A 62,721-nucleotide genomic window follows, 5' to 3' on the forward strand; every position below is an offset into this window, starting at 1 on the left:
GTCCATGGAAAGTGAGTTGGGAGAGCGGCATGATCTCCGTCTCTTCTGAGGCCCTGCTAGCATATCCAGCGAAAAATGGCTGCCTTCCGGTATCTTCCTTCTCACCTTTGACATATAAGGGTGAGGTGACTTTGTTCTAGAGTTCCACACTGTGGCTAGGAGATGTGAATAGACAGCCCCAAAGGAAGTAAATGTTGCCAACGTCAGCATTACAAGCAGGTTTCAGTGTTTCTGGAGAAAGTCTAATAAGTTTGGAAGAGTTCCAATAGGTTTCATTTAACTTTGTATTTAATTTACTTCAAGAAGCCTTTGTCTCCTCTTTGGAAAAAAAATGAGAAATTATTCATTCATACCTCATTACTGAGTCTACCTGATAGACAGTGGGTGTTTAACAGCTATTAGTTTCCTTAACACTCCTTAAATGATTGAAATAATTCTGGAAGTCTGGAAGGCTCAGCTTACCATATTTTCAGAGTTATCTCAGAAAAAAATTATTTTTAGATTGCTCCTTTTATTGTCTTTGCCTTTTTTCATTTTAGCACTATTTTATTATATACTTTTATATGTTTTTAAAATATTCTTGCATTTAGTATAATTTGTTTTTATAATACACACAGTTCCACTGGCTAGTGGTTGTAGTCTGAGTGCATTAATATTCACAGTCCAGAAAATATGAAAATTCTGGCTGCTTTACCTGGAGGTGTTTCCATTTGTGTTACATCAAATGTTGCAGAGATGCAGGGTCTAGGCAGCTTCAGAGTTAGTGTGTTAGACAATGTAGTAGAAGAAAATAGGAATTGTGAATCGTGTGGAATTGCCCATAGTCTAGAGTTTTCCTGGGACTTTCTCAGTGTGGGCACCACAGAACACCAGCAGAATCACTCATGTTTATTGTTTTTAATGTCAATTCCATGAACATGTTAAATTAAAATAGTCTCTGTGGATGAATCCTGGGAATCTGATTTTTACTTTTAATAACCCGTGATTTTTGTGAATAAGAAAGTATCAGAAAAAGTACCTCTGTTATATTGTTAACATAACAAACGACCACCCATTTGGTAATTTCCCAAATTACTCCCTTTGGCTAACAAAATAGAACAGTATTGGAGGCTCCAAACAAAGTGTGCTTGGAGTTAGGCCAGAAAATGAACAAGAATTCACCTGAAAAACATGATGCATTTTCCTGATATTTCAGATGTGTGTGAGGATTTGGGAGAAAAATTAAGGAATTCATAATAATACTGTGTAATTTTTTAAATGAATGTATTATGAATCAGAATATAAGATTCGCATGTCTTAAATAAATACAGATGTCTTCTAAGAAACATAAATATCAAGTTGTGGTAAGTTTCGATGGGCTTCTTGCCAGAAAGTCTGTTGTAGCCACTAACCCTCCTCCTGTTCTGGACACTTTGCAGATAAAGAGCAGGGGATTTGACTTACAGGATCCGGAGAAATAATAGCAATTGATTCCTTTGAAATATAGCAAAACCTTTATTAATAAAAACACTGTTAGCTTGTCTACATTCCTCATTTATTAGAAAAGCAAATATCAGGTACTTAAATCAGTGACAGATTTTTTTTTTAATTTAACTTTCAAAAGAGTTGGCCAGGAGATAGTCCAGTATCATCTGTCTTCTACACCTGTATAGCATTTTCCAAAGATAACTGAGGCTTCCATATCTATAACTGAGGCTTCTGCAGATGACTCTGAAGATGTGCAAAGTCCTCATTTAAGCCAGAGGCCTCCCCCCTCTCAGACCTGGAATCCTCCACCGATTTATTTTTAGCATTTTCCTACGTAACTTTAAATTATCCCCCTCTGTTTTAAGGAGCTCATTTTTAAGTGCAAATCTGATGTCTTTCCACTTTCTTTCACCGTGTTTATCACCTCCGCAGTACAAGTCAGATGACTCAATATTGCATATATGCTATGGCTCTGTCTTTTCCTTCCTAGATTCACTTTCCATTGGTGTTCTAAATTGTCTATTTGTTCTAATGGTGCTAAACCAATTGTAGCATCTCAAATATGCCATGCACATCCACCCCTCTTTACCAAAGCATGTGTTCTTTTCAATGGGGGGATAACTTTCTCACTGATAAACTCAACTAAAAGGCCTTCCTGAAGCTTGTTTTCATGCCATCTTCTCACTTGCAGTTAGTAGTAATACTCTTGCTACTTCGTCCCTATAGTACCATGAAAACAACTATTGCATAGAAATAAACACTCTGTATTCTAAACGTTTACGACTACGTAACAACTATTCTGCTGAATGTTTCTGGAAGCCATTAAATTCACCTTTCTGTCTTTTACAGTGAGCCCAGAGATTAGCACTCAACAGATGCTCAAAAATACTGATTTGAGAAAAATTCAAACATGTTAGTTATTTTAAATCTACACATACAAGCAAATAGAATTTCCTGTAAAAATATTAGGTGGACATGGTTTGTTGTAGGCAGATTGACTTGAGTTTTAATTTTGTATTTTCTGAACACTAACATAGTGGTTTAGAGCAATTTACTTTATCCTTCTGTGGCTGTTTTTTCCTCTGTAAAAATGAAAATAATACAGACACACAGTAAAGATAAATAATATTTTTTAAATCCACCACAATATTTGAGACAATAGTCAGTAAATTAGTTTCTTTTCTCCACTTTCCAAAGGTTTGAATAAAGAAAGTGCTTTTGTTTCTTTGATTGTTTAATACCAAGTCAACCAGAAAATCTAATTAAATTAAATGGAAAACCAAACCCCCAATTCTCTAAGCTTTGCAGTTGATTATTGCTGCTGTGTACGTTCTGATAAACAACAAAGGCCAAGGGTTTTTGTTTGTGCTGACAAGGAATTGGAACTGGTAAGTTTCAAAATAAGAAGTTTTCTAAGATACATGAGAGCATCCTTACCCACTGCCCAGCAAACTCATCATGTTTTCTATAATCTGGCCCAGATCCCAGAGCTCACAAGATACATATAATGGTTAAGCCTGCTGGAAATCTGTAATATTTCTACTGTAGCCGGGTAAAAATGACTGCACAGCTGGCTTGGTAACTGTGATACACTGGGAAATTTCTTCATCCAACACGTTTACAAGCCCACTTCCACCCGTGGGGACAGGGGGAGTCAATCCGAATGGACTGATATTAATCTTGACCATGTGGGAACATGAAGTATCTCAGAAGTTAGAAATTCTCCACACACAGGCAATTCAATTATTTTGCTTATAGGTTAGCACAGGCTATGGTTTTGGTCTGTTTTATTTTTAAAGGTTAAAAATGTACTGTTTCCTTTTTCAAAAGAGCATACGAATTTCCAAGGGTTTTCTAACCATGTTAGTTTTGTTAATGGGTTTGGATACTTGTGTGGGAATTTCAGGCAAGACCCACTTGAAATGGGAGTTCTGGTCTCTGAATCTTGTTGGAAAGCTAAACAGTAAGGTCACTGTGCGTCTAGTGAAAAGTAGTTTCGTGAAGCTGGAGGTAATGGGCTTTTATCTTAAAGAAGGGACTGAAAATATTTTTGCAACTGATTATGAATGATCTAGATAAACTATAAACTGTTAAAGAACTTGCCGAGCTAAGGTTTAACTAAAGGAAACAAAGGCAATGGGAACAGGACGATGATCAAGAACAATACATTGACTTGTCATTGGAGCCCTGACATTTTGACCCTGATCTCATGACAATTCTGCTCACACTTTTCTTCACATTAAAGAAGTGAATGCCTTAGAAAATTGAGCTATTGCGAGACCCTGGGGATTGGCAGAGACAAGACCCAAATGCCAGAGCATGAAGGACTGATTCTCATAGTGCAGAAGCTGAGACTTCATTTCAAATACCGTTTTTATGTAGAGTTACACAAGGGAATGTTCCCCTTATGTTGCATGCTCAACTATAAGTGGGAAAAAGCACTACCAATTTGATTTATTCCTTAATATAAAACCATTTAGCCATATAGCCTCGACCATATAGCCTTGTCAGGCATAATATATTTGTTTGATTGATTATTTACTTGATTGATTGATAGTGATGTTTTGCTGCAAGAAGCTGAGGAGTATTTCCTATTGAGAAAGTTTCATGTTTGTCTTTCCAATAATTCTTTTGAATATAAATATTATAATTGAATACTGAGAAAACGGTCAAACCACGTGAAGTCTCTTTGCTGTTGTAACCCCTAATTCCCTAGGAAAGATATCACTCCCAAATGAGTGGTTAGGACAGTGTACCTAGTAGCATCTATGCTGTTGGTTCCATTTCATCAGACAGTACCATTTACTTATATTGTTAATTTACATTTGTGGTTGCTCTGCATTCCTAAAATCACTGTAATTAATACTGAGCTAGGTCAAAGGAGGCTGCTTCTATGTAGACCCCGCCCTATACCTCCTCCACTGGCAGGGAAGTTTCCATTTATTTATTTATTTTTTATTTATTTATATTCCAAAATTATAGTAGGGGCACAGGATTAAAAGAAAAACAAACAGTAAGAGTATTAAGATTTAATTTTTTAAAAAAATTAAAAATCTTCTTCTACCAACCACAGCCTTACAAAGGATAACGACTTCAGATTTTGTTTTCTGTGGTTAGATTCACAACACTAAATTACGTATTCGTAACTCAATTTATTAATTTGTCAACCTCAGACTTTATTTACTTCCAAATATGAAAGATCAGGAATCTAGCCCTATTTCAGTCTCCCCTTTCATTCTCTCATGCTTTTTACTTTTAGTTCTTCTGATGGTTAACATTACAACTGTTAAACACACAAATATATATGTTTCTTAACCCATCAATTTTAGACAGACTCTATTGCCTTCACACTGTCTTAGATGAGAAAATAAATACACAAGCATTTACTCCTACTTCTCTTTTTCCATATCTCCGTCTCAACCTTGATTGGTTGTGCCTTTGCTTTTTCATGGCCAAAAATTTATTTCATGTATTCTTCTCTAAACTGTAATAAAGTTTTCTACTTTAAGTTAGCTGAAAACCAGTGAGTAGTATTTACAACATGTTTGTATTGCAAGAACCAAATAGTGTGATTATACTCATAAGAAAATAAATATCATTGGTGTTATTCAGCTTTTCACTTGAATAACAAGGTTCCAAATTTAAAGTTAAATAAAGTTTCCTGCTGTATACTCCATGATTGGTGTAAGGTCATGTGAAATTTTACTTAACTTCATATTTAGCCCATGCCTTTCTTGAGCAGCATTTTACTTTCTTTCATACAGAAGATGAGGAAGAATAATTTGTTCAAGCAATTCCACAGACATGCCATTAGTGATTGTCCTGATTATAGCCTCTTCCTGCTTTCTGGCTTTGGGATCAGCTGGACCTGCTGGGTCCTTCTAAGTGAAGATAACTGTCCTTCCCAGTGTGACTGACTTGTGAGCAACCTTGAAGTATAATCTTCTCTGTAGAGTCGATTCATTAATATGAATCTATGTACATTATTTATTCTAGGACCTTCCCAACATTTCCAATCTATGGATGAATCCTGTATGAGTATTAGTTTGGGTTCTCCAGATAAACAGAACCAAGAAGATGTATATATATAAAAAAATATATGGAATTGACTCATGTGATTATAGAGTATGTGGCATTTTAAGAACTGCAGTCAACAAGTTGGAAACCCAGGAGAGTTGATGGTGTAAGTTCCAGTCCCAGTCCAAGTCTGAGGCCTAAGGCAAAGGAAGACCCATGTCACAGCCAAAAGATGTTCAGGCAGAAGGAGCCAGTTCTCTCTTATTCAGCCTTTGGTTGTATTTAGACCTTCCACAGATTGAATGAGGTCCACTCACATGAGGGAGGGCAATTTGCTGTGCCCTGTGTTCTAATTCAAATGTTAATCTCATCCAAAAACACCCTAAAAGACACACCCAGAATAACATCTAGTCAAATATCTGGGCACCCTGCGGCCCAGTCAACTTGACACATAAAGTTAACCATCACAGATTTTGTTCTCATTTTCAGTTCCATTATATCTTTTGCGACATTTCCATGGGATTTTTGCAACAGAGGGGAAATAAACACAGTCCATCCCTTTGAAATAGAATTATTGCCAGCTTCCTGGTGCTAGAGTCGTAACTAACATGATTATCTATTCTTCTAGGAAATGCCTGCTGGTGCTCAGCCATTACTTCCTCTCTTTTTGTCCCCTATTCTGTATTGAGGGGGCTAGAAGCCTGAAATCGCATTCCTAAAAACTCTCTTTCTAATTAGTTCCTATTAAATGTTTCCAGTAGGAAGTATTTCAGTGGGACTGCAAGGACAAAGAAAGAGAACGTCTTTCTACTTCTGGCCAACAGTAGGAGTAATAGTCACCAATTACAGGTGACTGAGGGTGACTATGATCTCCAGCAGTCAGCAGATCTGGGAATAGCAGGAGGAGGAGTGGGGATGGCAGGTGACCATAAGCTCCAGTGGCATTGATGGCAACTGTCAATAGCAAATGCATATTTCTGGACTTTGGATAGTGCTTTGTTTCCCCTTTACTCCACACAATGAAAATCTTTGCAGCCAATTCCATGTATGAAAATCACCTCTGTATGAAATATTCAGAACATTTCTGTTTTCCTGACTAGACCATGACTGATAGGCTCACTAAGATTATAATTCTTGCTTTTCTTTGAGATGATATGATATATCTTTAAACTACAGTATCAGTACAAATGAAAAATTAAAGATAAGAGATGACTATCAACTTTTATTTGATACTTTCTACTCAAGATAACCCTGTGGTAAATATTATTATACTCATTTGATGGATGATAGTACAGATTTGAATATATTTATTTGGCCAAAATCTCACAATACAAACTGCCTTCCAAATCAGATTCTACTCTTTTCATCTGAGGAAATTATATTGATGTGTTTTATTCCATTTTGCACCACTATGAAGAGATACCTGAGGCTGGGTAATTTGTAAATCAGAGTCTTATTTTGGCTCATGGTTCCACAGACTGTACAACAAGTATGGTGCCAGCATCTGATTCTGCCAAAACCTCAGGAAGCTTTTAGTTGTGGAAGGGAAGGAGAGCCGGTATATCACGTGGTGAGAGAGAAAGCAAGAAAGAGGGGGTAGTTTCCAGACTTTTTTAACAGCCATATCTTTTGTGAGCTCATTATCATGGGAAGAACACCAAGCCATTCATGAGGGATCCCCCTGCCATCACCTAAACACCTTCCAGTAGGCCTCACTTCCAACAATGGGCCATCAAATTTCAACCTGAGATTTGGAGAGCACAAACATCCAAACCACATTACAATGTTTGATACAAATCATAAGAAGAGGAGACAGCATGTGAATAGCTTGAAAGTTCCTTCATACTTAAATTGTCTTTGTCAAATGAGAAGCCTTCTAATCACCTTGTATTCTTAGACTTTGGAAAGGTGGTCGGCCTTTGATTAAAATAGCCCCGAACATGAGCTTCAGCAGAGCTCTCAAAGACAGACAATTCAGGTGGTAGGTATGCTGGTTGTTCTAGTACATTGTAGTCATTGATATTTTTTTAATAGCATGGTTTCTATTTTTGTTGTCTGAATAGTAGATTTTAAAAAATCAAACCCTTCCTTAGAAGATGTTGCTATTTCCATTAAAGTACTAAGGGAAAGGAGAAGGGGAGAATCGTCTTATACCTCACACAGTAGCACCACTGTATGCAACTGAAGTTAGCAAAGTTCCACCCGCTTCTAGGTTTCAGGCAGCAAAGTCAAGCCAGTGACCTTGCTTATGCCAAATTAGGATTATCTTTTCTAACTGAATGTCTTTCACCAACAACAGAGGAAGGAGATCAGCATAGGGAAGGTTCATTCCTTGGAACCATTTTTACAAAAGTAAATTCCAGGAAATTACCAAGCATATCTTCTACTTTCCAGCATTTAATGTGACAGATTTTTATCGATTGCCACCTTCCCTTTAAACTGTAATGCAAAACCAACAGTGTTTTTAAGAGCTCCTATGAACATTTAAAAGAATAACCCATTTTAGACATTGCTATACCTGTACTTGTGTTTGTTTCCCTCTACAGACAGCCACATAACCCAGGTGGAAGAGAAATCATGCTCTGCGCAGGAATGTAAGGATTTTCTTGTGCATGACTACTGGTCCTTTCTCTGCTCGTTGACAGCCTTCCCTTCACAGGACTGGGAGAGCCTGAGTTAAGTAAGGAAAGATTAGAGTAAACACACAGGGACCACTGTACCCTGAGAAGTACACCAGGTCCCTGGAGTCATTGCTCCTGGTGCTGACTATGAAGCATCTGGATCTCCTACTTCCAAATGAGTACTTCTAGAGATCATACTCTACTGGCTACCACTTTATTTAAGTTTTAATATGGTGCCATATGTATCATTGTTTTACTTATAAGGAAAGGGAAAATGCTCTCTTCTGAGACAAATAACGGAGCCTTGATAACGGGTTTGCATAATATGTATGCAAGCAAAAGTCACTCACCACTTGAGAAGAGTTCCTTATTTACAAAAGCCTGCATTCAAATAGTCACAAGTACCTAATTCATCCTAGTGCACACCCAGATGGTTTTACTTTTGACAAAAATAAATTAGCAAGAAGTTAAGTCTCAAATTAAATGACTTAAAATTCAGTGACTTTTTACTTTTGAAGTTCCATTACCCTTTGCAGAATCATAGGATCACAAGTGCTAGAAATGGGAGAAATTCTAACAGTACATTTTATTAAGTTGATAGTATTACCAAAAACAATTTGAAAAAAAGAGGAGGAAAGGCAAAGGCTCTATTTAGTAATGGAGCATTTTCCAGGTTTGTTTTTCTATCCTTTTAAATTGAAGGAGAGGCACTGAGGTTCAATATGTGTCTCGATCGACACACTTATCTGGCTTGGTTGAGTTTTCTTTGACATCAAGGTAGTAGTTTTTAAAATAGCAGCAGCCTTCATTTGCTAGGCAAAACTCTTATTTAAACATAATGTGCTTAGTTAATAGCCCAGACTTTACAAGATTTTTTCCCAAGTATGATTAGTCAGACTTCTGTAAAATTTGTTCCATAAATAGTGAAACACCTGCAAGATCCCATATTACAAGCTGAATGGTAAAGTTGGACAGTTCCTGTGCACTTACTTATTATAATACCTTCATTTTGTGCAGTAATAACCAAGGCCAAGCAGGATTAGGTGGCAATTCAATACCGCCCAACTTGTAGTAGCAGAGCTCCTTAAAGCTGTATTTTCAAATTAGTACATTATTCTTTGTTAGAGTTTATGTGGTTCTTGACTTACCCAGAGCAAACTCTGTTGGAGAGGCGTGGGAGCTCTAGAGGGACAAATACCAAATGCAGAGTGTGCAGTGAACACCAATCAGCATCATTCTGCTCCTGGCCACTGCAGGTTGCCCATTTGAAAGCATATGTTTAGTGTATGAAGATATAAGTTTGTAAACAAGGTTTCCTAATGTCCTTTGTATAAGAACTAGAGAGAAGCTCTGAGTATGGCAAAGATTTTTCTAACTCAAAATGAAGATACATGTTGTGAAGGATAATGAATATATTTAAGGCTATAATAAGACCATACATGAGAATCAGAACTTTCCTCTACAACTGAGGACAGAGGAGTTGCTTTACTATAGAAATAATCTTTTGTTACAATTGGATATTGCCTAAAGAATTCAGAAAAAAAATGCTGTTAAGAATGAAAATCAGACGATGTGAATCCTCTTCACTGTTACATTCCCAGTAACCAGCAGCGCGTTACAGTCGGGAAGCTCACTTGTTACCATTGATCCTGGGGTGCAGACTTTAGGAAGAGGTGGTTAAGAGGGGACACCATACAAGAATGAAGTAATTGAGGTATTTACTTTGAGAGCAAAATTGAAGAGGCACCAAAATTTCAGAAATCAAGCTAAAAGAATATTTTGATGCAATATTTCCAAAAATAAAAGTTAATGAAATAAATTCATGTTGAACAAAATATTCATGTTTTGGGTGAAGACAGGATCTGACTCTGTGCCTGCATGAATTCATCTCATTTGTGTCACTTCAATTCTGGCCTTGCCATATCCTGTTTTTAGGTACAATTTTGATATTTTGTTAATCATGGATTCTTTTGCATTATTTTTTAAATATTGCATTGAAATATTATTTATCTTGATTACTGAGTTTTTTGGTGTCCCCTTCAACTTTGCACTGTGGTGAATGTCTTACACTACTCACCTTAGTCCTGGTCTTAACTAGCATGCTGCCTTACATATAAGTAAAAGAAGGAAGTTGTTAAAAGAATCATTGTGTGGTGAATAAATTAATGAATCACTGTAAGAGTATCTTGTTTCTTTTTCTAATGACCTCTCTACAAATTTCTCATTGGAAGGGACAGAAATACATGATGTGTTCCAGACTTCTTATGTTGACAGAGCCATCTTTCTCTATGTTTTGAAATAATATAATACACGCTAAAAACTTTAATATTTTATTGCTTAAATTATCCCGTTATAATTAATTAGCTATCCTCAGGATATTAAAGGCACATATGGGAATTTCTATTCAAACCACAAGGACTCCTTAGCATATTTCTACTTTATTCTCCAGAAAACAGTCCCTTTAGCTCCAGCATGTGAGAACTGTCAGCTGGATGGTGGGTAGAAAGCCCAGTTCATCAAGCACACTCAGGAGTCAAAAAAGTGATGCAAGATTAAAAATGGGAGCATGCCATACACAAAATCAGGAATTTAGAAAGGAAATAAGGAAATAAGGCATAAGGGAGCTGAGACAGATACTCCACTTGTATGTGCATGTGTATGTGTGCTTTTGTGTGTTTGAAGGAAGAATCTTTTTCACTTCAGCTGTGTATTCACTTCATTCACCACGTACCAAAAAAAAAATAATAAAAATAAGTGCAAACTTTTCAATCTAAGCTTTGCAGCTAAAATATTGTTCCGCTCAAGTCTTTGAATGGCTCAACTCAAATCCTGGTTCTCAGATCTGCTTCTATATGGGCTGAGGAACAGGGAACTGGTAATAGACTAAGTAGAAACAAAAGCAAAACCCAAAACAAAACACCTTCTGTGCTTCCCTCAGGACATGCAAGTCCAGTTCACTGTGAATGAAGTACATGCAAGGTGAGAGTGGAACAGAGTGAGAACTGAAATCCAGAATATCAGCTTTTCCCTTTGTGCTGAGTTAAGCTCAAGAGGGGAGGAGGAGGAGTTCCTTCTGAACTCAAAGGTGTACTCCTCCTCTGTGCCACATTTCAAGCTTTGTAAAATCATCCAGAATGCGATTTCTGTAAAGCAAGGCCAAAGCCTCTTGACAGTCACAGTGAATGGGGTTTCTTTTATCATTGATGATAGCAAGACCTGCTTTCTTGCTCTAGACAGCTCCTGTGAAAATATAGCATTCAGAACCACTTCCCTCTTTTCCATCTCTTCCTCTTTACCTTTCCTTTGCAAGTCAATTTCTTTCTCCCTCTGGATAAGAGACAAAGTTGGAAGGCTTTGGCTGGACAGTAATTGAAGGAAGCAAAGAGCTAGAAAATAGGACAGAGAAGTAACTTTTTGGGAACCCCCATGCAAAATCCTTTGCAGGAAATAGCATTTTAGCAAGCCCAAGAAAGAGTTTAGGTGTCTTCCTTTTTCTGTCACTTCATCTTACTTATTTGGGCTTAGGCAAGAAAGAGCACATATAATGCCATTTCTGCTTCTGTCTGTTACATAAGTACAAAGAACGAATTTAGACCTAAATTGGAAAATGCTTAGGATTGAAAGAAAGTGAGAAAACCAGTCAACCCATTTTTCTATAGAACTAATCATCTCCACATCAGAAAAGAAAACCAGATGATTTTCTGAGAACTCTAACATGCAAGCTAATTTTTCCAAAATTGTTTCATGGAACAAGTCTGTCCAGAGATTAATATGATAAGATGTGATTTTTAGTTTTCCTCCAGTTATTATTGTGTTGTACAGATCAGAGAACATACAGTTAAAGTTGTCATACACTAGCCGCTGCAGAGCAATTCCTCCTTCTCCCAGTGTGTCTGTCTAAAGGAGTAAGGTCGCTTGTTAAATCAGAAGCATATCTAGGGATCTAATTTAAGTGCATCAGCCTCCTAGCACGTTGATTTGAAATTTTACACTGGTGGAGCTGAAACCACGGGGACTTTATGAAATTGCGTTTAATTCTAACTTACATTTTGAAAATGATCTCTCTTGCTCTTTCTCTCCTCCCCTTATTAATAGACGCATACTTTTTGATACTTTACTATTCCATTTCTTTCAATACTTTGAGTGATTTCGCTTTTTTGTCATATTGCTCATATTCTCCTGAAGCTTCTTTTATGTTAGTAAGATGTTACGACTGTTTGGTGGATGACATGTTAGAGACAAGGTCCTTGGCTTACTTGTTCCTTATTACTCCTGGAATGTGGCAAGCTTTAGTTTTATTCAATAGAGTTTACACAGCTGTGCATAAGGATACTGCATGAGGCCTCGCAGTGCAATCACTCAGCAAAATAAATCAATTAACAAATATTTATTAGACATGGACTTTGTTGGTATAACAAGGTATCTAGAGTTGGTGTTGGAATATATAGCTAATCCACAGAGAAAAAAATTTAGCTAAAAAATTCTCAGTAATCATCGAATATTCTAGATTATTATCTAGGAGGTGATCATAGGAGTTGGCTATGTTATGGAAGGTCTATGTAACATTTTTTTTGAAGGTTTTGTGGAGTGACAGACGTAAGTTTAAAATAATCTGCAATCCAGTATCAGGAGTCACCCCACATCCTCAGAATTGAACAAAATCAAATAAACAAATATGTAAAGACAAAAACAGCAAAAGACTTTCTTTGGAAATACAGGATTAATGTCTTTAAGTGAGTTCAACTTCTTGAACCATACACCATACAGATATTCTTTGATTAAAATGTAGACTAGATTAAACAAACCAAACAGCTGTCTCAGTGAGTCAACCTAGAAGCATAGCACAGAGCCAAGCCACCAACTCCATGAAAGTCGAGGCAAGTGTTCTCAAGAAGTGTTTGTGCTGCCTGTGGTCTAGAAGATGCATTTTGGCACTTTCCATGCAACTCGAGTGTAGTGTTAATTCTTACCTCTCATAATAACAGCCACCTTCTGAGGCATTACCCTGCCAGGCACTGTTCTAGGCAGCTTACTATTTTAATAGGTTTATAATTTTCTCAGTGTCAAACAGCTAATAAGGTGTTGTTAGGACTTCAGTCTTGTTCTTGACATCCATGCTCATATCCACAGCACATACTTCCATCAACTTGTAGAAGCTTATCCTTCTTGACATCATGTGTGGTTTTATGGGCAGGCTCTTTAGATTTATACATGGGTAAAGTATTTTAGAAGTGTTTAGAAATATGTTGCATGTCCACATCAATTTGCTGTCATTTCTCTCCCTTTTTGATGCTTGCTTATATTTTAATTTTGTATAGTTATTACTTTGCATGCTGTTATTGCCTACCTTGACTCTATTTTCCTGATAAATAAATGTTTGTTGAGTGACAGGATGAGTGAACATTTCTTGAAACCTGCAACTCTAACAGTTAGATCCTTATCCATCATTATTAATACTGCATTAAATATATATATATATATTTATATACTATATACATATATATTTAGTGTTTGGCCACAAGACAAGATCAATAATGATTAGGTTCATTGTGATTTCTAATCTAACTTCTGAATAATGCAAAAGCTTCTCAAAGGGGGCAGAAAATTATGTCTTAATTCATGACTCTGTTCCTACCATATGTTAGCGTTTGACAAATACTATACCCAATAATTATCTGTCGAATAATTGAATCATTATCATTACCTAAACATTATGAACATACATAAGAGTATGCATAAGATACTAAATTAGGTAATGAATGAAATTCAGAAAAGCATAGTTTCAACAGTAGCAATATTTACTATGCCAGGCATTGTGCTAAGTGCTTTCTTTTGATGCATTGCATCTTCCTAATGACCTCATAGATATTATCAATACCTTATTTTTGGTAATAGAAAACCTGACTGCTAGAGAAGTTAAATAAGCTATTTTCCCAGGGTCCCATAGCAAGTAAAGTGGCAGAGCCTGGATTCAAACCTAAGGCAGGTATTAATTCCAAATCTATTTCAAGTAGTCTTTAGTATGACAGAAACCCTCTTACCTGGTATTAAAATTTTTATTTATTCAAATAGCCATTTAAAAAATTCATAATGATTAAATATGTTTTCCTTTAGCTTAAAAATATAAAAGTCTATTATTTTGCCAAACTTTTGCTACAAAACCAAGCCTTGCTATTGAGTATGAATCATTCCCTTAGAATTCTATGTTGTCTTTCTTATACAAGCCACCTCTACAGTACATTGTCCACAATTTTCAATTCCAGTTTCTATTCAGTGGGACCAGAATTTATAGACATATGGAAAATAATTTCTGGTTTTTCCTCCATCTGTTCATTGCTCCAGTAATACCTAATCCAAGGCATTTAAAAACAACAACAACAACAACAGCAACAACTTATCTTTATCAAGGTTCTCCAAAACCTTTGACCTAGTTCTCATACAAACAACTGTCTTTCGAGTGCGTATTTAACAGGCTTACTTATAAGATTTAGTTATGTAATAACAAAACAAAAGTAACTGTCATATATAGGGAATAAACATAATGAAGTCTCGACAGGCAAATAATTCTACTGGTGAGAGCAGTGGTAAACAAAAGAATGGCCTAATAACCATGAGTATTTAGGGTCTTAAAGCATTGACTAATGCTTTTTAGAGCCAATAGGACATTAATTAATTGAGTAGAGTTTACTTAAGCCAACTTCTACTATATTACTTACATGTATTTTTCTTTATCGAACATTGATCCAGCACTTTACTATGTGCCAATCACTGTTCTAACTGCTTTAAAAATATTAACTTATTTAATCCTCAGAATTACTCTCTGGGGTACATAGTGTCATTATCTAATTTTACGGAAGAGGAAACTGATGGTCTGAGAGGTTATTTACCTTGCCCTAAATATACACCTTGCGTGTGGTGAAGCAAGGATTTGATCTTAAGTGCGTACTCTTAACCCCGTGCCTACCAGACAAAAGTCATTGTACCTCCTTTCCAAAAGCCTGCAATCCAGATAGAAGAGGCCACACACATGTACTCCTCATACAAACTTGTAAATGATAATTATCTAACAAGGGGTCCAGAAGTAGATAAACATCCCTAATCATGTCAACCGAAGCATGAAAATGAATATTCAGTCCCCATATGGAAAGCGTCTCATCTATAGGAGCCAGTTTCCATTTTTCTTCTCCCTTTTCCTTCCCCAGATGATTATAATGAATAGGGGCATTTGATTTTTCTTTTGTTAAGACATTTTTGCTTATCTCTTTACAACCATTTCCTGTATATGTTACTATTCTTTATGGCTTCCAGGCCCTCGATCGCTAATGCAGACCATGTGTAGGAGACCTGCAGGCCAAAGAGCACCCTGGAAATTCTCTGGAATGTGTCCTGGAGGAGCACCTCCATCCTTTTATCTCAACTTTGTGGATTATGTATGATAATCCCCACAACTTCCTAAGATTCTGGGCTCAAGATTATAGAGTAATTTTCCTCTCCCTATCAAACCACACATTTTAATCTGATCCAAACATCTTTACTTTTGATATCACAAAAACTACTTCTATGGTCTACTTTATTTATAGGCTTTTGAGAAAATGAAAATGAATCTGAATTCTTCACAATTTTGTATTGTCAATGGCCTCCTCCACTTGGAAAGTAGTTTTGACCATCAGAACATATGCATAATTTATATCAAGAAAAATGTGTTGCATTTTTAAAAAACATGTAATGTTTCTTTTAAGAAGGTCATATATACATGGTTCAAGTAGCAGAAGCACAAAATTTCTATAGAAAGCCTTCCTCTTCACTCTGTGCCCCAGTTACCTATCCCATGTATGGGAGGCACACACTATTCCGTAGTACGAGGAACATTTTTAAAATAAATATTTAAATGGCCTGAAATGTGTTAGTTAATCAATAAGATGACTAGCTTTGATTAAGAAAATAAATATTTGGTGCCACATTTGAACGAAACTATTGCTTCAAAATATCAGCTTTTCTGAAATCCTCTTAATATCCTATTAACACTGAGAGTAGCTAAAAAAGTAAGAATTCCAACATAAAAATACAGACATGGAATAGCATTTGTCTATGATAGATGACTTTTCTACCCAGAACATATATTAAGATATATTTTTTGTTATTATAATAAATTGAAATTAGATGTTGATAGTATTATAAATGGAAGAGAACTAAACTGCATTATTTAATGCCACTTCTAAGAAATCAATTTTCATTCTTGTATTTTGACTCAATCATAAATGTAATCAGAGGTCTTTTAAAAGTTCACAAAACAGTTAGAACTCAGCACAGAGATGCTTTGGGATAAGAAAGGAACAAAAGTTGTTTCAAAATGGGGCAGTAATGACTACACCCAAAGATAGAACCTCCCCTTCCCAAGCCATGCCACCCCAGAGATGTGGAATGCAGCAGCCCATCATTTATTACACTTAAAGACAATCACATGGCCAGGCATGTTGGCTCATGCCTGTAATCCCAGCACTTTGGGAGGCGGACAGATCATGAGGTCAAGAGATCGAGACCATACCATACTGGCCAACATGGTGAAACCCCATCTCTACTAAAAATACAAAAATTACCTGGGCATGGTGGTGCATGCCTGTAATCCAGCTACTCAGGAGGCTGAGGCAGGAGAATCGTTTGAACGCGGGAGGTGCAGATGGAAGTGAGCCAAGATCGTGCCATTGCACTCCAGCCTGGTGACAGAACAAGACTCTGTCTCAAAAACAAAAAAGCAAAACAAAACAAAAACAATCACACAAAGAAGCAAAAACTCACAACCACTGCAACCTCTGTGACTTATAGAGATTAGCACGTGAGTAGGGTTGAGAAGAGCCTTAAACATGTCCCCCGTAAGAATCAAGATTAAAAGTTGCTTTTGAATAACGATATACATCCTTCTATACACATTTCATTGGTGCTTTAAAATAAAAACTAATTTGTTGACTTTTTCAGAAATTCAGAATTCAAAACTTCATCTATATTCAGTTCTAAGTCACAGAAATGGAAAACTGGGAACCAAGTTCTAAAACATTTTTAGCACTGCATTTGTTTTTAATTTTTGGTGCATGTTCTTACAAGGTCAAGATGAAGATAGTTTGGTGAGAAGAGGGCATAAATACCAAATGGCTTCTCTAAGAGGTTGCGTATGAATATTTTAACACTAATTTCCAAGGAAAAAATATAGCTGGAAGTGTTCTTAGCTAATATCACAATGGTTTGCCTATAGCATGAGTTTCGTTGAAATATCTATGCATTATCATTAGACAACAGATACAAGGTGAGGACTTGGTTATGATTTCAAGCAAGTGAGGCTCAGGTCAATCTCATCAAGATTTCCATGCACATATTAAGTCAAATGAGTTTGCTTTCAATGAGCAAATCTGCTAATATCATAGAATAAATAGATTACTCCCTTTGCAGGCATCCTGGGAAAACTGGGTTATGCTCAGTTCTGGCATGAACTTGCCTGTTTTTCACTGTGTATTTTCTTTCACATTTGCTGTTCATAAAAGCACAATCCTCGGGTAGTGCATGCTATAAGGTGCTTACAAATCTCCATTGTATAAAAGAATGTGACAGGGAGCAATAATTTATATTTTATTCTCAGAGAGGGCACTGGATTTCTTCAGAAAAACCCTCAAGTGATATATGTATATTTGGTTTGTGAGTCAGGGTTGCCTGTACACAAAGGCAAATCTAACTTATAACTTATTCATGATTAATTGTCCTTCTGGGGGACAGGAAGAACATAACTGAATTCCAAAAAGAGTCTCTCAAACTCATTTATTGATTATCTTATTCCTGCCTACCTCACCCTCATCTTTTTGAAAATAGAATTGCCGTAAGCAAAATTAGAAGACACGAATTTCATTTCCTTTCATTTCTCCTGCTCTTCTTAGCTCCTAGCTACTAAACAAGAAGCAGAGAGGGAAACTGTGAGTTGAACGTGCTTAAGGAAGCCACAAACTAGATGTTTAAAATGCCTCTGAATATTTATGATTTGATTAGGATAATGACCCTCATGCTATTGATACTATATTCTGAAAATAATATGTTATGAGTGTTGCTGATTGCCAGGTTGAAAATAATAACCTATGTCTGGTCTTTAGTGCTAGAATGACATTTATTTTAGTACGGCCATCATTATCATCATCACCATCATTATATAAAATCACAGTTTGCACATGTTTTATATGACCTCAATTTAGGCCTTGCCCAGGCTGAATGGCCCCTATCCATTAACAGAAAACCATTGTATCCATGTTCCTATGTTTCAGTATTCAAATATTGTTTTCACGACTCTAACAAACTGATCTTATAATTTAGGGTCAATGACCCCTAGTAATCACTGAAGCTTCTATCATGTTTTATGCAAAAACATAGTCTATGTGGGATGAAACAAATAAAAATGGAACAAATGAAATGATATGAAAACAAAACAAAACATAAATAGTTGCTGAAAACCTACTATGTGTCAGGCATCCTGCTAAGGGTGAGATACCAGGCTATACAAAATCTACACTGTCTCTGTTTTTGTGGAGATTAGGTACCCTTGGGAGAGATAGAAAGAATAATGAGGGCTGTTTAGGGAAAGTAAAGATCTGTGCAAGTACATAGCAGGGCACTTTACTCCGGCTCAGCAGGTGGAATATTAGGGAAGACTTCCCCAAATGCTGCTGATTTGAGACATGAAGTCTTTACATAAGAGTCAGCCAAACATGAGAGGCTGGGGAATGAAATGGTAGTTCTAGGAAGAAAAGTCCTTTTGTTAAAGGTACAGGGCCCAAAGGGAGCAGGAGTGTCCCAGAAAAGGAAAGGTATTCAGTATTATGAATGGCAGGGCAAGAAGAGGAGAAAGTGATGAGAGATGAGGCTAGAAAGCAAGGTAGAGTCCAAAGCAGATCACGCAGAGACTTATTCAACTTATCTGTGAAATTGGAGATTATCCTAAGAGCAACTGGAAAGCACCAAAAGGGCTTTGAAAATAAAATTAATACAATTATGTTTGCATTTTTGAAATATCACAATGACTAGTGTAGAGAGAATAGAACAATGGTAGGCAAAACAGGAAACAATTACAGCAATTCAACTGAGAGATAATGGAGGCAATGACGGCAACGATGACAAAAAGGACTAAATGGTTACTTAGATACATATAGCAAATATATAGAATTACTAATTCCCTTGGGGAATAAGCAGCTGTGATGAATATGAAACCCAAGTTCCTGGTTGGCTCACAGAAAGATGACCCAGATTGAGCAAAAATCGGATGCGTTCTGTTGTGGCAATGTTACAATCCAAGTGTTGGTGGGAGATCCAAGTGAAACGATCTAGATGACTGCTAGATATAAGAATCTCAAGTCATGTGGCAAATCTGTGAAAAGCTGTATAATTGGGAACAATTCACATAGAGCCTTAGATGGAGTTATACAAATGGTGTTTGGTGAGAGAAAGCAGCAGCTCTGAACAGACTATTGAGGGATGGAGGGAGAAGAGGAACCCAAAAAAAGAGACTGACAAGGTCAGAAAAATGGAAGAAAAATCTGAAAATGCATAGAAGGTGGTACCAAGAAAGCTAAGAGATTAGGGCATTTCAAGAGAGAGCATTAGTGCTGCAGAGAAGTCAAATAAAACTGTGAATGAGATATGTCGATTGCATTTGGCAACAAATAGGTCACTGGTGACCTTGGCAATAGCAGTCTCAGTGAAGTGGTTTTAATAAAATCCCCATGGCAGGAAGTTGAGCTGTGGGGGGTGCAGGAGTAGTGACAGTAAGGATATGTAGCACTTTCAAGATGTTTGGTTTTGAAATAGAAGAGAGAAGTAAAACAACTTTCTTTACAAAAATAAAATTCTTTATAGCAGTTAAACTTAAACATCATTTAATATTGCACAGTATTGTTGTTAAAGTAGAAACAGTTCTAGAGAACATTTCAAAGGAAATGCCTTCGTCTCCAATTCTTAAATATTTTGAATTTGTGCCAGTGCTTAATGTTCAAAATTCTTGTTTAGCATATTTCTTTTCAATGTACTCCATTTCTCTTAAATGAAAGAAGTCAAATATCTCTCCTAAGGGCATATTTGACTCCACAACCATGTGGCTTTCAGCCATTTATGTCATCAAAAGCCCTTTAGATTGCTGGTTTATACAGCCAACTAAGAGAGAGTACTGTACACGAACGAGGGGGAAAGTCTAGGCCTTTACACCTTCTCCAATATTTTGTTGCTTTTCCCAAAGAAACAATTGAGTGTCCAACTAATTTAACCTTGGTTTAGAGATGGGGAAATAGATGTTTATAGAATTATTGTATATTCAAAATACAGAATATGTAAGTGGCAAACTGAAATCCATGACACTGATCTCAATGATTTGGCTGTATATTCCATCTTTTCCCATTGAATCCAAAGCGTAAAGTTTAAAAATATGAGATGAATTCTCTCTCCTTTATATTAATAGCTATTAGTGGTTACTTGAAATGCCAGACTCCTCTATGTCATCTGCTCATATGAGGGACCTCTATATGGGATCGGATATAAACTACTTCAGTAAGAGTGCCCCTTAGAGTTAATTTTAACAGAAGTTTGGTTCCCTACTAAACTAAAACATGTTAACACTCTATTTGATAAGTTAACCAAGAGTGTAGAGATCTAAAAGAATTCTGTGATTCCAAGTATTGAACAAGTTTTCCTAAATGTGTCGGACAAAAACTTTGCCAAACACTGTAGATATTGAAAAAATTCTGTTCCATAATATGAAGCCACTCTAGACATTAAGCAGAAAATTTGATTGCTCAAAATCCATCTGTTGCTGTGGTTTAAAAACGGGGGTAGGAGGGGGTGGGGGGGAAATATTGTTGGAAGAAAACTAGTGAAGAAATGATTGAAGAAAATAATACCAGAACCTAAATAAAAGCATAAATGCCTTGGCTATTGCAATGACTATATTTGGGGAAAACACACACGTGCGCACACACACACGCACACACACGCATGTGCACGCGCACACACACACACATCTTTAGTTGCAAAAAAGCGATAACCTAAAACTCTGAGGATCATTTTTTTTTTAATCTTGGGTACAAAAAAAAATGTTTTCAGTACGTCTTCTTCAAAATGACTGGTTCCAAATTTTTGGTACACCATTTTTTCACCCCATGAAATAGTGTATTATTAGAAATCAACAATGCCTTTTTATATCATAGTGGCAGCATCATACATGCTTCAAAATTTAGAAATTGACAAAACTTCAATGCATTTTATCTACCTTCTCTTCATTTTTACTTTGATTAGATAATTTAAACTTACTATACTCTTTCTTATCAAATATTTCTAGTAAATATTATTTTATCATGAAAAAGTGAATAAAAATAATATTTATATGGATAAATGTAAACAAAACTTAATATACAGTATGAAAAATGAAGCTATTTTCTAAATGAAAATATGAAATAAAAGATGTCAAAAATTTAAAGTTCAATCACATAAAAATGCCAATGAAATTGAACTAATTTTGGAAGCATAATCATGGTTGCATCTGTATCATATAACTCAAAATATATTAGATAAAATTAGGAATAAAAGGGGGAACGGATAGTGTTCTTGTTTTTTCTATACCAGGATTTTTTTTGTTGTTGTTGTTAAGTATATACTAGGATGCTAAACAAATATATGACAGTAGATTATTTTTCCTTTCCTTTTCCTTTTCCTTTTCCTTTCCTTTCCTTTTGAGACAGAGTTTCGCTCTTGTTGTTGCCCAGGCTGGAGTGCAATGGCGCGACCTCAGCTCACCATAACCTCCGCCTCCTGGGCTCAAGCACTTCTCCTGCCTCAGCCTGACAATAGGTCATTTTCTAAAGGGCTGAATGTAGACAGCAGGATTTTTGTTTGTATAAATTTAGTTCAATAATAAAAATAGAATAGTCTCAGAAACAGATATAGTCTGAGATTGAGGAAATAATGTAAAACTAAATCCTTTTACAGAAACTGCTAGTAACATTTTAATACGTGTAAAAATGTCCCGTTAAAAGTGTTTTATTATATCTTTGCTCATTGTTATTATAAAATATGGGCTTATGTTGTACACAGGTTTACAAGGTTCAAAATGCTTTCACTTGCTATATCTCTTAATCTCATAACCATCTTGGGAAGTAGTTAAAAAGTCTTAAGTATTTTTTCAGATGAAGAAACTGAGGCTCAAAGGTTAAGGATTTTTAAATGGTCACTTGAATCTTAAGACAGAGTTCTTTGCATTTACCACTGAGATATTAATCTGAAAAGACTCATATTCCTCTTGACTTATCATTTACTCTGATTTTATTTATTAGATCAGAGTATGTATTCACATAAGTATTAAAGGAAAATATGTAAATACTTACTAATTATGCTTTAATGCATTCTACTGTTTGTTTTTAAAACATTAAAATTATATCATAAAATAGCAACCATAGTCTTCAGATATTTTTAGTTTACCCTCTCATGAGCTTTTAGCCTGGATTTGAGCCCCTTATCTCAAGGCAAGAGAAATTTCTGAGGATAGACATTAAGAGAGTGTATTATCTGTGGAAGGCTTAAAACAAGATTACAATAAGAAATCAAACTACAAGTTAGTCTTTCTTTTATAAGTCATATGCTACAACAATTCTAAACAATGTCAGTTTTAAAATAATACCCATTGCCAAGGTGTACTATCCCACTGTCTCAACTGACCCTACCACCATTCTCCACTGTTATAGCCCATGAATCACATGTGACACTTAAACTTCTTTATCAGAGCCACCCCAAAATAATCTGTGGTGTGTAAATTGACAAGTAGTATTCTCCATTAATTTGCCATGGCAGTGAAAAGCGGGAACTCATGGTAGCACATGTGTCCACATACTGTCTCCTCAGTAATGGTTCCCCAAGATACACATTTAAAAAACATTGCTGTAGTTTAATTTCATAGGAGAAGCTAATAATACTGCTTATATGAACACTAAGCTTTACAAAGGTGACAGAAAAAGTGAATTTTATGAATTATGCAGAATCCTTGTTGATGGCCGTTTGGTACATGGCATATTTTTGTTATCAAAACCACCACTTGAAGGAAAAATGAGCTTCAATTGGTTAAGTGTGAATAACATGAATAACGACTTAAAAACCTGTGAAAGAGCACCATTTCACTATATATCTGCACACACACACACTCTATAACATTGTGATCAGTGGAACTTGAATAAAATCACTAAAATAAAGCCAAGTGAATTTAATCATTTTCTCTTTTCATGAAAACTAATTATTCACTTGTCATTGTGAAAATCATTAGTAAGTCTCTTGATTTCAGGAAGGAGTTGGCAATGCCTCTAGCTGTACCCATGGATAGAGAAAAATATATAAATTGGGAGATTTCTATATCTGATAATAGCAGGGTAGGTAATTCAATGAGCACTCCTGCCAAAGACTGCTATCAAACTGGACAAAATATTTTTTAAAATATCTTTGATGACACTGGGAAGTTAACAAAAAGATAAAGAACTACTGAGTATTTTGGAGCTGTTTTTCTCTTAGTACACTTTCTCATTTCAATGGTAGTAGGTGAGAGCGTAAAAGACTTCATGGTGCTTTTAATGCCTCCCTAAAAGGGCCATCTCATTAGTGAGAAAGGGATTGGATTTCAAGGCTACACCGGGAGCCCTGATGAAAGTCCTTTGCATACTGTTGGAATCAGAAACATCAGAATCCTGGGAATTATAGTAAATTGCAAGTAGACAGGTTGTACTGAAGACCACAGCATAGTATTTAATCATCTCGATTCCTGAAATTGGATTGATGGAATCAGAGGGACATAGCAGGGTAGAATATAATGTCATTTAGGCTTCAAATTATTTCTACAAAATATTTTGCTAATACAATGACTAACAACAAACCAAAGTAACAAAACACTTTTAAAAAAACAAGCCAAGATGAGTAAACAACAAATAGAAACAGAACTGAGCAACCACAGGGGCTCCAGATATTAGAGTCATCAAAAACAGGCTTTAAAACAATTATACTTTTTTTCCCCCTTTAAGATGACTGACGAGGGACATTGTATACTAGTTCTTCAGAAGGAAGATTAAAGTTATTAGTGAATTGCTAAGGTTTGAGTGGAAAACGGAGGGAGGAGAGCCAGGACCCACCAGAGAGCCCATGCAAAGATGCTGGGATAAACAGTGGAAAAAAAAAAAAAAAAAAAAAAAAAAAAGCAGTCTGCTGAGATAGATCCCTGAGAAGCTCAGAGCCCAGTAGAAAGGGTAGGTGGAAACACTTCTCTGATTCTCTCACCCTTCTGACACTCTGCTTGCTAACTGCTAAGTGAGGAGCTTACAACCTAGGGCAACACTATTGGTGGCAATTAGAGATCTTCCCGGGAACAGAGAACTGTGTGACCAGCTCGTGTAGCCATGCCACACTCTTGTCACACACAGGCTGAAACAATGGGCAGCATACTAGCTGTGTACCCTTGGTGCCACTCTCCTCCCTGGGAACCATCTACTCTTGAGCCATAGAACCAGCCGGCCACCCACAGATGCATGCCGCAACCCGCTCTGACTTTGGCAAGCCCAGAGAAGCAGCGGATCCTCTGGGAGCTGTACGTCCCTTGGAGATCTAACACTTAGTGTGAACTGCCCCTAAGGGAGGGGGACTGCAGCCCACAAAAGCCCCCCTGGGCCACAAGAAACATGGATGCGGTGCCAACTGCTGCCACCAAAGCCCAGGAACAGACATGAAGAAGGGGTCATCTCTTCCCTCCCGCACCCCGCCCCAGTGCACTGTTGAAGACATGGCAGTGTTTATTCCCACTGGGGACTATTGAGCATGCGCTGGATGGAGGGACTTTTTGTACTTCTCCAGTGGCTCTACACCCACTGAAAGCAAGGGCACACTGGAGGAGGGTATTTTCTGACGTTTTTTAGCAGCTCTGCTCTCACTGAGGGCAAGCACATGCTGAGAGTCTACCTGACGGTGGTTACATTAAGGGCCATCTATTGAACTGCATCCTGAATTACACTACCGAAAAAAAAAAAAAAAATGCATTACCTCAACAAGCAGTACCTGAAAAAGCCACTGCGCAAACTTATCTGCAACCAAGGAGCCTCTACAGAGCCTTGACACTCTGAAGGCACCCAGAAACAAAGCCAATCAATCATACACAACGTACACCACAGTCATAAACTCAAGGGAAGAAAAAGAATTTAAAACTCAAAAAGTCCTATCCAAGTGATAGCACATTCACAAAAAGAAGTATCAACTTCCTGAGATGAGGAAGAATCAGTGCAAGAACTCCAGCAATACAAAAAGCCAGAGTGTTTCATCACCTCACAAGGATCACACTAGCTCCCTAGCAATGGACCTTAACCAGATTGAAATGTCTGAAATGAACAGATATAGAATTCAGAATATAGTTGGCAAAGAAACTCAATGAGATCCAAGAGAAAGTTGAAATCCAATACAAAAAAAAAAAAAAAGCCAGAGGAAAGATCCAAGATATGAAAGACAACATAGCTATATTAAGAAAGAACCAAACAGAAATTCTGGAATTGAAAAATTCATGAAAGGGGTTTCAAATACAGTTGGAAGCCTTAACAACAGACAAGACCAAGCAGAAGAAAGAATTTTAGAGCTTGAAGACCAGTTTCTTGAATTAACCCAGTCAGACAAAGATAAACCTTCAAAAACTGTGGGATTATGTAAAGTAGCCAAACCTACAGCCTATTGGCATTTCTGAGAGAGAACAATAAAAAGTAAGTAAATTGGAGAACATATTTCAGGTCATACATAATTCAGGAGAATTTTTCCAATGTTGAAAGAAAGGTTGACATGCAGATACAAGAAATTCAGAGTACACCTGCAAGATACTACATAAGACAATTATCCCAAAGGCACATAGTCATCAGACTATCCAAGGTGAAAGTGAAAGGAAAAATCTTAAAATCAGCTAGAGAAAAGGGCCAAATTAACTATAAAGGGAATCCTATCAGATTAACAGTGGACTTCTCAGCAGAAACCTTACAAGTCAGAAGAGTCTGGGGGCCTATTTTGAGCCTTCTGAACAAAATGCCAGCCAAAAATTTCATATCCCACCAAACCGAGCTTCATAAATGAAGGAGAAATAAAGTCTGTCCCAGGCAAAATCACAAAACAAACAAACAAAACACTAAGAGAATTCATCACCACCATACTGAACCCACAAGAAATAGTCAAAGAAGCTCTAAACATGGAAAGGAAAGAATGATACTTGCTATGTGATACCACAAAGCACACATATATACAAAGCCCAAAGACCCTATAAAGCAACTACCCAATCAAGACTACAAAGTAACTAGCTAACCACATTATAGCAGGAACAAAACCTCACATATCAATATTAACCTTGAAAGTAAACAGCCTAAATGCTTCATTTAAAAGACAGAGTGGCAAATCGGATTAAAAAAATAAAAAGACCCAACCTCATTCTGACTTCAGTAGACCTATCTCACATGTAATAAAACCTATCATGAGCCTAGGGTTGGAGAACAATCTGTCATGCAAATACAAAAACAAAAAAGAGCAGAAGCCACTATCCTTATATCGGATAACATATACTTCAACAACAACAACAAAAAAGGACCAAAAGGGCATGACATGATGAAAAAGTGTTCAACAAAAATATTTAACTATCCTAAATCTATGCACATCCAACTTTGAAACACCCAGATTCATAAAACAATTTCTTACGAACTAGGAAAAAACTTAGACAGCCACAAAATATTAGTAGGGGACTTCAACACCCCACTGACAGCATTAGACAGATCATCAAGACAGAAAACTAACACAGAAATTCTAGAATTAAATTGGACACTTGACCAATTGGACCTAATAGAAATCTACAGAATACTCCACCCATCAACCACAGAATATGCATTATTCTCCTCTGCGCATGGAACATACTCTAAGATTGGCTACATGCTTGATTAAAAAAAAAAGTCTCAATAAATTCAAAGAAATCAAAATCATCCTAAGCATCTTTGCAAACCATAGTGGAATAGAAATAGAAATAGAAATCAATACTAAGCAAAACTCAAAACCATGCAAATCACGGAAACTAAACAAATTTCTCCTTAATAACTGGGAAAATAATAAAATTAAGGCAAAAATTTAAAAAATTATTGGAAACTAATGAAATTAGAACCACAACATATCAAACCTCTGAAAGCAGCAGAAACAATGTTAAGAGGACAGTTTAGAGCCCCAAAAATCTACATCAAGAGGACATAAAGATCTCAAATTAACAACCTAACATTGCACCTAAAGAAACTAGAAAAACAAGAACAAACTAAACCCAAACCTAGCAGAAGAAAAGAAATAACTAAAATCAGGGCAAAAGTAAATGAAATTGAGACCAAAAAAAAAAAAAACTATACAAACTATCAATGAAACAAAAAGTTGGTTATTTGAAAGAATAAACAAGCTTGGTAGGCTCCTAGCTAGATTAACAACAACAACAACAAAAAATCCAAAGAAGCAGACTCAGAAATTACAGAGGTGACATTACAACTGATCCCACAGAAACGAAAAAAAAAAAAAAAAAAAAAAAACCAAAAAACCTCTAGAGACTACTATAAACATCTCTATGTGCCCAAACTAGAAAGTCTAGAGTAAATGGATGAATTCCTGGAAACATACAACCTCCCAAGATTAAACCAGGGAAGAAATTGAAACTCTGAACTGACCAATAACGAGTTACAAAACCAAATCACTAATAAAAAATCTACAAACAAAAATATCAGTGGACAAGATGAATAAACAGCCAAATTCTCCTATACATACAAAAAGAGTTGGTTATCAGTCCTACTGAAACTATTCCAAAAAGTCACGGAAGAAGGATTCCTCCCTAAGGCAGTCTACAAAACCAGTATCATCCTGATATGAAAATCTGGCAAGGAGGCAAGAAAACAAAACAACAGGCCAATATGTCTGATGAACATAGACCCAAAAATCCTCTACAAAATACTAGCTGACCACATCCAGCAGCACATCAAAAAGATAATGCATCACAATCAAGTGGGCTTTATTCCTGGGAAGCTAGAATGGCTCAATTTACACAGATCAATAAATGTGATTCACTACGCAAACAGAATGATAAACAAAAGCCATATGATCATCTTAAGAGACTTGAAAAAAAACTCTAGAAAATCTAGTAGCCCTTCATGATTTAAAAAACAAAACAAAACAAAACAAAACAAAACAAAAAAAACAAAAAAAAAACCTAGGCATTGAAAGAATATACCTCAAAATAGTAAAAGCCCTCTATGACAGACCCTTAGCCAACATCATACCGAATGGGCAAAAGTTGGAAGCATCCCCTCTAAGAACTGGAACAAGACAAGAATATCTACTCTCACCACTCCTATTCAACATAGTACTGGCGGTCCCACCCAGAGCAATCAGGCAAAAGAGAGAAATAAAAGGCATCGAAATAGGAGGAGAAAACCTAATTATCTGTGTTCACTGATGATATGATTCTATACCTTGAAACCCACCAAAAGACTCCTAGACCCGATAAACAACTTCAGGAAAGTTTTAGAACACAAAATAAATATACAAGAATTAGTAGCATTGCTATGCACAAATGTTTAGACCGAGAATCAAATGAAGAATGCAATCCCATTTACAACAGCCACATGTACCTAGGAATACATCTAATCAGGGAGATGATTAGATGGAATCGCCTACATCTAATCACCTACAGAAAGGACTACAAAACACAACTGAAATAAGTCATAAATGACACAAACATATGGAAAAACATTCCATGTTAATGAATTAGAAGATTTGATATCATTAAAATGTTCATATCACCTAAAGCAATCTATAGATTCAAAACAATTCCTATCAAATTACCAATGTCATTTTTTCACAGAATTAAAAACTATTCCAATATTCATATGGAACCACAAAAGAACCTGAATAACTAAAGGAATCCTAAGCAAATAGAACAAAGCCAGAAGCATCACATTACTTGACTTCAAACGATACTACAAGGCTATAGTAAAAATGTTTACTATACCTACTGTGAAAATGTTGGAGGATTTTTTTTTTTTGAGATTGAGAACAATCCAACGTTTCTTGCTATTACTACTTCTATTCAACATTGTACTGCAAGTCCCAGTCAGTTAATCAAGAAAAGTAAATTAGTTATATAAGTTAAAAATAAAAAAATTAGAACATATTTTCCAAAAAAATCTGCAAAAAAATATTAGAATTCAGAATTGAATTCTGCAAGACTTCCAGATGAAAGGGTAGTGCTGCAAAAATCAACTGAATTTCTATATACAAGAAAGAAACAAAAGTTAGAAAAATATATTACTTGCACCCCCAAAAGAGTGTGCAAATATCTTGAAATAAATTTAACAACTTGTGTGCAACTTCCAACATGGAAAACTATAAAATATTAATAAGAGAAAACAAGGATGTTCTAAATAAAGTGATATGCCACATTCATGGTTTAGAAGACTCAATATTTTAAAGATATTAATGCACCTATGTTGATTCGACACAATACTAAATAAAATTCCAACATAATTTTGTTTGCATATTTGTATTTTTTTAAACACTGTTGTTTTGAAAAACTGATTCTAAAATGTGTATGTCGATGCAGATGATCAAGGGTAGGCAAGTTGCTCTTGAAGAAGAAGACAAAGGTGAGGAGTTTTGTTGTCTCAAGTATCGAGTCTGTAAAGTTGTAGTAACTATGACACTGTAATCTTAGTACAAAGATAAGTAGACTAGTATAACAGACCAGAGAAATCAAAAGCAATCCCCTCATACACGGATGCTTCATTAACAACAAAGGGCAAATACAAAGCACTGAGAAAGCAGAGCTTCCCAATAGACAGTTCTGGGGATACTGGTTCTCCGAAGTGATAAAATGAATCTTGGTCCCCTACATTACACCATGCAAAAGATAATTAATTTCAGATTCATTGGAAAGTTATGAGTGAAAAACGAAGCTAGGTAAAGTTTCTAAAAGAAAAAATAGGAGATGATCTTCATGATCTGGGTAGAGAAAGAATGTTCCTTACGTAAGAGGAGCATGTAAGAAAGAATGATAAACTATATGAAAATAAAGAACTTCTGTTTTCCAGAAGAGACCACCAGGAGTAGTAAGAAGACGTGATAATGATTTCATCTACATAGATTTCAAAAAACAAGCAAAATTAAACTCTTGTACCTAAGGGTTAAAACTATAAAGCAAAAACAGTGACATGCATAAAAATCTGGTGTGAGAGGAAGAAGCGTAATGACTAAGTTCTGTCGGAAGAAGAGTTTCTATTTCCCGAGGAGGGTAGAAACTATACAGTTTATTTGTGAAAATTTATGAAGCTGTTTGTTTTTGTTTGGGGCACCTTTTTATGTATTTTATATTTTACAATATAAGATGCTAAAAACAACAATCAAAACATACGGACTAGCTGAATGGTCACTACAAAACAGAACTACTTAGTGTATTGATAGTCACTTAGAGGTGTCTGAAAGTTTCTCAATTTTCTGTGTTAATTTGAATCTGTCAGTGTTTTGATTCAGGATTTATATGCTATTGAAGGAGCTACGACTATGAAATTTTCAGATCGTTTATAGCTGAGACAGATGACAGAACTGAGATTTAAAATGGTCTTGATGGACTTGTAATTCTAGCCTCCAATCAACAAAAGGAAATGTATCAGGGATCATATACGCAGAGCATACCAAACACTGGCTGTCAGGGGGTTAGGCAGAGAGGCCACAGGGCTCCCGCTGCCAACAAATGTTTCACAAGGTCCCCGTGAGAATGTCAGACAGAGCTCCATGAGTTGGCCTAGCTTTGGGATGCCGTTGAACAATGGCTCTTGGCATCCAAAAGGAATTTTTAAAACCCACCCAAATGCAGGAGCACATACAACAGAGAGGGTCAGCAAAGGAAACAGACAAAACACGGTCTTCAAAACCTAAAAAGAAAAAGCAGCAGCAGCAGCCCCTACTTCTTCCCACTATCTGACCAAACAGACAACCCGAGCTTGGGAGGAAAGCACGGCTCAGTACTGCAGAATGGTTCTTTAAGCAGCTGCATGAATAACAGCTCACTGAGAACAGTCATATATGCTGAATCACATCCCAGACACCTCATTACAGTCATGGGGGAAAGGAAGCAAACGAAAGAGGATTCAGAGAAACCAGAAAAGTGGTTACCTCCACCACTCTGAAATCCTGACTGCAGAGTATAAGACCATATAATGAAATGGTTATAGATCTCACTACATAGCCAAAGTCCAGTCATTCGCATCAAATCCTATTGCTATACCTGTAACATTCCAACTTACAGAACCCTTCCAGATGGTGTTAAATATAAATATCAGAACCTACCCCATTAACACAGGCAAGATTCCTGCACTCCAGGTGAGCAAGATGAGTTCAGCTGTACACCTTCAAGAATCCTGTCCACAGCCCCAAATCATTTCTGGATCAAGTTAGGGGTATTCCTAAATCATTCATTATGCTGGAACAGCCTAGGTTAGAACTAGTCTAAAAGTATAACTGTGGCTTTGCTTGTCTGAACCCCAACTCTGGTAAGGCAGGGACGGGGTCTGACATGTTTCCTACTGGATTTCTAGGGCCAAACCCCAAATAACACTCTGTGATTCTTGATAGAAGGAGACAATGCTTTCAGGCAGAAAGGCAGGAAGGAAAATCCAGATAAAAAGCCCTAGGATTTATGACTAGCCATACCTTTGCCATAAGACAACAGTAGAATATGATTATTTAACAAGCAAACATATTGCTAGACTGCAGCAATAGAAGCTTACAATCTAGATAATGAGGGAGAAAAAAGTTTCCATCCACTCTAGTCATATCACATCTGCAGCATTGAGTTCCACACCCAGTAGCCACATTTAAACAACACATTAAGAATGTTAAGTTCAGGGATGGTGACCAGAGTAATAACAGATGTGTAAAATAACCCCACGGTCAGTTGAAGAAGCCAGAGCTGTGTGCCTTGCAAAGGAGGGGGAACAAAATGGTCATCTTCCATGGAGGAGAAGATGTAGTCATGTATCTCAAACCTGACTGTGTAGCCATGTCCCCTATCGGAGCTATGCAAAAATACTGGGTCCTCAGGCCACTCCAGACCTGTCGAAACTCTCAGGATGATACTTGGAGCTGTGTGTTTGCACGAAGCAAACACACCAGATGACTCTAATGCAAAATCAGCATTGAGAACCACTGATGTAGACCTAATCTGTTTTTGTAATTGAAAGTCTTAAGATCAATGTGTACAAATTGTAGCGGAATGGATATAAGCTTTAAAAATAATACATAATATTGTTAACAAATACTCCACAATAGAAGATCTAGGTTGGCAACAAAGTTGTTTTAGCAAAGCTTTGGAAATATTCAGAAGAGACCACATCAGCAACAGCAAAATCTTCTGAGGATCCTGCCAAAAAAAAAAAAGAAAAAAAATTCCCTGTACAAAAGGAGGGCTATTAAAGAAATCTGATATCCTTTCTGAGGTGAAGGTCTTTGAAACTAGGTACAGAGCAGCCTCATTTAGCTGAAATTCAGGTTTCTGGCAACTTTAAGCTTTCAAATGCAGTCATTCAGATATTTAGTGGATTTTACTGCAAAATTTGACAGTAACAAATAATCAAGCTTACCAAACCCTTGATTAATAAATGTGATTATTTGTCTTTTTTCCAGCCTCCAGCAGATTAGGAGAAAATGAGAAGTGAGGATGAGAAAGCTATTACTGCATGGTCTATTCATAAATGCTCGAAACGATGTCCCTGAGTTGTTTAAACATGTTTGACTGATGGTGGGCATCCTCTTATAAAAAGGCAGTTTTCACAGAATAGTAGAATTTGGTTTTAAAAAAGGGACTGTTAGAAAAATTTACTTTAACATCCTTTCCTATTTTCTAACTTTTAAATGAAATACAATATTCATGCAGAAAACTATCAAATTAAAGTGTATAGCTCCCTACATTAAAAAAACACACCATGTGTATTGCAATCAGCATCCAGATTAAAGAAAGATTATTTCCAGAAACCAGTAACTCTCTTACCCTTTTTCAATCACCACATTCCCCACCCTCCCAAAGATAGTTGCTGTCCTACTTCTAACAGCATTGCCTTTGCATTTTATATAAATACAGTATGCACCCTTGTACTACTTTGTGTCTGAATTATTTTAACTTTTTAAAAAAATAATGACACCCAGGATGTGACAGTCACACAAATAATGACCAAGCAAGGAATACAAGAAGCCACACGTCTTCATCTTTGGAGTAAAACAATTCTCACTAGCTCTTTTAGAAAGTTTTTGCTCCATAAGAAAGACTTTAACACATTTTCATCTTAAAAGATGTTTCAACTATATGACTCAACAAAGAAATAAAGATATAAAAAACAACAAAATTAAGCATCTAAGTAAATAATTTATTATATGCAAAATGAGTAGCTGCAGTGTCAAATTTTGTCTGCTTAATCTCATGTGTAGTCCAGATATAAATAAGTTATTGTTTTGAAAAATAACTTTATTTTTATTTCCTCTATGCCTCCACAAAATTAATTGTACCTAATTGGCCAATTCTCAGAAGGTTAACCTATCTCTATGAATAGATAACTTTAATAATTCTCATCTTTGCATAGATGTGTGATGATCAATGTGGAAGTAAAAATGGCTGAAAAAACAAACAAAAAAATTAGTAGATTGACTCCGGAATACTAATGCCGTGGTCCTTTGCATCAGAGATTAAGTATGCCTTCACTAGAGGCGTGGAGGTAGGCCAGCTGAATCCTTGTGCTCACTCACCAGCTGAATGCCCCCAACCCTTGGTCTTGGCCTGAAAGTTATGTTATTTTTCTTTAGTGACTATTGATAATATATTATTTTGGAGACAACCTAAAATCAGTAACAGAAGTTAGTTATGTCTATAAATAAAACAGATTTATTTATGAAAAAGAAGTATCCCAAAATGGCATACATATTTAGAAATCCCTAAAATTCTTAAAGAAAAATGTTTGAATTAATAATGTTCCATTTTCCCTAGCGTTTCTATTTCCTGTTTGGGGAAATTAGTCAACATGATGTCCTGCAATGCTGTTTTTTAGGTTTGTGATTAGTTTTTATAATGCTCTTTATTTTTATCTGGTCTAATGTAATGCTGCACTTAGCATGAACTACAAATTGTTATTACTAATTGACTTAAATTAATTTCATAGGCATTATATTGCATAATAAAATGCAATAAAAATTGTGTTCTCTCTATATCTAACAACTCAAGTTTAGGGGAATAAATTTAGCAAAGGCCCATACAAATCTATAGGTCCTTTTTCCAAATAAAAATTTAGAACTCGAAAAGGAACAAACATGTATCACATGCATAAAATGTAGAAAAGCGTAACTTTAGCATGCAATTGGCTGATATCTATAAAAACAGCCACCCCCGTAAGATATATAAGCAAGTGAAAAAGGACACATATAGAAACAGTATCATTTCCATTCTCAGCTCAGAGGCCACATGTGAAAGATTATTAAAAAGAAAATTGTTTGCTAGTTGAAGTTAACCCTTCCCACATACCATGTCTGTGTAATGTCTAAGTTGACACATTGTAATTATGTGAAAGCCATATTTAAACATGAAGTTTTCAAATGTATATTTTTATGAATCACTTTGAATCACTCTTCTGTATGAAACATTCATTTGAAAGGCATTTAAGGTAAGATTTTCAAATCCATTTTAAGAGGTGGTTGACTTTAACCAAAGATTTAAAATTAATTTCACTTGCTATTTGTCTTTGAAGCCCCCATGGTGACCTCAGAATGTCCAGACTTTCTACTCAAACATGACAGGAGATCTAAAATTATCACAAGGGTTTCACAAAATTTAAAATCCAGATTGATTTGAATTTGGAAAAAGTCAATACTTTATCTTCTGAATGTGAAAACTTTAATTAGGCTGCACAGCACTGAGTTACTTAAACAAGTTGATTTAAAATATGGAACGAAGGCTTTTCTTTTTCACTCATGGGCATTGCCCATTTTGGAAAATGGCTTGTGACTGAGGCAGCGGAACCTATCTTGGTGTGACAAGAACAGTGGTGTCAAGGAACAGTGCTTAGGAAGACACCAGTACCGGTCTTGGAAAGCAGGCCATTTGTATGTGCATTGTGTTTTTTAACAAAAAGTGTATCTGCCTCCCTGTGGGAGTGCCCCGTGTAGGTGTGTATACTGCACATCATTTCACTGTGTCTCAATTTCCTCATCTATGAGATGGTCGCAGACACTGCCGTGAGCATTCCTCGAATTCCTAAACCTAGGCTTTTGAAAACCAGCTAAGGATTCCAAAGTAAATGGTGGGGCTTAGAGGTATAAAGAAAAATGAAACTGAGCTGTTATGTCTCTTTTCCCATGTTTCCAAGCTTGAGCACACCCATTCCCGACCAGATCCCCTTTCCCGTAATTTCCACTTCTGAGATTGGACCATGACTGGAAAAAAAAGGAAAGCCGGAAGAAATAACTGAAAAATCCAACAGCAAAGAGTGAAACTAAATCTCCTAATAGAAAAAGTGGAACATGATTGTCCTAATTTCCTAACCGTCTGCTCCTGAGTTACTGGTGAAAGCACTCGGAGACGTCCCAGATATTATGATCCTTTTACACAGCTTGCAGATGGAAAATCAGGGTGGGATAAAGGAAGAGAAGAAGAGAGAAAAGGCAGATTAACAGAATCAAATTCCAGATGGGAAAGAATGGAGAAAGGCAAATGGCATTCGGGCTCTCCCTCTCAACTATTCATACCTTTTCCTATGGGAGAAAAAGGAGGTGGTTTCTTCTGGATGCTCTAAGTCTAGGCAGACAATAAAACATCACCACAGTGACAGCCGGGTTATTACTTTCCAGCTTGTGACCAAAACGAGACCCTAGTGTGGCAGAACTAAAATTCACAATCTCATCCATGAAAGGATTTTCTGTACCAGACATTTTGTTAAAGGTCTTTAAAAAACAGCCTAATGTGTTAATATTGAAAATAGATGCATGTAATTTGAGAATGAGTATAAAATACCATGTGTATTGAATTAATAATGTTTCATTACTCACCCATCACAGAATCATTATTTTAAATCACCATATTTCATTTCAGTGGACAGAGTGTAAATGAGTATGTATTTTTATGTAAAGTGGACCTGCATCATTATTTATTCATGAGTTTTAAAAGGATCATTATTTTTGACAGACAGCTCCTGTCAAAAGATTTATGCATAAGAGCTCATGTTTCCCCACAATAATCATCAATCAATAAACTTTGGAACTTGGTACTTAAAATTCAGTGTTACAGAGATGCACATTTTGTTCTAATTAAACACATGTTTGCGTTTGGAAAATAAACTGCAACCTCAGTTCAAATATATAAAATATAAAGTATCAATATTGCCTGGGCAGAGTGAGTCATGATTTTAGTTTGGGAATGTGCCTTGTTACATTTTAAGTAATTGCTTTGCTTCTGCGCATCAAGGTTTTTGTGTGTGGGGCTGTGAGGCAGATGGGGAAGCTTAGGAGATCTGGCTTGTAACATTGTGATTGGTTATCAGTGATGGTAGTTTTCTGAGCAATGATACTATAGCTGCCTGCTTTCAGCCTTATTTGAAGGGAACTAGGAACTAGGAAGTAGGAGGGCATAAACAAGGCATACCAGTGGACCAGAAAACATCACGTGGCTTTCAGTATGGGGCTTGGAAGTCAGTTCAGAAGATGGGGTGACATGATGAACAGATGATAACATATAATTGCAAAACAGCAAAACTGCAACTGTAACTGATGACAAAGCTGAAGGAAAACGATTTCTGAACTTCCAAGATGAACCAAAAACGTGATGGCGGATCACGAGGTCAGGAGATCGAGACCATCCTGGCTAACACAGTGAAACCCCATCTCTACTAAAAAAAATACAAAAAAACTAGCCGGGCGACGTGGCGGGCGCCTGTAGTCCCAGCTACTCGGGAGGCTGAGGCAGGAGAATGGCGTAAACCCGGGAGGCGGAGCTTGCAGTGAGCTGAGATCCGGCCACTGCACTCCAGCCTGGGGGACAGAGCCAGACTCCGTCTCAAAACAAACAAACAAACAAACAAAAAGGTGATGAATTACCAGTATGATGCAAAGATTTACTGCTCAGAGAATTCATAGTGGTGATACAGCCTTAACCTCAGAGAAAAAATTGAAAGATTTGAAAGTCTCTTGAGACCAGAGACTTTCTGGTCTCTGTGTAATGTCCCTCTGTGTAAAATCCCTTCAGGATTTCCATAGACATTCCATTAATGTGCTATCCCCAAATCACTCTGTCTCCAGATAAGCTAGTAATGCTGAAGATGATTATTATATGAAATGCCGTTTTGAGTAATCTGAATCTAAATGCCTGAATTAAGTAGAATTTCCTACTTGGCAAAGTTCATTTTCATATCTGGATTTTTAGAATTTAGATTATCTGTTATTCTGATATATCACTTTACTATCAGACACTCAACAGCTAGTTTCCTTTCTGTCAGAGTTTAGAACTGGGCAGTGGTGCATCCATCTCTCATGCCTTCCCCTATGAGCAGAGCAGTCAGGTAAAGCCTGGGGCACAGACAGGAAGAAGCCCAGGTACAGGACACTTTTAACCTTTGTCTGGAAGATATGCAAATTATATTTCTTTTTGATCAAGCAACTAAACAGCTAAACTAATGAAGAAAATGTCAGGCCTTTGCTTGATGGGGAGTGGGTGGAGAGAGAGACAGGCTAGAGGGAAAAGGGAGATGGGAGATGTGGAAGGTCAGCAGAGACAGCCGACCACTTTGTGAATAGCTGGTGAAAATAAATGAGTCCTGAGAACTGATGGAACTAAGGCACTATAGAACAATTGCAAAGATAATGTCATCCCTATTTTTTTTTTTATTAGAAGTTTAATTTTCAGAGCTATCAACAGACTTTCAGGAAGTAAATTGTCAGCTTAAGAACACATTAAAGGGTGAATTCAGTTTCTTACTTAAAGCTCTCTGGACAATGCTGAAATGAGTTTTGGGGGAAGAGGTGGAGAAATGGAAAGTTGAACTTTTCTCTCTGGGAAGTGAGTAGTTTTGGAGCAATACCAGAGTGATAGACATGAAGCCAACTTGGGGAGATGTAGGAGAAGTCACACTGCTGGAGAATCAGAGGCTTTAGTAGAAAAACCTGCCAGTGAGAAATACTCTGAGTTGGGAATGTCTGAGAGCCAAGAGTTGGATGTTTAAGGTTATGAACAGACTTTTTAAAGTGTGTTTTAGGGAAAATTAGGAAAGGAGCCTCTTCCACCAGTCTGTATTACACAAAAGAGAATAGCTGCAAAGGTAAGATTAAGAGAATGGGGGAGGCAGAAATGAGAGAGAGATGATCGTCACAAAATATGCCTCAGAAATTCACATTCTGAGAAAGCTTTTTGTAGACATGGGATTGAAGCTGTAGGCAGGGATGCCATAGAGAGAATGATACTCCAAGCTATGGTGCATTGGTATGCTGAGCACTTGAAATTGAAAGAAATTGGAAGGACTCAGAAATTCGTCCCAAAACCAAGGTCTACCAGCCCCTGTCTTTCTGAATCCTCTTTCTTTTTCAGAGAGAGATTCACAGGGATTCTCTCTGGAGTTTTATTTCCTGACCAAGATAATTTCTTCCCAAAAAAGAAAGCAACTGTCTTAAGACTCTTTCCCTGAGAATCGTATTAAATAACCGGGAAAGATTAACCCTTTTCTCATTTAGAAAAACAAAGTGCAGCTCGCTGCCAGTACTCATTTAATTTTACATAAACACGCTCTTTGAGGCAGAAGCAAATCTGACTGATTTTCAAAGTGAAAATAAAATACAAAAACTGTTCTTGGAGTTATTTCTAAACAGAACTAACATCAGCATCATCTGAATCATCAGAATCATCTATTTCAGAAAAATCGGATCCATCGACTGAATCTTTGGCCAACAACTGTTGGAGAACAATGTTAACATCACACGTGGGCATGCTACATTTTCTAGGATTTGACATTTTCAGCAATCGAGAATTACTATATTTTGTAAATGGAAATACCACTACTAAAAACAGAATACTATAAATAGTATGATGTCTTTTGTTTTAAGTCAATACACTACAGCAATGTAAAAATAAAAAAAGTGAGATATTTCATGGCAAAGTTATGTCGGGATAAACGCTGCAGCTGCAAGGGCTGCCGGCAAGTATTCTCAGGGCAAACAGGAAGAGGGTTAACTACAGAAAAGAGAAAAAACTAAAAGTCATCACCACACCCAGACAGACTTTCCATCTATTCTTCCGAGGGCAGCTCTGAGAGATCGCCTGGGAGACATTATCTGCATAATAAGACAACCTTTGTTCACAATGCAGTTCCTCTCCTCACCTTCGCATAACTTGTAAGTCCCATTCCGATTCCAAAGAGAATCATTTACAAAGCACTGTCTGGTCTTCTGGATCCATTCGTTCCCTCTAAAAATTATTTACTAGCCCTCTAAAAATTGCCTACAGCGCCCCCCTAGCCTGCAACCCCCCACCATTTCCCTCCCTTCCTTGAAGAAGGTATTTAAGCCCCAACCATCTGGCCTTTTTGGAGTCTCACATTTGAGTGACTTCCATGTTCATATTCACATTAATACATTTGTTATGTTTTTTTTCCTGTTAATTTGAGTATCGTCATTCATTTTAAGGGATCTTCAAATAAGGTAGAACGGAAGTCTTCTCTCCATCCCTACACTACAAATATGTTATTGAGAATTCTATCATACTTCATGCTCATTAATAAAGTGTTAGGTCATTATTAACTTTTTTTTCTGGGTAAATTTCCAAGAGATTACCATTTTAAGAAATATGAAAGCTAGCAGATGTCAACTTGATGTGGAAGGAAAGGAAGATGCCAAGACTCTGGTAATTTTAAGTTACTAGTATACCTAGTCATTTTCCAGGCCAAAGCAAAGATCCACTTGCCCCTCGTTAAAAGAGAACAATTGAATCTATGAAGGTGTTTAGTGTCTAATTGGTGAGAAACCTAGAGAGTCAGTATTTCTGAGTAGCTAGAGGTTATAGGTTTCTGTTTGTCAATACCAGAAAAGATTTTATACCCTGCTTTTGGTCTGGTAGCTAATTGGTCAATACTAATGCATATTTATAAAGCATGAGATGTAAATAGACGTGTGCCATATGTGCTTTAAGTCACTTAATTATTTTATATTAATGTAAAATATATACCTGCATATGCGTTTGACAATATTCTGAGGTGGCATCATAGCCTTTTCTTTGAGTTCGGATTGGTTTCACAGCCTCCTTTTATACACAGATTTTATTCATAATACATTACTTTTCAGTTTCAGTGGCTTTAAAGTGGAGTGAGAAGATACAGATACTTGCTTAACAATCTGAGTGTTGCAACCATCTATGTTCATATTTTCTGCTTGTTCTTTTCTTGGTGGTTGTTTTCCACAAAACTTATGTGAAAGTAATTCTTTTTAAGTAAGCCTTTTAATTGAATACGTGGATAGACTATACTCAATTTAAGTGTGAGTATAATTTTTCGAATACATTTTCTGCAAGTGAACACACCTTTGTGACTGCTACCTAGATCAAGAAATAAAACACTGTCAACATCCCCAAAGCCCCTCCCAGTCACTTTCCTACCATCCACCCCCCAATTTAATCAATATTCCGACTTCTGTCATCAGAGATAATCTGTTTTTGATCCTTTACTTAAATGAAATTGTATTGAACATACTCTTTTGTGTCTTGCCTCTTTTGCTCAACTTTCTGTTTGTGAGATTCATCCAGGTGGTTAGGTGTCAACATCATGTGCTCATTGTTATTGCTCTGAACTATGCTATTGTATAACTAACCCACCATTTCATTTGACTTCTAATAGACATTTAGGTTGCTTCTAATTTTTTGCTATTATCATAGTTCTACTATATAAATTCCAGTATGTGTCTGCTGGTAAACACACGGTATCTTTGTCTTGGCTACATACCTGGAAGTTGAATTGTTGGATCACAGAGTATATAATTTTCATGACCAGTAATGCTGTCAGTTTTCAAAAGTAGTTGCATTAATTTCTACTTCCACAGCACGTGAGAGTTCTAGCTACCCTGTATCCACCATCACTAGCTCTATGTATTGTCAGTCATTTTTATTTTAGTCATTCAGATACATATGTAGTGGTATAGCATTGTGGTTTGAATTCATATTTCCCTGATAATTAATGTGGTTGAGTACCTTTTCATATTTTATTCTCTTTTTGTTAAATGCCCAATAATGTCCCACATTTTTAATTAGTTTTCTGTCTTTTCTCATTGAGTCATATTGATTCTTATTGATATACACAGACACAGTATCTAAGTGGTTTACCTGGATAGAGGCTCTAACAAAGCAACTGATGTGTTTTTGACAGAACAAAAGCTACCTGTTTTTTGCACTCATATTTCAGTTGTTTTCTTCATAGTTAATAATTTTCACAATTACAATAAGGACACCTATAATAAATATTTAAAAGCATATAAATTATAATACAAAAGTGAGTTGTAAAAGGATGATATAAAAGATAAATAAAGATAGAAGCTCTGAAGTTTTACTGCTGCAACTAGGTGCATCATTTTGTGCAACTTAAGGGTACACACATCCCACATATCTTGGAGCATTGAGCATTTCACAAAATACTGAAAAAGCACTAATATCCTAATAACAGTCTTCCTGCTGTGCTAACACAGTCTCTTTAAAATGCCGAACACTCAGCCCTAAAACCAAACGCTATCTGTTCATGAGAGCAAAGGACAAATTTTACCACAGCAAAATGATGCCTAAAAAATTTCATCTGGATCCACCCACTTTTACTTCCTAATTCCTGTATCTTGTATTTTTTTTTTCCATCTTTACTTGCCTGTTTTGTTTGCTTGCTTTGGCTAAACTTTTCATTGAGGCATAATTTACATAAAATAACATGCATGTATTTTAAGTGTACTGTCCAACACATTTTGACAAATTCATATACCCATCTAACCACCAACCTAATCAATAAATAGAACAGCTCTATTAAGAGGGAAAATTCCTTTGTGTCTCTTCCAAGTCATCACCCCCTCAGATTGTCACTGTTGTGATTCTGTCACCACAACTTGATTTTTCCTGTGCACTGACTCGGCCAGCCAGAATATCATGTGTATGTCACACAGTGTTTTATGTGCTCACCCTTACTCAGGCTTGGCAAAGTCAATTGAGGCCTCTGTTTACTCACCTGAGTTCCCTCATGCATTACCCTGTGGTTTCCTAATTGCAATTGTTGGCATTAATTGATGCTGGTACCATTTTTGATCATATGGGGCTGTCTTGAGTGCCTTGCATTTCCAAAGAGCTCAACATTCTGAGAGCCACAGCATGTTTGAGTCAAAGTTCTCACAAGATATACCATGTTTGTATGAATTACATTTCTGATTAAACTAAATGAAATGTGTTAAAATATGTAATATTTTATATCATGATGCTGGTAATAATAAAATTATGATTATGGTAATAAAAATACATTGATACAGTTTGGTACCTGCTTTGACTTTGCTACTCCTGTCTTGTCAAGGACATTTCTAAGGGTAACTATCCTGTAGTGGGTGGGAAATGAAACTCTCTGAGAGTTATCATACTTCACCAGAGGCTCCTTCCAGACTGCAAAAGTCAGAGTCTTTGTATTCTACTCCCAGACATTTAGTTTTATATCTTTCTGCAAGAGGAAGAACTACAGTGTTTCTTATATAAGTTACATTATGGAGTCTTGTTATCACTAGGAGAGAGTAAAAGATTCATGGTTGAGCCTGTGCTTCCAAACCATTTGGAAGAAATAAACAATCATAAGATCAGGTGCCAGCAATCATTGTACATCTAGTATTGCCTACAGACTAAAACAGTAATAGCGCAACAAGAACTATTCAAAGTTAAAGTTGGTGCCATGGGCATAGAAACATTTAGGAATCCACGCTCCAAAGTACGTGGGATGTACGTGTCCCCGAATTGCATCAGATGATACATCTAGTTGCAGCAGTAAAAGATGAGTTTCTATTTATCTTTACCTCACCTTTTTACAACTCACTTTTGTGCATATATGTTTTAAAATGTAAAAACATAACGCCAGTAAAGGACATCTTGTGTAAACAAGGACATTCAAAAAGTATGGGCTTCCTATATTATGATAGAAAAGGGTTGGCAAGTACATCTGGTAGACCCAGGTGTGCACTTGCTGCCTCATCTGAAAACTCATTTGGCTCCACAGGGTTGAGTGATGAGGTTATTCCTTTGATGGCATTTACTGCCCGAAAGTTTCCTCTCTTCCTGGTCAGTTTTGAAACAAAGATATACCTTAACTACTTTCGTGTGCTGTATTTTTGCCTTATCTCAGGGCAGAGGGGACAATGGAAACAGTTTGGAGAGGTACACAATTTTACATTTTCCCAATATCTCTATTCTAAATTTTATTAATGTTTTGGGAGTCTAATTTCCCCAATCAATGGTACCTGTAAAATTGTCACTATTTTTTTTTTCACATATGCCACTCAGCTTTTCCATTGTCTCTTGGAAACCTCTTCCTGGAGAGAATTTACAAGTTCCAGCTCAATTCCTCAAGGAAGAAAAGGATGGAGGAAATCCTCAAGAGCAACTACTGCTGGGGAGGAAGAGAGATCAGGAAAAAGGGCTGAAATTCTGTTGAAACAATCACTAATATTAGACATAAATGCATCCATGGTGGTGAAGGATGGGACCTAGAGGGTATTCAAAAAAATTATAGATTTAATTATAAAGGAGATGTAATTGATACCATGTCAGCCAGATTGTTCTTTCTAGGAGAATTGGTTCTTCATACTTGTTGTAGTCTGTTCTCATGCTGCTAATAAAGACATACCCAAGAGTGGCTAATTTATGAAGAAAGAGGTTTAATTGACTCACAGTTCCACATAGCTGTGAAAGCCTCATAATCATGGCAAAGGTGAATGAGGAGCAAAGTCATATCTTACATGGTGGCAGGCAAGAGAGCTTGTGCAAGGGAACTAACTCCCTTTTATAAAACCATCAGATGTCATGAGACTTACTCACTACCATGAGAAAAGCATAGGAAAGACCCACCCCCATGATTCGATTACCTCCCAACAGGTTTCCCCCACGACATGTGGGAATTATGGGAGCTACAATTAAAGATAAGATTTGGGTGGGGACACAGTCAAACCATATCACTACTGAACTATCTATTCACAGTTTCTATCTGTTCTTCCAGGAGAACAGTATTCTGTATTTGTACTCTTTTAAATTATGTATATACTAAATCTTTGTTGCTGTATATATTCATGAAATATATACTTTGCCCTTGATGTGGTTTGGCTCTCTGTCCCCACCCAAATCTCATGTTGAATTGTAATCCCTAGTGTTATTGATGGGGCCTAGTGGGAAGTGATTGAATGATGGGGGTGGACTTCCCCGTTGCTGTTCTCGTGACAGAATTCTCACAAGATCTGGTTGTTTCAAAGTGTGTAGCAGCTCCCACCGCCCCCTCCTTCTCTGGTAGTGTAAGACGGGCTTGCTTCCCCTTCACCCTCTGCCGTGATTGTAAGTTTCCTAAGGCCTCCCCAGAAGCAGAAGCCCATACAGCCTGCAGAGCCATCAGCTGATTAAACCTCTTTTCTTTATAAATGACCCAGTCTCAGGTATGTCTTTACAGCAGTGCAAGAATGGACAAGTACAGTCCTAAAAGAGCAGATTTGCTAAAACACCTAGTTATTCTGACATAAAGATATATTAAAACTTGTGTTAACGTGACTGCTCACACAACTAAAATCTCAGCTGAGTTCAAATCAAAGTGTCACAAGATATGTTATGTTTGTATTAATTACATTTCCAATTAAACTAAATGAAATGTGTTAAAGATATGTAATATTTTATATAATGATGCTGGTAATAATATAATGATGATAATGGTAGTAAAAGTACACTGGTAATTAATTTCACTGCTACTGATGGATGTAGCTGTTGTTATTCTTTATTATCTTAAATGGCAGATATAACAGATTAGAAATGCAGAGCCACTGGCAAGGAGAACATACAATTGTAACCCAGGACCCCAACTTTTTATTTGCATTATGCAGCATTCAGTGCTGAAACAATGTTAATCCATAAGCTCTTGGTTCAGACAGAAGAAAGTAAGCCACTGCCCTGAGTCCTGTGAACTGTATAAGTCTTCAATAGACCCAATAGGAGGTCACCCATGCTTAGTGGAGCTGCGTATTTCATGAGATCTGCATTTATATGTTTCCTGAAAAACAAGTGACATTTGAGGATAAATTCCTTTGCTTAAACACATCAAAGACCAATGGAAAAAGCTAGGTGGGCTTCCTTGTTTTCTTTATGACAAACTTGTATGCTGCATCTAAAAAAACCATAGACTTACTCTGCCCTTAAATCAGAAATCTTATTTTGAACTCCAAATACTTTTTTCTCATTCAAGCCAATAAAAACATTTATTAAATGCAATTGCCTCCTGGAGCATACCTAAAGAAGAGTATTTTAATATCATTTGGGAGAGAAATTGCATTTAAATATATAGGTGTGATTACACAACTTCACAGCCATACTGGTGAATTATTACACTCCCTGCAACTCTTACAGGTATAGGAAGGATAGGCCATTAATGGAGTCCTCAGTGGCATGTATAATTTCAAGGGGTGATGGATTTTCCAGGCTGATTTCACTAATGGCCTTCAGGAAGAAGATCCTTGAACATGGCATATTGAAAGCAAATTTGACTCAAACATGCTGTGGCTCTCAGAATGTCAAGCCCTTTGGAAATGCAAGGCACTCAAGACAGCCTCACATGATCAAAAATGGCACCAGCATCAATTAATGCCAACAATTGCAATTAGAAAACCACAGATGAGTAAGGACATGAGAAGCTCTAATTTCCTGTTGCCTGGGATCTCTGTTTCTGGTGACACCTGTCATGTTTCATTGATATGAATACTTTTGGAGGCTAGTCACCACCTTCTTGAAAATTGCATTTCTGACCAGAGTTCCCAAGGCACAGTGTCAATTTATCTTCATTTGCAATAGCTCCCTGGACAGATGCTGAGCACTCCTAGAGACAGAGCCTTTATATTTGTAGAAGGGTACAAAGCAACGACTAGCTGAAACCATGTAGTTAAATCCAGTCTTTGGGGAAAAATAAGATTAGTTAGTATGTAGGGAAATCAATGTCACACGTGTTGAGAGAAAATAGGACAGTAATACTTGGAAATGCCTTCCTATCAATATTCAGTAAATTAGGATCAAGAGAAGCAGTCTTACACTTTGGAAATGTAATCTAAAAGACTGAGAAACAATGTAATTTTATACTCATTTTAAAAATGTCATAAGGAAAAATTATGCAAGGATGATCAAGACAGAATGATCTCTTACTATTTGCCTGTTAATTTTTTAAAAATGTAGTTCCTGTTCATAGTTGCAAACATGTCAGTTTTTAGGGAGAAGGAGGGCGGCAGTTAGAACGAAAGGTTTTCACACGAACACACACACTTCACATTAAATAATATTGTGTAGGTAAAACATCAATTATGGAAAAGCATCTTCAGATCTACTAGTACTTAACAAACCCCAGAAACTAATTGCTTCTGTCCTCAACTTTCTCATGAAGACATGGAAATTCTGAAGATGGAGATATATTTTCTTGATATCTTTCTCTTTAAAAGAACTTGGAAATCTTAGATATCAATCCAAATGCAAATGCAAGTTTGCCCCTGGCAAAGTTCAAATATCAGCTTCAGACAGATAAATTTGAGAACTATACGGTGATTTGGTGTGATGTTGCTTTGGTTTTCTTTCTTTTCTTGTAGGTCTTTTGAGACAGCATTTTTCTGGACCTTTAGGTTTATCTGAGAGTGTTCAACAAAAGTTGTACTACAAGGAAGCGTATTAAGAGCATAATTTTATACTAGGTTGGTGTTTTTTTTTTTTTTTCTTACCTAATAGAATGGAGTTTAATGCATGAAATCTTGATGGATGATCCTGAGTGTTTAATCAAATCTCATCTTTTCATTAATCTAATTTTATTGTTATAGATGTGGTCTCAGCAGTTTATCTGTAGCCGTATCAGGTTTCATTTTTAATCCAAATAAGTTCAATTGGGTTTTAACTTTTATACATTTTTCTTGTTCTGCCAACATTGATCTAGAGATGATTAGGATTCTACCAGGGCCTCCTACAAGGCTTCTTTTGTATTGATATTATTTAATTGCTCCTTTTTATGTACTATATATGTGCCCCATAAACAAGATGAATATGCAGCATAGGTAGGAGGCAATGACAGGTTTAGAAGCTAATGACAGGGTACAGAGGTAGAAAGAGCTGACGACCTTGAAGGGAACCAGTCAAGTACCTCATTTGTAAAATGGGGGTATATTAATATTTACCTAATAGGACTGCGGTGATAATGAAATGAGATGGAAGTTTGACACAGAGTGCAGACATTGAGAAATGGGTGTTGCTCTCATTATGAGGTTCTAAAGTTTGAATGCTGATGTTAAGCTGGTATTAGTAGATAATATTTAATAACGCTTCAAAGAAAACATGATAATTTTTTAGAGAAGGAATTCTGATGTGTCTTTCCTTAGTATTTGGAAAACCAATGATGTGTGTGAGTAAGGATATTTAATTTTATGTATATACAATATTGTGGTGGACAGGAGAAAAGATTGTTCCACAAATGAGCGTGAGTACTGGTGGAGAATGCTGCAAAGTAAACCAGGTCTACTGCAGACTTAGGAGAGGGCAGGCACCCTCCAGTACACTCACTCTTCAAACTTGAAAGGCACTCCGGTCTGAGCCTCACAGCCAACCACGAGTGAATTTCATCAGAAAAGAATAAAAGATGATACCCATCAAAAATCATTCAGTCCAAGTGCCATCTTTGTTAAGTATACTGTGGTAGGTTTCCTCTGATTTCTAATTCTTTTTTGTTTTAGAATCATACTGTCTAATACAGTATTGACTAATACAGTATTGACTAGCCAAGTGTGCATCCATTTACATCTAAATTAGCTAAAATTAAATAAAAGTAAAACTTTGTTTCCTCAGTTGCACTAGCCTCATTTCAAATGCTCAATAATCACATGCGATGAGTACCCAACATTGGCTGGTGCAGCTTTAGAACATTTCCGTTTTCACAGAAGGCACAGCGTTGCCAGACTGTTTCGGAGGGCAGAAGAGATGGGGATGCAGTGACGTGGCATCAGTTAGACAAACATCAAGGTAGGTGTGTCGATTCTAGCCCCAAAGTTAACTTGCTCTATGGCCTTATGCTGCTTATTTAACCTCTCTGAGCTTTATTTTCCTCAACTCTTAAGTGAGGATTAACTTATTTTGTCAACTATCATGATTATTAAACGTATGAAAAGTCTACCTTGTTGCCTGACCCAGAGTAAGTGCCCAATAAATGGCATTTGTTATAATTATTAATAACAGCAAATGTGGATGGGCACAGTGGCTCCCTCCTGTAATCCCAAAACTTTGGGAGGCCGAGGTGGGTGGATCACGAGGTCAGGAGTTCGAGACCAGCCTGCCCAACATGGTAAAACTCGTCTCTACTAAAAGTACAAAAATTAGCTAGACATGGTGGCAGGTGCCTGTAATCCCAGCTATTTGGGATGCTGAGACAAGAGAATCATTTGAACCCCGGAGGCAGACGTTGTAGTGAGCTGAGATTGTGCCACTGCACTCCAGCCTGGTGACAGAGCAAGACTTCGTCTGAAAAGAAAAAATAGAAATAAAAATTAACAGCAAATGCTAAAATAAATACATTAATTAAAGGCCCTAAATAATAATCACTAAATTGCGACATTTCTGGCGACAAGGTAAATATTTAGTGAAATCTTGCCAGCAACATTTCCGTTTTATTACAGTGATGTGTGCTTTCCTCAAATGCCACTAGTTATAATGGATCTATACTTCTGCATGTCTGTCCTGTATATATAGATTCCTTTGCAATTCAATTTGGAAGTAAGGGAAAAGAATAAGGAACTAGGTGATTTTTTAAAAGAGAAAAGCTTTAGATGTAAATGTTAAATATCCATTTTCAATGCATGATCAATTCTAAGCATGAAAGCGCCTTTCCTATCAAAAACATATCCTTTTGTACAGTTATTAATGTAAGATTAGTTTTTTCCTATTTAATATGCAAAATGTACTGTGACAAACGGTGGCCCCAGGCAGAACAAAAAAAAAAGGCCAGAATTGCTCATTACAATGACAATGAAATAATGTTTTCTAGAAAACAATGTTTTCCTTTGTTTTCCCTATCCTGATAGGAAACTGTGAAAATTGAAGCTCTATTCAATTTATCCTTTAGTTCCACTTCAAACGCATTTCTGACAGCCATTTAAAGGCCTTCCCTAAACTGAAATGAATATTTTCCAGACTAGTTTTAAGAATAGAAGCTTGTTTGTCTGATTCTCTAGCAACCAACACAATAACTATCATTGCATAACAAAGCCGGTAGTGATGTGCTGGGGCACAGAGGGGCTGGTGATAAATAATTCAGATTCCTGGGTTATTTCTGTGGGATCATCAGACAGTAATCCTGCATTTGTACTCTAGTCAACTCCAGTCATTCTTTTTCTTCTCCAAGTAGCTTCCTTTTTTGAAGAATGCCAAATTCCTTTGCAAGATATTATCTTTTCTTCTTGAAAACCCTGAGGGATGTTGTGTATTCTATAGCTCTGGATCCTGGTCTGGGATCCCAATGGCCCTGATGGGTGCAATTCCAGTTCCATCTGCTCTGAATTGAGCAGAGGCTGTTTGATCAAGGTAAGGTCATGTTATGCCAGTACTGTTGACTGGCATATTGTCAACATTATGCTTGAGAAACATATTTGTCCTGCTGGTGATAACGACAGTTTATGAATGAGTGGATTTTGATATTAGTTAATTAGAAGAAACTTTATTGCAGCATCTGTCACTCAACAGCAAACAATTTTTTTCTGTGTGTTGTTCAGATAATTTTCCTTATGGTATAAAAGCTGGCTAATACAAGAGTGTGTCAACAATCAAGAGATTAAGAAATACACCATTTTTTCCCCTAGAAAACGTAAGGTATGTTTATATGATGTCGTCTAATCAAAACTGTACATAATTAGTAATAATAGAAATAAAGTGAACATATTGAGTCTTATAATGTACCAGCTGCTCTTCTAAGTGCACTATTAGAGTTTATTCAATATAGGCATAAGTTTTCTAATTATTCTAAATGTCCAGAAAGTAAATAAATTATCTTGAGAAATAACTCCACCTAACTTTGAGGAAGACAATAAAAAAACTCCTCAAATTTTATAAAAACTGTAAGATGGGGTGATATGCAGAAGTATTACTTTGACTCTCTGAGCACTAAGCCAATTTTCACAAAGCAGGTTAGGGTGTTTCTGTAAAAATGTAGATGATTAAAGATCCCTGTTTTTAAGTTTGCAATTATAGCAAATTCCTCCACCTTCAGAGGTTGTCCTTTTTCTCTCTTTTTTTTCATCCTACTTGCTATACAGTTGATTTTACAATGAAGTGTGTGTCAAAGCCTAGCAGTATCATAATAATAAGGTTAATAGTAAGGTGAAATCTAATAGCATAAGCAAACTAAAGTAGATTCAAGTAACAAAAATGGCCCCCAGTGAGGAGAAAAGCCCTTGGTAGAATTCTTTGAAACTCCTGAAATCAGAATATACATTTTTTCCCCCTCATTTCTGATCTAGATTCACTTCCTGAACCAAGGTTCTGGGGTCCCCTACAAAAAACTGTGGTGTGAAGTTCTATCAGTGCCCCTAGATGACTTGCCACACTGACCACTGGGTGCCGTATTCACCTCCTCAGATCCCAGAGCCTGCCTGGCTCCTATCTGTCCTGGCACTGCCAATTCCTTGCTGCCTGGCCTCAAGCATATGTCCTGATCTTTCTATGCCTCCATTTTATCATCTGCAAAATGAAGATGATCATGATAGTATTTATCTCCTAAGGCAGTTGTGAGGATGAAATGTATGTAAAGGACTACTACTGTGAACAGTGCTTTTTTTGGATCATGAACTATACCTCTCCTCTGTTTCCTGGACTGGCCCTAGTGTCCTTGGTTTCTGTTTCAAGTTGATGTCTTCATTTCACCAGGGACAACAGTGGAAACCACAGCTTGGGTTTTTTATAAACACAGCAGCCAAAAACTTTTGGGATTTGGAATACAAATGCAGCTGTCATTTCTGTCTCCAGAACTATTTTTTTTTCCAAATTAAAATAACCCTATTGACTTTACTCTTTTTTCTAACTTACCTTTTTATGTTTAACAACTGTTCAAAAGAAGAGTAGAAAATGCTTTAGATATAATTACGCAGATGCAATATGTGTGTGTGTGTGTGTGTACATGCACGTGTGTGTGCGTGTGTGTGGTGTGACAGAGAGAGAGAGAGAGAGAGACAAGAGAGAGGTAGGAGGAAGAAAAGTTTTTACAAAAAGAAATAAACATTAAAAACAGAAGTAAGGTGAGACAGCCAGGCAAAGTAAGTATTGAGGACAGGGGGAAGATAAACAGATGTGACCTGAATATTTCTCATTGGAAAATTGGTGTCACGAAGTTGGCCCATTTTTAACCTTTTTATAACTGAGGTTTTGATGGCAATAGTTCCAATGAGATTTGGTGACAGAAAAGCATTGCCAGTCACAGAATCAGAAAAGCAAAGGAGGTAGCAAGGGCTCAATGTTAAACATGTCACACTATCAGTAACATAATTTCTCCAGGCAGGGAATCCGTGATAAATATATATCCACTAACAGTAAACTGATAGACGTTGACTCTTTCATAAAGCTCACCCTCATCTCCCTACCTCTTCTAAGACTTAGATGCACACTCGTTCTCTATTTGTCCATAATACTCTGGGAATATATCTTTCTATAAGAGACACCATTTTTAACACTGCATTGTGACTTATGCTTATGCTTCTTGTCTTGTTTACTAGATGGTGACAGATGATTCTTGACCACATAGCCTATGACTTACTCCCTTACCAACCATTGTCTGGGCTCAGGAAATGTTTGTAGAGTGAATAGGATGTGTTGTCATGTCTATTCTCAACTTCGTGCCTTGTGCATGTAGTATACAGCAGAGAGACTTCAAGTTAAGACGATAAATTGTCATTAAGAATTTTCAGCAACATGAGATTTCTGAAAAGTGTTCTCACGGCCTTAAAGGGCTACCAAAAATAGGGTTTGCCTGGGCAAGAGCTTCACATGTATTCTATGATTCCTCCAAATAGGCTTTGGGATGATGGCGAGAATGACTGGTTGACCTTAAATGCATATGTAACACTGTTAAACAAAGTAGGCTGGCCTGCATAAATGAGGCATTGTGCTAGTCTTCTGTTTCTCCACACTGCATTCAGAGTTGCTTAGATATTTCAATATAGCAATCTTTGCTCTTTACATGTTCTCTTAGAGGAGACTTGTTTGATCATTTCTCTCTTCCACCCTCAACAGGGGGTACACACTAAAAGGTTTTCTTCACAATGGCTCTCCCATCCCCTGGCCCCTTTCTTCTGTGGCTCGCATCAAATCTACTTGAATTATACAGATGCTCTGGCAATCGGAGGCAGAGAAAGACGTCCTGTGGCTGGTGGGCAGGCCTAGGAGAATGAGATGGCAGCATTTACATAGGATGCTGTGCCTCTGCTTCGAGTGCAAATGTCTTTACAATGGACCTTTGTCAATTAGCGTAGAAGAGACTTTAAAAGACTGCTTTAAATAGATGCAGATTCTCAGGGTGAACTCCTATTTCAGGACAGCTTGGCTGGAGCTGCTGAGAAGCTTCTGGGAGCAGATTGAGGATATGATGATGATTTCCCGTCTTGGCTGAAATGTAGAGATGGGGAAAGCCTGATGCAGGTTTGTTTTTATGGGGCCTAAAACTGATGCCAAGATAGAAGTTCCTGGTGTTCTATTTTCCGTCAAATGGCATCAATGCTGTACATGTAGCCAGGCAGAGGAAAATAAATAGGAATAAGAGTGTTTACCTTCAATGACTAAACAATAATTTAAAAAGAAGAGGGTAGGTAGTATTGATGTAAGTTGCACTGTAATAGTTTAGCAGAATCAAAGCAACAATGGGATATATAGCAAGAAGTTGTCATGACAGGTGGTAAGATATCATTTGAAATGCTTTTGCAAGTATGTTCCATATTGAATGAGAAACAGACTGATCTAAGACATCTCACAATCAATTCCATAGATAAAAGTACATATGACATGACACTGACAGTCACCAAGACTATCGCAGTCATCATGGCATGGCCATCTGACAAAGCAGAGTGTAGTGGTTGAAACAAGTACAGATTCTAGAGCCAGATTTCCTGGGTCTGAATCCGGGATCTGTTATTTGTTATCTGTTAACAATAATACTTCTTCGTGCCTCAGTTTCTTCTTCTGTAAAATAAGAATGTTAGTAATAGAATTTATCTAATTAGATTCATACAAAGATTATATGAGTTAGTCTATTTTTCAAATAGATTAACACATTAGTGGTTGACACCTAGTAAGAATTATATGGATATTTGATTACTAAATAATGGAGTCATCAAATACTTCCCCAATATTTTACTATACATTCTCTGAGAGTAAAAGCCTCTCTGAATTAAAGTGTTTATTATATTTTTCTTTGTTGTTGTGGATGTGTAGGGAGACATACAAAATGGACTCTGCTCTCAAAGAAATTAGAGTCTAGTTGGAAAGCAGGACATACAGCTATGAAATGTTGAACACTCATAACAAGAAGAACATTATTAAACACAACGCATTAAAACACATACTACATGAAATTAATTTCTGACCGGACACTTAATAGTCATGACAAGAGATCAGAAAAAAGAAATCTCTTTGTTTCTAGATTATTACATAATGCCTGTTAGGGAATGTTCTGGAGGGGGTGGGGGCAGGGTAGCTCCACCTGAACCAGCTAATTTCTATCTAAGAGTAATTTACATTCTGAGGAAAATGGAAGGCATGCTTTGGGATGCGATATATACCCTTGGCTGTAAGTCTCTTTTTACTAAAAAGCATATATTACCTTGGACATTCACACATATGTAGTCAGCAAGATATGCATACATTACTTATTTAGTAGTAGCACATTTTATTCCATTTTTTTCTTAACAGTTTGTGAGCACAGAAAAAAGATTTACTGTTAATCTTCACAGGTTTTCTTGTACTCCATCCAAACGAGTACATCTGGTTCATATGATACCAGGCTTTGCTTTCCACACCATTAGAAAAAAAAGTTTTTTTTTTTTTTGTTATACAATATGTTTGGAATCCAAACCTACTAAAAATAAAACCAGTTATGGCTACTAGCAAATAGAAGACAAAATAATGAGTAACACACAGTTAGAAATTATATTTGTCCCCAAATATCTGAGTTGTTCACATAATCAAACTAATGCTCATGATAGCATCGTATAATGAAGCAAAAATACTGAACTTTGATGTTTTTGTTGTTGTGCTGCTGTTTCCTCTTCCCCTCAACTTTCATTCTCCCTTTTTGTATATTTTCTTTTGCTGCTTTTCCTCACTTTTTCTTCTATTGTTTTTGTCATTCAACATTTTTGCATTTTGCAAAGCCATCATAGATAACAATGTTGCAATCTGAGTTTACAGTGTGTTAGTTACCTGTCATTTGTTTAATCTTGGTGCATGTATTTATTTCATAACTAAGAAAGAGAGAACATGGATCAATATTGCTTGTTTGTAAGTGTGACTTACAACATGTATGGTTTTTCTTGAGGTTCTGATTAGTGTGATGTAGACAACAGTTTGTAACAGTATGTGCCCATAAGATCCATTTTCATAAATATCTCCATGACATTGTGATAATAGTCTACAGAGAAATGCACCTAACCTGAAGACTAATCTTGTTGGAATTACTTAATGGACTTAAAATGTCATGCTTTGTGCATTATAGCCTTAGCTGGATTAAAAAATGCTCTGTGTATCTAAAGCTCCATATACCCTATTAAAGTAGAATCATCTTAGTTACCTTGTGCTCACCTTTTAGGATATTACCTTATCTTTAAAAGAGGCTTTTGAATTCACATTTCTCACAACAGGAGCAACTAAAAGCAAGGCAACAAAATCTTAATATATAATGAAGAATACCGTCAATAGAGTCAAAATGAAATGGAGAAATGGCAATGACCTAGAATCAACAGTGATGAATCATTTAAGCCAAACCATCTACTCTAGGTACTGAATGCTCTTACATGAATATTTATTTGGAGTGAATTCACTAGAGCAATAATTTCTTATAGTAGTTCCCATAGAGCTACCCGATGAAAAATATTTTATTGTTAAATAAGATGGAAATTATAAAATTCTGTATCTGTATCTTAGTAATTTACAATGCGCATTAGCCAAAGAACTCATTAAAGCAATCCTGAAATTTTTAAACATTGAGATATAACTCATATACTATCAACATACCATTATTAAGTATACAATTCAGTGTATTTTAATATATTCCCAAGGTTGTAACCATCATTACTATCTAATTTCAGAATATTTTCATCACCTCACAAATCTGCACACTTTAGCCATCCCTCCCCATTCATCTCTTTCCCCCATCCCATGGAAAATACTAATCTACTTTCCCTTTCCATTGACTTGTCTATTCTAGAAATTTCCTATAAATACAACCATACAATATGTGACTTTTCATGTATAACTTCTTCCACATAGCATAATATTTTTGAAATTCATTCATGTTGTAGCATGTATTAGTATTATAATATATTCCTTTTTATGGCTGAATAATATTCCATTGCATGGATATATCACATTTTGTTTGGCCATTCATCATTTGATGGAGATTTGGGTTGTTTCCACCTTTGGGCTACTATGAATAATGCTGCTATGAACGTCTAAGTTTTGCGTGAATGCATATTTTCAGTTCTCTTGAGTTTCTACCTAAGAGTGAAATTTTTGGATGACATAGTAACTGTTTAACTTGTAAAGAACTGGAAACTTTTTCCTAGCAGCAGTACCATTTTACATTCTTACCAGTAATGTATGAGGGTTCCAATCTCTCCACATCCTCTCCAACACACATTTATTTTCAAGTCATTCTGGTAGACATAAATTGGTATATAACTGTGGCTTTGATTTGCATTTCCCAGAAGGCTGATGATGTTGAGCACCTTTATATGTGCTTAGTGGACATTTGTATATCTTCTTTGCAGAAATATTTATTCAAATCCTTTGTTCATTTTTAAATTGGGTTGTCTTTTTTATTCTGAATTATAAGAGTTCTTTATATACTATAGGTAGTAGATACTAGACATTTAGCAAATATATGGCTTGCAAGTATTTTATCTTTGTATGAGTTGTCTTTTCACTTTTTATTATTTTATTTTATTTTACATATTTATTTATTTATTAGAGATGGTGTTTACTCTGTTGCCTAGGCTGGCGTGCAGAGGCACAGTCATGGTTCACTGTAGCATTGATTTCCTGGGCTCAAAGGATTCCCCTGCTTTAGCCTCTCAAGTAGCTAGGACACTACTGTACTTGGTTTTTTTGTTTTTAATGTTTTCGTAGAGACTGGGTTTAGCTATGCTGTCCAGACTGGTCTCAAGTTCCTGGGCTCAAGCTATGGTCCTGCATTAGCATCCCAAAGTGGTGACATCACAGGTATGAGCCATAGCACCAAGCTTCACTTTTTTATTAGTATAATCTTGTGGTTGATTTTTAACAAGTATTCATTTATATTTAATCACAAATTTTCCAATTACAGTTGACAACAATAAAACAATCTTTATAAATACCTTGGTAAATGCTGAGGTAGGCCTATGTTCAACTTTCTCTTTCTTTGGATTATATACATAACATCCTAGCAAAGGACATCAATACATAGACATACAACAAAGGACAAAAATGTTCCCATTTCAGCCTTGATAAAAGAGTCAAATAGTTATGGTGATCTGTGTATCTAATAGTAGCACACATTAAAACATAATTCTAGACTATCTTAAATTGATTTTCCTACTAGTCCATGACAATGAAGTGATGTTAATGGAGAGATCATATATTGCCCTAGTCATCCTATAAATCTCCAGCAGAGAAGGGGTTGAATCAATCTTTCATGTTACAGAGCACCAATAAAACATGCATCACTATTTTCAACCTATAGGTCCTGGTGTAAGTAAGGTAAGATAATCTCAGGGACAGCAAAACAGGAAGTAGAGGAGAGAAGGAGATCCTTTCCAATGCAGGCCTTGGTCTGAGAATTTTTCACTCTGTAAATATCCATGTAGCAGTTTCCTAAGAAAAGACACTGTGAGTTCCAGGTTAGATGACTCTGGGTAATTACTTCAAACTGGTGGAAGCTGAAAATATAAAAGGAGCTGTAGGTTTTTACATATGATAGCTACCAATCTTGCAACAACTTTGCTAGGCAGGTGGCACTGCTTCCATTTTACAGTGGAAAATATTGATGGAAAAAGAGGCCAGTGATTTTCCTAAGCCAAACAGATAAAGGGTATGACTGGAATCATTATCATTTGCACAATAAAGAGAAGATAAACAATTCTACCTTATTGTTCCAGACTAAGTTCTAAGTGAACAATCTGAAGAATAAACCATTGTCCATCATCATATATGTAAGGGAATTGTAAGATAAAGATCAGTTTGTTCTCATGGGAACCTGAGAAGTAATGATTGCAGGAACTCCTTCTCTGAGCCTCCAAAGTATGTTTTACTTATAGTGACTACTAAACACCTTACATAATGCTAGATAATTTTTATGTCAGTTTTTTTCTCTTCTTCCAAGAGTTCACGGATGCTATTAATCTTATTCTCTATTGTGTTATCAGAGTTTAATATAGTGTCAGACACGTAGTAGAACCTTCTAAGTAACTTAGCAAGTGGCCGGGCGCGGTGGCTCAAGCCTGTAATCCCAGCACTTTGGGAGGCCGAGACGGGCGGATCACGAGGTCAGGAGATCGAGACCATCCTGGCTAACATGGTGAAACCCCGTCTCTACTAAAAAAATACAAAAAACTAGCCAGGCGAAGTGGCGGGTGCCTGTGGTCCCAGCTACTCAGGAGGCTGAGGCAGGAGAATGGCGTGAACCCGGGAGGCGGAGCTTGCAGTGAGCTGAGATCCGGCCACCGCACTCCAGCCTGGGCGACAGAGCCAGACTCAGTCTCAAAAAAAAAAAAAAAAAAAAAAAAACTTAGCAAAAGAAGTACATAAACAATTGCATGGATAAAATAATACAGAAATAATAAGAGTTAACAGTTACATATTCTTAATATGTGGAGATATTAATCTAAACACTTTTTATCTATTTACTCACATAAATCACATGTCAAAAAATAGATACACATCGGAGCAAGATGGCCGAATAGGAACAGCTCCAGTCTCCAACTTCCAGCGTGAGCGACACAGAAGACCGGTGATTTCTGCATTTTCAACTGAGGTACTGGGTTCATCTCACTAGGGAGTGCCAGACAATCGGTGCTGGTCAGTTGCTGCAGCCTGATCAGCGAGAGCTGAAGCAGGGCGAGGCATCACCTCACCTGGGAAGCGCAAGGGGGAAGGGAATCCCTTTTCCTAGCCAGGGGAACTGAGACACACAACACCTGGAAAATCGGGTAACTCCCACCCCAATACTGCGCTTTAAGCAAACGGGCACACCAGGAGATTGTATCCCACACCTGGTCGGGAGAGTCCCACGCCCACGGAGCCTCCCTCATTGCTAGCACAGCAGTCTGCCATCTAACCACAAGGCAGCAGCGAGACTGGGGGAGGGGCGCCCGCCATTGCTGAGGCTTAAGTAGGTAAACAAAGCCGCTGGGAAGCTCCAACTGGGTGGAGCTCACAGCAGCTCAAGGAAACCTGCCTGTCTCTGTAGACTCCACCTCTGGGGACAGGGCACAGCTAAACAACAACAACAAAAAGCAGCAGAAACCTCTGCAGACGCAAACGACTCTGTCTGACAGCTTTGAAGAGAGTAGTGGATCTCCCAACACGGAGGTTGAGATCTGAGAAGGGACAGACTGCCTGCTCAAGTGGGTCCCTGACCCCTGAGTAGCCTAACTGGGAGACATCCTCCACTAGGGGCAGTCTGACACCCCACACCTCACAGGGTGGAGTACACCCCTGAGAGGAAGCTTCCAAAGTAAGAATCAGACAGATACACTCGCTGTTCAGCAATATTCTATCTTCTGCAGCCTCTGCTGCTGATACCCAGGCAAACAGGGTCTGGAGTGGACCTCAAGCAATCTCCAACAGACCTACAGCTGAGGGTCCTGACTGTTAGAAGGAAAACTATCAAACAGGAAGGACACCTACACCAAAACCCCATCAGTACGTCACCATCATCAAAGACCAGAGGCAGATAAAACCACAAAGATGGGGAAAAAGCAGGGCAGAAAAGCTGGAAATTCAAAAAATAAGAGTGCATCTCCCCCTGCAAAGGAGCGCAGCTCATTGCCAGCAACGGATCAGAGCTGGACGGAGAATGACTTTGATGAGATGAGAGAAGGCTTCAGTCCATCAAACTACTTAGAGCTAAAGGAGGAATTACGTACCCAGTGCAAAGAAACTAAAAATCTTGAAAAAAGAGTGGAAGAACTGATAGCTAGAGTAATTAATGCAGAGAAGGTCATAAACGAAATGACAGAGATGAAAACCATGACATGAGAAATACGTGACAAATGCACAAGCTTCAGTAACCGACTCGATCAACTGGAAGAAAGAGTATCAGCGATTGAGGATCAAATGAACGAAATGAAGCGAGAAGAGAAACCAAAAGAAAAAAGAAGAAAAAGAAATGAACAAAGCCTGCAAGAAGTATGGGATTATGTAAAAAGACCAAATCTCCGTCTGATTGGGGTGCCTGAAAGTGAGGGGGAAAATGGAACCAAGTTGGAAAACACTCTTCAGGATATCATCCAGGAGAACTTCCCCAACCTAGTAGGGCAGGCCAACATTCAAATCCAGGAAATACAGAGAACGCCACAAAGATACTCCTCGAGAAGAGCAACTCCAAGGCACATAATTGCCAGATTCACCAAAGTTGAAATGAAGGAAAAAATCTTAAGGGCAGCCAGAGAGAAAGGTCGGGTTACCCACAAAGGGAAGCCCATCAGACTCACAGCAGATCTCTCAGCAGAAACTCTCCAAGCCAGAAGAGAGTGGGGGCCAATATTCAACATTCTTAAAGAAAAGAATTTTAAACCCAGAATTTCATATCCAGCCAAACTAAGTTTCATAAGTGAAGGAGAAATAAAATCCTTTACAGATAAGCAAATGCTTAGAGATTTTGTCACCACCAGGCCTGCCCTATAAGAGACCCTGAAGGAAGCACTAAACATGGAAAGGAACAACCGGTACCAGCCATTGCAAAAACATGCCAAAATGTAAAGACCATTGAGGCTAGGAAGAAACTGCATCAACTAACGAGCAAAATAACCAGTTAATATCATAATGGCAGGATCAAGTTCACACATAACAATCTTAACCTTAAATGTAAATGGACTAAATGCTCCAATTAAGAGACACAGACTGGCAAACTGGATAAAGAGTCAAGACCCATCAGTCTGCTGTATTCAGGAGACCCATCTCACACGCAGAGACATACATAGGCTCAAAATAAAGGGATGGAGGAAGATCTACCAAGCAAATGGAGCACAAAAAAAGCAGGGGTTGCAATACTAGTCTCTGATAAAACAGACTTTAAACCGTCAAAGATCAAAAGAGACAAAGAAGGCCATTACATAATGGTAAAGGGATCAATTCAACAGGAAGAGCTAACTATCCTAAATATATATGCACCCAACACAGGAGCACCCAGATTCATAAAGCAAGTCCTTAGAGACTTACAAAGAGACTTAGACTCCCATACAATAATAATGGGAGACTTCAACACTCCACTGTCAACAGTAGACAGATCAACGAGACAGAAAGTGAACAAGGATATCCAGGAATTGAACTCATCTCTGCAGCAAGCAGACCTAATAGACATCTATAGAACTCTCCACCCCAAATCAACAGAATATACATTCTTCTCAGCACCACATCACACTTATTCCAAAATTGACCACATAATTGGAAGTAAAGCACTCCTCAGCAAATGTACAAGAACAGAAATTATAACAAACTGTCTCTCAGACCACAGTGCAATCAAACTAGAACTCAGGACTAAGAAACTCAATCAAAACTGCTCAACTACATGGAAACTGAACAACCTGCTCCTGAATGACTACTGGGTACATAATGAAATGAAGGCAGAAATAAAGATGTTCTTTGAAACCAATGAGAACAAAGATACAACATACCAGAATCTCTGGGACACATTTAAAGCAGTGTGTAGAGGGAAATTTATAGCACTAAATGCCCACAAGAGAAAGCTAGAAAGATCTAAAAATGACACTCTAACATCACAATTAAAAGAACTAGAGAAGCAAGAGCAAACACATTCAAAAGGTAGCAGAAGGCAAGAAATAACTAAGATCAGAGCAGAACTGAAGGAGATAGAGACACAAAAAACCCTCCAAAAAATCAATGAATCCAGGAGTTGGTTTTTTGAAAAGATCAACAAAATTGACAGACCGCTAGCAAGACTAATAAAGAAGAAAAGAGAGAAGAATCAAATCGACACAATTAAAAATGATAAAGGGGATATCACCACCGACCCCACAGAAATACAAACTACCATCAGAGAATACTATAAACACCTCTATGCAAATAAACTAGAAAATCTAGAAGAAATGGATAATTTCCTGGACACTTACACTCTTCCAAGACTAAACCAGGAAGAAGTTGTATCCCTGAATAAACCAATAGCAGGCTCTGAAATTGAGGCAATAATTAATAGCCTACCAACCAAAAAAAAGTCCAGGACCAGATGGATTCACAGCTGAATTCTACCAGAGGTACAAGGAGGAGTTGGTACCATTCCTTCTGAAACTATTCCAATCAATAGAAAAAGAGAGAATCCTCCCTAACTCATTTTATGAGGCCAACATCATCCTGATACCAAAGCCTGGCAGAGACACAACAAAAAAAGAGAGATTTAGACCAATATCCCTGATGAACATCGATGCAAAAATCCTCAATAAAACACTGGCAAACCAGATTCAGCAGCACATCAAAAAGCTTATCCACCATGATCAAGTGGGCTTCATCCCTGGGATGCAAGGCTGGTTCAACATTTGCAAATCAATAAACATAATCCAACATATAAACAGAGCCAAAGACAAGAACCACATGATTATCTCAATAGATGCAGAAAAGGCTTTTGACAAAATTCAACAGCCCTTCATGCTAAAAACTCTCAATAAATTCGGTATTGATGGAACGTACCTCAAAATAATAAGAGCTATTTATGACAAACCTACAGCCAATATCATACTGAATGGGCAAAAACTGGAAAAATTCCCTTTGAAAACTGGCACAAGACAGGGATGCCCTCTC

General features: G+C 37.0%; 1 long non-coding RNA gene across 1 annotated transcript; it reads left to right on the forward strand.

Moving 5' to 3' along the window:
* Positions 1 to 44,360: 44,360 nt before the first annotated feature.
* LOC103876241 lies at positions 44,361 to 56,064 on the forward strand. Its single transcript, XR_002516085.2, has 3 exons — positions 44,361 to 47,171; positions 48,402 to 48,483; positions 50,226 to 56,064. It is a non-coding gene; the product is annotated as an uncharacterized LOC103876241 (long non-coding RNA).
* Positions 56,065 to 62,721: the final 6,657 nt, after the last annotated feature.

The sequence above is a fragment of the Papio anubis genome, chromosome 10 (genome assembly GCF_008728515.1).
Source record: "Papio anubis isolate 15944 chromosome 10, Panubis1.0, whole genome shotgun sequence".
Lineage (NCBI taxonomy): Eukaryota > Metazoa > Chordata > Mammalia > Primates > Cercopithecidae > Papio > Papio anubis.